This window comes from Pleurodeles waltl, chromosome 4_1, assembly GCF_031143425.1.
Source record: "Pleurodeles waltl isolate 20211129_DDA chromosome 4_1, aPleWal1.hap1.20221129, whole genome shotgun sequence".
Taxonomy (NCBI): domain Eukaryota; kingdom Metazoa; phylum Chordata; class Amphibia; order Caudata; family Salamandridae; genus Pleurodeles; species Pleurodeles waltl.
Window position 1 is genome coordinate 259,689,942 of NC_090442.1, and position 72,089 is coordinate 259,762,030.

The following is a 72,089-nucleotide window of genomic DNA, read 5'->3' on the forward strand; positions in this document are numbered from 1 at the left end:
GTGGAGGTCACCCAGGGGTCCTGTGGGCCAGCCGGAGAACTTTGGGCATTTCCCAGTTCAAGCCGGAGCAGCTGCTGAAAGTCTTGAAGCTGGTGCAGTACAGGTGAGGGGGACCACTTGGAAATACACTGCAAAGGCGGACTTCAAAGCAAGTACAGTGGGTCCCATTAGAGTATAGAGGTCGCAAGGGGTGAGTGACCCTTAGAGCACAGCTGGTTCTCCGATGCAGGGGGCAGCGAGGCTGGGTGAAGGCAGATAAGTCAGCCAAGAGCTGTGCGCAAAGGTGCCTTTGGAACCAGGAAGCATGTCACTTGGAGGGTGGTTTGCAGGGCCACTCTGACAGGTGATTCTTGGATGTCCTGAAGTCCCTTGACTGGTGCTTGCTTCTGGTCCATGGAGAGTCCGGAGTGGACTTTTCTTCTGGGTGTCCGACACTGGGGATCCAGTACCCCTGGCTGTTGCACGGTTCAGCCACTGAAGGTCGCAGTGCTACCAGACTTGGCACACTTGCAGGGTTCACCCTCCGGGTCCAACAGGTGGATTTTGCTCTGGCTGCTGTGTCCAGTTCTTTGGTCAGTGGTCAGTCACTAATTAGACTTCAATGGTTTCTGCTTCTTGCTTGCAGGGAGTGATGTCTTCACTCTGGAGGGAAGTCCTTGGCAATTTTTAGAAGGTTGGGGGTTCTCTGGGGCTTCTTAGAGTCTGTCCAATGCTCAGTCAACCCCTCAGCAGTGATTATCGAATCCTGGGTGCAGCAGGCAGGGTTTGGCGCCTTTTTCTTGGTGTAGAAGGGCTTCGGTTCCCGAGCTTTTGGTCTTCTTTGTTGCTGCCATTCTTTTGTCTGTTAAATCTGATCTGCATGTCTCGGGGTGCCCACTAAATACTACATTTAGTGGGGTACCTTATAGTGGCCAATGGGCCATCTACCTTAGGGTGGCTATACCCACAATGTGACCACTTCCTGTGGGCAGAGGTCACACTCCTATCCCCGATTGGCTATTTTCCTACCATGTAAGATGGAGGAAACTTAAATGGAGAGGTCACCTCACCTGCAGCACCTTGGGGGTCGTGCAGGTTGGGTTGACCACTCCTCCTGGTCTTTGTGCATTTTCCTGCTGTTGCTCACACCAAAAGTAGGGGTTTGCAACGTGGCGGCCATCTGCTGATAGCAGCAGGGCTAGGGGTCAAGTTTTGAAGGAGGGCAAGCACTTTGAAGCTCACAGGCAGGGCAGTGCACATTCCTGGGGGAGAAGATGTCACATCTCTGTCCAGGAAGGGCTTTGTTTTCTGGTCGCAGTGAGTGAAAGCCCTCACCCCAGGGATCCAGAATCTTGTCTGGTGGTGGCAGGCTGGTTAGGAATGGCCAGCAACCATGCCAGGGTTAGCTAGCTTTTGCTAAGGTGGCCACTGGGTACATCTTGCAATAAATCCAGTACTGGTACTAGTTTGGATTTATTGTCTGTGTTGTTTGATACCAAACAATCCAGGGTTCAGAGTGGCCGTCATGTAGATGTGAAACTCGTACTGACCAGTGTCCAGCATATGCATTTAAAATGTCTGCTATGTACACTTACTATGTACCAGGTTTGGCAAGGACACAGTAGGGACATATTGATCATGCACCTATCCCCATACATGCAGTACAGTACACCCTGCCTTAGGGTTAGCCATTGCAGGCTGAGGCCAGGACACTCAGCCTGCAATGGCAATGCTGAGTGCTCTTTGATGCAAGGTCCCTGAGGGTGGCAGAATCTGTGCTGCTGTCCTCAGGGGCCTACCCCTAGTACTCCATTACCTGGGTACCTAAGTACCTTTTATTAGGGACTTACAGTGGCAGCTAAAGCTGTTGATAATTGTGCCAATACATCACAACAGTTTTGGGAAAGAGATCCGGCTCAGGGAACCTGTTTAGCAGCTGCCCAGAGCACTACAACTTTGAAACCACATCAAATACCAGGAAAAAAGTGGGGGGGGGGTTACCATGTCAAAAGAGGCACTCACCTACACTATCCCCCAAATTAAATAGGATGAGACTACCCTTTCTCTAGTGAGTCTTCATCATCTAAGTGGAAAAAACCTGAAAGGCCATCTGCATTGTCATGGGCAGTCCTAGGTCTGTGTTCCATTTGAAAGCCCATTTCCCTTTAGGTATATAGACCACCTAAGCAGTTTGGGATTTCCACCTTTCATTTGTTGAACCATCTGAGAGGCCTGTGCCTGTTTGAACTATGAATTGAGAGCCAAACGGGTATGGTCTCAGCTTCCTCAAGGCCCAGACCACAGAAAAGGGCTTCCCTCTCTATGGCACTCCATATTTGTTCCCTATAGAGTAGTCTTCTGCTTATAAAAGCAATAGGCTGATCATATTGCTTATCCTTTTTCTGGGCTAGGACCGTTCCTATCCCCAGTACTGAGGCATCAGTTTGAACAATAAACTTCCTAGAGTACTCTGGAGCTTGTAGTTGCAGAGCACATTGAATTCTTCAAAGTGTCAAAGACCCTTTGACAACTCATTGTCCAGTCAAACTTTTTGGGCATTTTCTTGGAGGTCAATTCTGTGAGGGGGCACTATGGTGCCGTAATCCTTCACAACTCTCCTATAGTACCCAGTCAAGCCAAGGAACGTCCTGACCTAAGTATGGGTTGTAGGAGTTTCCCAAGCCAGAATGGTCTGGATCTTGGGTTGGAGGGGCTGGACTTGGCCTCCACCTACCAGGTGGCCCACGTACACTACCTTTTCCTGCCCTATTTGGCACTTACTGGCCTTGATAGTGAGGTCTGCCTTTTGCAGGGCCTCAAGAACCTTTCCTAGATGGATGAGGTAGTGCTGTCAGGTGGAGCTGTAGATAGCTATGTCATCCAAATAAGCTGCACTAAAGGATTCCAGCCCAGCAAGGACTTGGTTCGCAAACCTGTGGAAGGTGACAGGGCATTATTTAGTCTAGACGACATAACTGTCAACTGAAACTGCCCACTTGGAGTGGAAAATGTAGACCTCTTTTTTGCTCCAGGGATCAAGCCTATTTCCAGTACCCAGAGGTCAAATCAAAAGTACTCAGACATTTGGCTGCCCCTAACCTGTCTATGAGTTCATCAGCTCTTGAGACTGTGTATGCATTTGTCTTTGTAACTGAATTTAGGCCCCTGTAGTGCACATAAAACCTCATTTCCTTTTTTTCTCCTGTGAAGTGAGGGTTGGGGACTAAAATTACCAGGCTAGCCCAGGGGCTCTCAGAGGGTTCAATGACACCCAAATCCAACATTTTCTTGACTTCTGCCTGGATGCTCTCTCTGACATGGTCTAACTGCCTGTACATTTTATTTTTGAAAGACATGCTGTCACCAGTGTCCACATCATGGGTACATCAATCAGTCCTACCAGGGGCTAGAGAGAATAACTCAGCATACTGATTGAGGACTTGCCTGCAATCGGCCTGCTGTTATTCCATCTTATGGGTTTGTGGAGAGGAGATCAGGGAGAGGCTCACTCTCTTCCTCCTCTCCCTCATCTGTAAACATGAGCATGGTCACATCAGCTCTGTCATAATAGGGCTTCAGGGGTTGACATGAATGATCCTTTTGGGATTTTTGCAACTGCCCAGGTCAAGTATGGGATAGGGCCCAGACCACTTATCGTGGAGAGCCCTAGGAGCCACAGGCTTCAATATCCAAACTTTCTGCCCTGGTTAAAATTCAACCATAGCAGCTTTTTGGTCATACCAGTGCTTTTGAAGCTCCTGGCTGGCCTGAAGGTTTTGGCTTGCCTTTTCTATGTACCCAGCCATTCTAGAACACAGACCAGGTACATAGTCCACAATTTCATACTTGGACTCTTTGGGAGGTCTCTCCCAGCCTTCCTTTACAAGATTCAGTAGTCCGCTAAGAGGATGCCCAAATACAAGCTCAAATGGGGAGAGTCCTACTTCCTTTTGTAGCACTTCCCTATAGGTAAAAAACAGACATGGTAAGACATCCCTCTCTTTCTGAGTTTTTCACGGAGTCCTTCAATCATGCCTTTTAGGGTCTGGTTAAACCTTTCAACCGACCCATTGTTCTGTAGATGGCATGCGGTAGTGAATGTATAAGTTACACTACATTCCTTCCACATGTGTTCTAAGTATGCATACATGAAGTTAAAACTTCTGTCTTATACTACCTCCTTAGGAAACCCAACTCTAGTAAAAATACCTAGGAGGGCTTTGGCTACTGCAGGAACACTGATGGTCCCAAGGGGAATTGCCTCAGGGTATATGGTTGCATGATCCACTACCACTAGGATATATCTATTCCCTGATGCTGTCTGAGAGTCAAGGGAGCCCACAATATCAACCCCTCCCCTCTCAAATGACACCCCAACCACAGGTAGTGGGATTAATGGGGCCTTTAGGTGTCTACCTGCTTTACCACTGGCTTGGCAGGTGACACAGGACTGGCAAATGTCCTTCACCTTCTGGGACATTCCGGACAGTAACACTAATTGGCTAGCCTGCTCCAAGCTTTTTTTTGGCCCAGATGCCCATCCTGGGTAATGTCATGGGATAGAGAGAGGCAAAACTCTCTGGATTGCTGAGGTACTACCACCCTCATGGGTGCCACCAGGTTTGAGGTCTCTGGCCTCAGTGAACATAAGTCCATCCTCACAATAATCCCCTGTGGGCACCACTGACACCACCTTTTTCTTCCTGTGCAGCTTGATGCCTCAGGCCTTCAAGAGTGGGACGGGTTCTCTGCCCTTGGCACAGATCCTCACTGGAAATAAGAACTCTGAGTGGTAAGGCCCAAGCTCTGCAGACTCTGTTCCCTCTGGGAATAATAAGTCCTCTTCCTGAGAAGAGGGGTCATGCCCTGTATAAAACCTAGCTCCCCAGTCTTCTTGCCTTTTCTCTCGGAAGGTTGGTCCACTATTTAAAGATCCAACACTTCTTTTTCACTCTGTAGTTTGCTATGTGCCCTAGTCTTAACACGGACCCATTTTGGGATCCCAAGCTTGGCTTCAGTTCTACTTCAGCCCAGGGGAAATGCTCCAGATCATTTCCAAGTAGACAATCTACTAGGATGGATTGGGACACAACCACTTTTTCTGCCCAACTACTCCCCCCAGTCAAAGGTTACCATTGTCATGGGATGGAACTTTGTCTCAATGTCAGCATTGCTGACAGGATATGACTCCCTTACCAGGAACAGATTTGAGTGGACCAGGTGCTGGGTCACCATGGTTTCACTAGCCCCTGTGTCCCTCAGGGCTTCTACTTTCCCCCATTAATCATAGGGTGCTGCCTGCATTTGTGCATAATACTAGGCCAAACAGCACTCGATAAATCTAGTCTCCCTCTGTGACTAGTGTTGCCTTTGTGGGTTTACTGACATGGTAGGGCAACAACTGTGATCCCATCTGGAGATTAGCAACTGCATTTACTGCAGGTTGAGTAGAGGCATTTTTCTTGTTTTTTACATCTAGGGACTCTGGTTTGGTGCCTTCTATTCTTACAGTCATGGCACCAAGCCTTGTTGGGACCAATGCTCCTACCTTTGTACCCACCCTTGGGCCATGAGGAGTCTCTGGGCACACCCTCCTGAGCAGGGTTTTGGGGGCCTCCAGAAGACTGTTGGGCCCTCATTATGACCTTGGCGGTCAGGTTACCGCCACGCCAGCGATGGCTGTTGTACCGTCCACAGGTCAGCGGTAATGACCACCAAATAATGACCATGGCGGAGGACCTTCCCATAGATAGCCAATGTACCACACCAACCACCAGCATGGTACGACCACCGAACCCGGTGGTAGCCGCCTACAGGCAGGGGGAAGACAAGGATCCTCCCACCATATTATGGCACACCACCAGGATTTCCTGGGCGGTAGCAATGACACCCAAAGCCTTGCGTAAACACATCATATAAAAGGAGACACTCACCTCTAGGGACACACAGGAGTCGACGGCCACCATGGAATCTGAACTGCAAGTCTTCCCGATGCTGTACCACGCCATGGTCATCCTGGAGCACTAACGCTGACAAAGACGACGACAGTGAGTACAGCTGCCTAGCACACAAGGGAGGGAGGGGGGAGAGTGACACACACACGCACAACACACACCATACACACACACCACACACCCAGAACCAGCTGTAGAGTAAATTGACAGTAACAGAACCCATGAGCAGAGAAAGTTAGGACACATTCCTTTGTTCCAACCACTGTATTCATGTTGGATAAATATACAAAATACAAAAACATACACAACTGCTTATTTACAGACATGCAGGACCAAAGGCCAGTCCAAAGTCACAAATGCCCACAGGGCAAAGTCCAAGCCCCAGCTTGACTTCTGACAACATCGGGGCTCCACCGTTCAGATGAATCATGTTGGTAATGGGCAGGCACCTCAGGGGGGGCATATCATTGTGAGGGGGTTCCTTGCCCACAGGTTCTGGAGGGGGCTCCCTGTCCGCCGGTTCTGGAGGGGGGACTCCCTGCCCACTGGTTACTGAGGGGGCTCCTAGGCCTCTGGTTCAGTATGGGGCTCCTCAGGCTCAGTCTTGGCTGGGGCCTCCTTGGGCTCAGTTATGGCTGGAGCCTCCTTGGGCTCAGTCTTGTCTGGGGCCTCTTTGGGCTCAGTCTTGTCTGAGGCATCCTTGGGCTCAGTCTTGACTGGGGCCTCCTTGTCCTTGGGTCTTGGTGGGGCCTCCTTGCCCTTGGATCTGGGTGGGGCCTCCTTGGCTTTGGATTTGGTTGGGGCCTCCTTGTCCTTGGGTCTTGGTGTGGCTTCCTTGGCCTTGGATCTGGGTGGGGCCTCCTTGTCCTTGGGTCTTGGTGGAGCCTCCTTGTCCTTGGGTCTTGATGGGACCTCCTTGGCCTTGGGTCTTGGTGAGGCCTCCTTGGCCTTGGATTTGGCTGGGGCATCCTTGTCCTTGGGTCTTGATGGGGCCTCCTTGGCTTTGGATTTGGCTGGGGTCTCCTTGGCTTTGGATCTGGGTGGGTCCTCCTTGGCTTTGGATCTGGGTGGGGCCTCCTTGGTCTAAGGTTTTGGAGGTGGCTCCATGGTCTTGGTAGTCTGTGTGGGAGAAGGCAGCACTTTAGTCCTCTGTTTTGAGGAGAAGAGGAGTGTCCTTGGTGCAGGGGGCCGGCGTCGCAGTCATGTGCCCCTTAGTGGCAGCTGGAGACTTTGGGGGTGGAACAGTGTCAGACTGGGTGCTTGAAGTACTGGGCTGGGAGGGTGTAACCTTCCTCTTACAGGCAGGATGGGGGAGGGAGAGGGAAGAGGTCAAGGCGGGCAAGGAAAAGCTTCTTAGGGCCAATGGGACGGGATGTGGGAGGAGGGATGGAAGTGGAGGTAGAGGGAGTTGTTGTAGGAGGAGTAGGTGTGCTGGACTTGGTACAGGTGCATGGACAGTGTACATGTGTGAGGTGGATGGCTGTTGTGGGTCTGAGTGCAAATGTTTGTTTGTCTGTGGGGGGTCAGACATTGTAGCGGAGGACAAACATGACATGTGGATGGATGATGTGGTGGTGTCTGCAAATTAGGTGGGTGTGCTGCATGAGGTGGAGATGGTGGTGGTGACTGCGCATGTGGTGTGTGGGGTGCATGTCTGCGGGTCTGCTGTTGTGGTGACTGTGGGCAAGGCAGTGCAGGTGGCAGGGTCCTGGACTGTTGATGCAGTGCATGCAGGTGTGAGTGAGTATGTGACTGTGAGGGAGGAGGACGAGGGGGAGACAGTGGAGGAAGTGGATGATGTTGTGTGTGAATCTGTGTGTTGGCTGTGTGAGTGCTTGTGGACTGAAGTGTGCTGCCTTTGTTTGTGTGTGCGAGCCTTGTGTGTTGTTTTGGGTGCATGCTTCTCAGAATGTGTGCATGGGATGGGTTGGGGGTGAGGAGATTGGGACTGGGAAGTGGTAGTTGGAGGGGGACGGATGAAACAGGGACACAGGCTGCTGTCAGTGAGGAGGCCAGAGCCTGAAACAATCTCTGTAGGGCCGCCAAGCCACTGTAAATGCCCTCCAGGAAGGCATTGTATTGCTGCATCTGGGATGTCAGCCCCTGGATAGCATTCACTATGGTTGACAGTCCTACAGAGATGGATCTCAGGAGGTCAATAGCCTGCTCACTGCGGGCAGCCGGGCTAACTGGGGCAGAGCCTGAGGAGATGCCCACCCCTCCTGGGTGAGCGGGCACAGGCAACTAGGTGGGGGGCTACTGGGAGGGCGTTGCTGGTACGGGGGTGGCGGTAGAACCTGTAGCTGGGATGGTCACCAAGGGGTCTGCCACTACCAGGGAGCTCCCATCGGAGGAGGAATCAGAGTCAGTGGTATTACCTCTTGTTCCCGCCGTGGTGCTCCCCTCGCCCTCTGTTCCACTGGTCCCCCTGGTGTTGGTGGACTCTGCCTCCTGGGTCCCATGGGCTGCAGCTCCCTCACTCGCCAGTGCCCTTGCTCCTTCGCCAAATGATGCTAATGCACACATGGACAGGATGACAAAAGGAGGGGGGAGAAAGGGAGCACAGGGTCAATTACAGCACCAAGAGCACAAATGGCATACACATCACTGTAACACACTGAGACTGAGAATGGGCGGTATGGACCACACCTGCCTACCATTGGCTAAGTACCACAGCAGGTAGGAGCCAAACACTGCCAGCAACACACCAACTGGGACAAGTTAAGCCCTGCCTGCCATGCGAAGCCACCTACCTAGCTATCAAAAACGTCCATTTCACCCTATTAACCTAAGCTGGACCACGCAGCAATGTCCAAACTGGCATATTGGGGCATCCACTGACTAGTACCCTGCACCCAAATCCCACGCTATGCAGCAGAGACGGCTGTCAAATACACTGTACTTACCCCCTTGTGGCTGCCGTGATGCCATCAAGCGTCCATCCAGCTCTGGGTAGGCCACTGCCAGTATGAGGCCATCGGGGGGGTCAGGCTCCGACAGGCACCCCTCCCTAGTTGGGAGGCTGTCCCCAGCTAGGCGCCCGTGGTCTTCCAGGCCCAGCGTCTCAGGTCATCCCACTGTTTACTGCAGTGGGTGCTCCGTCTGCTATAGACCCCCAGGGTCCACACGTACTTAACGATGGCAAGCCACAACCCCTTCTTCTGATAGGCGCTGACCAGCAGAGGTAACACAAATAGAGGAACAACATTAACCAGAATCCAGCCTGTCACACATATGGCCTACATTTTTTACGCTAATCCTGCAAAGCCCTGAAGTAGCATCAAAAATTATGACATTAGTTCCCTAACTACTGCCATAGTGTGCCGTAAGTTTAAACGGCACACACATGGTGGCACTAAGGGGTGCTAGAAAAGTGGCACTGCACTAAGTGCAGCACAACTTTTCATAAATCTGCCCCTGACTGTCTATCATTAACACCTTGTCATAGAGTAGGGTTGAGGTCTGCAACTCTCACTGTTAGCCGATGAGAGAAGATAGCATTCCCAACCCTTCTGGGACCCCTGAGGCTTCCTTCCTGAGAGCTGTAGCAGGTAAGTGGTATGTTTTCTAATGTTCATTGCGTGCCTGCAAGTGTATATGCATGAACACTTGGGAGTGTGAGCTGTGAAAGGTTGTGTGTATGTGAATGCATAAGTGTGAGTGAGTATGTGTACATGTGTGGCACGCCCGCACTATACCCCCCTCAAATTACCGACCACCTCTACCATTCAGCCAGAGCATAATGCATTATGTGACCTGTATGTTAGTTATAACACTAGTGAGAGTTGAAAGATTCCAACATGCAAAACAGTGCAGGCCACAAAGCCAGAACTAGCTTGAAGCGTTACACAGCCTGGAGTGCTTAGTAGCTGCTCTGCCGCCTTTATACAGTTTGCACTTGCAGATATCTGAGCTTTTTAGTCATAGTTCAGAGCCTGCAATTCGGCTTGTGATATTACTGGCTTCACTTGTATAATTAGATAAACTCTCAGATAAATGAAATGCATTCATTTAGCATATGATTGTGTTTCTGCAACTTATAGCTCGGGAAATGCTGCACATCGTCGAAAAAAACTACTCATAGTGACGTGTTGTGAGACCAAACAGACTGATAGGACTACGCTTGCTCTGTTCTTACCCCATCACTGTGCGACAGTCACTTATGTCAAGCCGGTCTTGCAGCTGCAACTGAGATCAGGGACTTTCTCATGAAAGGTTAGGGACTGATGGAAGTTGCACACAAAAACGGCAGTGAAACAGAAACCCCACTCACCTATGTCCAGCAGTGCAGATATGCAGACAACCTTATTTCAGAGTTGGTTGGCTTGGCTACTACCCCCATAATATACGTGAAGTGACAGAGAAGTAGGAGCCTCAGCCCCATTAGTTTGCCAGGAAATGCATTATCACAATGCTGGTGCCATTGGTGCAGCAGGTACTGTGGCATCAGGGCCCAAAGACCTGAGGGGACCGCTGAACCCCTATTACTGCTGTGTACCACAGCTCAAACAGCAGCCTGGGGGCACTTGCTTCCTTGCACTAGGGCCCATGACACACTGGCTATACCACTGTTACAGTCCTAAACTCGACTTGATTCAATTCTGTGAACTACCTCTCCCTTTGTTGCATTTTATGCTAATGTTCATCACCTGTTTTCTTATGAATGGACTAAGATGATTTTTACATCAAAAGCTGTAATTCTAAAGTTTCTGGAGTGGTTCAAAATTGTTGCAAGGTTGCCACTACTACATCTTACCACTATACAGTTATTAGGAATCTACCATTCTGAAATCTACACTCTCCATAATTATTATATCATGCAGCAACACAGTAATAGGGCCTACGTTCTTGTCAAGCCTAAAAAAAAATGTTTTCTTAAAGGAATCCTGATTACATGATTTGGTCAAGCAGGGAAGACAGAATTGATATGAGATGTCCTACGCTTCACCGTTTTACATATCGAGAAAATGAATGAAATAATTAACAGAATCAGCTTGTGGTCTTCAATGAAAATGTATGCGTTTAAATGTAAAAATTGTAGTAGACAACCATATTTACTCGTACTAGATCTGAATAGCTTAAGCTGCATTGCCTGACACGCTGACATGACTAAGTAATGCTGATGTAAACTAAAATGTATATTTCCTGACCTTCCAAGGGACTTGTTTTTCATTATGAATAATGGTAACTGCATAAATGTTTTCATTTAACTCTGCATATGTTTCTACCTACACGGAGATCACTGCTAAGTAATGAATAGAGATTTGTTATTTAGTGAGGTAATGAAGAAGTTCACACATGAACATGCAGCTATTCTGAAGAGAAGGATGTGAAAGTCTAAGACAAATAACTTTGTACTTGATAACAAATGTTTCATTTCACCATGCTGCTTAAGCTCATTGTATTCCTGGTGAGAAGAGGTGCAATATTGTTCCCATGAGAGCATGAAGAGATTATTGTCTGACTGAAGAAAGAAGAAGCACCATATTGTAAAAGCTTGAATTGTACTGTCTACAACTGTGCATGTTCCTAGAGCAGAACATATCAAACCCTTTCCACTTTGCAATTCAGATCCTAAATCTATGCTAGATACTTTACTGAGTTTCCTGGATCTCTCTTTATGAGAAGTTCTGCTTTGACTGATTACTGAATTACTGAGCTGATACTGATACTAAAGCTTTATGCATATTGATATCTATCTAATTGGAACTATTTATGGGTTTTGACACCATTTCATCCTCATTCCTAGGATAGGCATTATTTACCTTATAGAATGCGATTCTGCATTAATTATTATTATTATTATTTTGTTTTTGATTATTGACAAAACATTGACTGATATTTATGAAATTTTCTGCTGATTTTAACAAAGATGAAATATTAAAAGATTTGATAAATAAAACCCTTAAAACCCTTAAAACACACATTAACATTTGTTATTGACTGAAAATAGAATGGAGATGGTTATGACAATTTAATATTATGGTGACCTCCTAACTAATCTTAACCAATGACAAAGGTACATCGGCTTGTGAGTAAACAGCTGGGATTTCTTGCTGGTGAATGGTAAATTCTTCTCGTAAATCGACAACTGAGATCCCCGCTCGAGCACTACTTTCACAGAATGTAATTCAGTACTCCACTGATATCTTTTTCTGACATCAAAGGTTAATGGTTTGTCCTTAGTTCTTTGAGGTGGAGATCAGCGCATGGGTGACAGGCAGAATCCACATTTTACAAACCTTGCCCACGGACATACTAGCGCTTCACGACAGACACAAACTACTTTACTATTTTTTTTAATGACACGGGCAGATTTGCCAGATTTACAGGATAAAGAGCCGAGGCTGGAATTTGGACCTGGTTACTCCAAACCCCATTTTACATAATTGCTATTGTAGCCACTATGTCACGCAGACTTCTGTGGAAGCTGAGCTCAATTGGGTTTGAGGTTTCAAGAGGACCTCGAGCTGAGCTAAGTACTCCAATGAGTTGCCGCACAGAAGAAGGAATATAGAAGTAATACAATAGGTGGTTATACATGGGTAGGTCTACGCTCCAAGCAGTCCCATTTCTTGTACAGGGTAGGTGTAGGCACCAGCCCTGCAAGATGCCACACCTACCCACACAGCTGATGGCTATTTTGCGGTGTTCCTGCATATCTGTCCCCTATTGCTCTTCATCAAGACTCTTTTGCACTGTGCTGCAGCCAAGTCCAAACCATTGATTTGGAGCAGTGGAGCAGAAGACTATCTCAAAGGAACACACAGTCCCCCAATCTCAGTCCCCCCCACTCACCCCTCCCCTTGAGATTTGCAGCGGGCACCTCTTGACACAAGCATCATGACAGAGGACCTCACAGCTACTAGGTTGAACAGGGCCAGCAAAGGGTGGCTGCACATTCTATTTTAGGTGCTGTGGTAACCCATTTTAGGTGGCAGGATTTCATGACACCGCTATGATAAAATAGTTTAAGGATTTATGATGTTTTATTCTTTTTTTAGCTCAGGTACCAACAACAATGGTTCTTTGTGAATGCTTTTGAAATGGAAATGCATGCTAAGTTGTAACTGACAAAAAGTGTATAAATGGGGAGATATTGTACTAAAAAGGTTGGTGTGGTGTTGGCTGACTCATGGTTTAGTGCTAACACACACCGGAATTAAGTACGTCCGTTCCAAATATCTGGCCAAGTCGAATAATGTTACAGACATTTATTCATAGATATTCAGAATAATATGTTCTCAAGTTACTGTCTGAGCAATCACTTCAATGTGCAGCTGTGAATTTAGTCAGTTTCTGTGGAAGAGGATGCTTGTGCAGGTTTGGCCCTTCTGTAAAATACTCTTACATATTATGTTCTTAATGTTGCGTACATAAACCTTGGTAAGTTCTCCCAGTACACAGAAAGCCACTCCTTTCTTACCATAGTCTGTTCGTCAGGGTCAAGTCACTTTCTATTTACTTGAATTCGTATAAAAGGTAAGTCCTACTACCCTTAGGTTGCAGTGGTAACTTTGGGTTTCAGTTACTTAAGTTTTACATGTAAATCATAGCTAATGTTTTTCCCTGCCTTCTTTCCATTGCCAGCTCCAAATTATATACCCGTGGGCGGTGAGATCTAGCATCTTTTTTTATGCGAACAGTTCGACACAACTGTGTTGCCTGTGTGAACTCATTGGTGAGTCCCGTTTGAGGATTAGAAAAGGGAATTTGTCGACATTCCCTCTGCGTTAAAGTCCCACTGACAGAGTGAGCTCTGGCCCGTGCTTCGCTCTCACTCGTCACAACTCCTGCTTTTCATAGCTTCAGGAGATAACAAGGAGTGTCAGCAATGCATCAGCGCACGATGCGCTAAAATCGCGTCACAGATTGAAAACTGGCAAAAGAAAGGATGAGCTCTGGTTTCGGAACTGCGGCACAAATAAGTCATTTTTAAGTCTCGCCTACCAGGTTTTCATGACACCGGGGAAGGGACATCTGCTACACTCAGCTGGCGCTGAGGCACACGGTGTGTTTAACATGCACTGCTCCTGGGCTGCTGTAGAGGACCACACAGCTGAATCATGTTTAAAGTAATTAGACCCTGGAAAACATTTTCCTTTACATTCTGTCACTTCTTTATCATTTTTTTATGCTGTTATGAGTTTCTTGACTAAAAAGTGTTTGAAAAATAAACCATGGCATTTCTAAAATTTGAAAACATTGATTTTTGTCAAGACCGGAGGCTCCTATTATGCTTCTCTAATCTTGCTTTAATTGACTAGCAGCAGTCAAGAAAACTACGGTTTCCATGAGTCTAAGCAACAAATAGCCAATTGGAATCAAAAACTTATGGTAATAAACACCAATCATGAACCAACATATAGTATGATCACAATACTTAACTGCGACCAGCCCTCTTTTCTTACTGCATGAATCAAGATAAGTACTTAATTTGCATGTTTAATACACATTACAGATAGTTTGCTTAACCCGTTTTTAATATTGGTATTGTTTGTACCATAAATAGGTTACTGCTTTGTTTTGAAACACTCTTCGTGCGCATTCCGAATGTTCCCTTTCTCCTGCTCACTACATGCTTCATCAGCAGTTTTAATGGTCGGTTCTCATTACCTCTGGTAACTCTGCCACGCCGTTAAAGCCTCCGTTCCCGATTGCTCTTCATTTCCATTTTCCGCAGAGACTCTTCCTCTCATGCGTCTCTTCAGCATTTGCCCATTTTTTTCATTGTCCTGACTCCGGCCCTCCTCCTCTTTGCGCTACAAGGGGAGCGGCCTAAATCTGCACCCTCAAGCCTTTCCCTTGGCCTCAGGCAAGAGTGTCCACGCCTCCTTGGGCGTGTTCTTCTATTTTCTATTCCTCCTTGGCTTTTCTCCAAATTTGAATTTTCCCCAACTTTCATTCAACTCATTGCTTTATTATGGAAATTAACAGCTCTCCCCTCATGCAAGATATAAATGATGAGGGTGAAATTTTTAAAAACGAATTGAGTAGATTTATTCATGATTCTGTTGAACAGGCGGTCATGGCCTCTATGGACAAAATGGTAAAAAATCTGGAAACCTCTATTAAGAGTATCTTGACAAAATCTTTACTGGCCAATTCTCCGCGGGATAGCAGAAAACACAAACTCAAACTCAAAGTTATGTTATCTCTTAAATCCCAAATTAAAGTCACCCCTTTTAGCACTGCATTGACTGGTGAAGTATCTTCACCCCAGATTGAGGACTTGGATCCTCCCAGGCCTCCTTCTAAGGAGGGGAATTCTTCTGTTTCCCACTCTAAATGCAAATCTAAAGCAAAACATTTGCAGGGAGCACCTAATCAAATTGTTATTTTGCACATCTTCAATACAGATTATGACATGGGTGATGTTGATGATGCCTCTGATAATTTGGGCACTAATAATCCTTCTTTCCTACCTCCAAAAAAACCTAAAATGTCATTTTCTTCTCCTGAACCTTTTGTTGACAAAAGTGTATTCGACTCAGAGGGGACCCCTATGTTCAACCCCTCCCTTTTGCACCATCCTAAATCAATGGAATTACATATCCTCCGGATTAAGACAACAGCTAGATAAGCAGACAAGGGCCAAATTAGAATCTGAATGCCCTAGACCTTCTTATTCCTCCAATATTACATCCACTCCCTCCATAGACCAAACCCTCCTTACCTTCTTTTCCAAATTCAGCAAAGATCCCCATAAAGGGGTAGGCAACGCTTGGTCAACCTGCCAGGATAAACTATTGGATTTAGCAAGGGTGGAAAATTCAGACATTGATACTTTAGAGCGCTCTCTATGGATACAGAGAGCTTTGTGCCTTCTAGGGAATGCTAAAGAAGCCATTAGATAAGCAAAGGACTTTTTCTAAAATTAGATCCAAAGCTGGCAAATTTGGTGACTCTTGATCCTAGTATTAAGGCAGATGGTCTGATATTTGGAGACTCCTTTATTAAGGATTTGAGCAGATATGTGCCCACTTTTTCCTCTATTGATAAAGCTCAGCAGTCCCTCAAGAACGTTTTCAACCAGTGGGTTTTTGGACGGGCCGGTAGAGGCAGGAGCCACTTTACTGTTCCTTTCGTCCATAAGGACATAGAGGCTCCTTCAACTCTTCATATGGGGTGCAGGAATACAAACCCCAATTCTACCCTCAATGAAGGAGAGGTTATTGGGGTCGAGGACAACACAGTTTTAGGAACAGTTTTCCAACAAGGTAAGTCCTCTTTCTGGCATTCCTCCTGTAGGGGGCTATCTTTAATTATTTTTAACAAAATGGAAAATGATAACTGCCGATCTGTGGGTCCTAAATACGATACAGGGTTATTTTATAGAAATTCATGCAACCCCACTTCAGTTGTTGTTTCCTCACCGCCTCATTTCTGCTTGTAAATGTCCACCCTAATTACAGAGGAAGTTAATTCTCTTCTAATGAAGAACGCTGTACAACTTGCACACCTAGACCTTTCAGGTTTCTTAAGCTCTCTTTTACTAGTAAAAAAGAAAAACAACAAAATGAGACAGGCTTTTTCTGGTTTTGTTCCAGAAGTGCAGATTTCTTTTTCAACTTTTGTCACAAACATTTTTCATTGATTCTGGCAGTTGCTATAGTTTTGTCAATTTTTCTTATGATCTCTCATACTTACTATCTACTCTCACAAGAAAAAGGGCTGATTGCAGTCAAGTATTGTGATTATACTATATGTTGGTTTATGATTGGTGTATATTATGATACGTTTTTGTTCCCATTGGCTATTTGTTGCTTAGCCTCGTGGGAATTGTAGTGTTATTGACTGCTGCTTTTCAATTAAAGGAATATTAGAGAAGCATAATACTTTCCTCTGTGTCTTCAATAAAATTAAGACTTTCTGGCATAGTTTACTAGGAAAACCTACATTTCAATGTACAGTTTTGAGATAACATAAGCTAAGCGTTTGCATTCCCTCCAATATTTTTCTTTTTTTCTTTTTTTTTAAACCAACAACTCTGCCCTCACATTCTAAGGGTGTACATTTTTGGGCAGGGGCGTAACAAAGAACCCTGCAGACTTTAGCACAGTAACCCGGCCAGAAGGAGGCCCCTCCATGTACTTTGCAGGGGGGACCCCCCTCAAGGTTTGTTACACACCTGCTTTTGGGTTTGCCAATGCAATAACTTTGATGCTTTGTTAGGTGTAGCAGTGTTTGCCGATGGCAAGTTAATATTTTCAATATAGAAGAAAAAGAGCTGGCACACTGATGGTGAAAAGTGAAAGGGGGAGAAAATTGCATGGTAGACCTGTTAGCGCTGATCTTATTATTGAAATTATTAATTAATATTCTTGTATTTTGAGTGTTGAAATTGCGTAGAAACTGTAATAATCTAGAGAAAAATAATTCACGCATTTGAAAGTGTGACCACATGAGTGGCTGTCAATGTTCACGAAATATACTTATTAATTGCTTATTATAAAATGTAGCTTATTTTTGGATAATGTAGTAATACATCATGTTAAGGGTTGTGTATTATGTACTAGTTTTATTAATTGTAGGCCTTAACTTAGCTGAGGTCTTGGCCTAGTAACACGACCTCATGTCAAGCTGTATTTCTTAGGTGTTTAATAAAATGTCTGTTTGAAGAATTAAAGTGTGATTTTCCACTGTGCTGACCTAATGTGCTCGTAGCTAAAAGTCTTTCTCATGAGAACTGCTTGCTAGTTGATGCTGTACTAGCTAATGTTGTTACATGACGAGCCGGATGATGAGAACAGTATGAAAGGAGCCAATCACCGACATGTGAACCATGTACTAGTAGAAATGTAGATTTGAAGTTTTAGTTTTATTGGACAAAGTGTGAACATGCAATCCCTTGACCAATAGGGACTTAGGAAGTAGTTTTAGGAAATCTACTGCACCGAGATGAGAGAAGCCATTCTCCCCATTCCTCTTGAGAGTTTAGATAATTTGCCCATTTCTGTTTGTCATACCGCCATTTCTTCCTTGAGCGTCTTGAGAAGAGACATGCTTAACTTTCTTGCTTAGAAACTTTGCCTTTTCTGAACTTTGATGCTGAATCCTGATGCCTTGCTGACCAGACTGATGTCCTGATGACGAAGACTGTCACAGATTGCTGATCTGAACTGAAGATAGGTATATTGACTATGAGATTGTTTGCTATGTCTATTTGCTTTTTTTCTAGGTACCAACCGCTATTTTGACAGAGCCATAGTTAGATGTTCTTCCAAATTTATGTTGACTAAATTGTTTTACATGAAGCCCAAACATGCTATTCCAATATGGTGTTAGTTAGTGTCCTCACTAATGAAGTTCGTTACCTGAAATAATAGCGGATGTCTTTTCTTTTCTGAATGTAAATGTATGTAGTTTCATTTGCGCAGTTACAACAACTTATGCAAATCGCAGGTGAATTGTGATGTTTGTGAGGGTTTAGGGAGTTTGCGTACTCCATATGAAATTGTAGAAGGAGTGTGCGTACTAGGCCGTCTAACTTCACCTGTGTGGCACTTTGTGCTCAAAAATTGTCCACATGGTTGTTGATGTACGGACCCTGCGTGGTCTAAGACTCCTGAGTATATTGAAAAGTGTATGAGACACTTGGTTTTTGTTGTAATTTGTCTGGTTTAATAGGTCAATCGGGCGTGGTCGACAACGCAGAGTGTAAGTCAAAGTGTGACAGACGCACAGATCAGTTGAGAGTGAAATTTGCGGGTCAAATTTTGCTTGCGAATCAGGGAGACTGAGAAAGAAGGAGTAGCTGCTACAGCGAAACGCCGTCAGTGAAATATCCCTAATGTTTCTGAAGGGATTGTGTTACCCTATTTGTGGCAAACCGACAAATTGGATTTTTATTTTGTTTAGTGCTTGCAATATTTTGCATTAGTTTTGTGTGAATCTGAGGTCTGGAGGACAAGCCGCAAGACTTTGTCAGCCGCAGTACGTGTGAGAATGATGCCATTGGAGCCACACTGGGATAGGTTGGTTAGTGAGAAGGGTCGCGCACAGATTGGCAGCCTTCCGTGAGGTGCAATTGGTGGAGAAGGTGGGTGAAGAGAATGCTGGGATTAAAAGTCACTTCCTTATTTGATTTAGAACAAAATAAAAGTCGCAAAAATGAAAGTTTTCAAAGCTTTAATGAGTGCTTTAAGGGGAGACACATATATTACAACAAGTACAGGGGATATAGCACTGCCAGAAGGTACACCAGCTTACATTGCAATAGAAGAAGAGAGTGTTGCGCCATGTCTTTGGTTGAAGCAATGGTGTAAATTGACAGAAAGATGGGAGCTTACCGTTTCCTGCCCATTAAACATTTAATTTGAGGAGTACAGAGCATTTGAGGAGGGTGCTGCATGATCTGAAACCGCCTCCGTGACCAGCACAGTTCAAGGCATTAGCTGTCTGGAAGTTAGTAGCCAGACACAACAGCCAGCCAGCAACAGCCAGAAACAGCCAGCAACAGCAACAGAAATTTGAAAGGAGGATGAGAAAGGCAGAGAAGACACTAGCGGAGGCTAGATGGGACCATGCTCAGAAATTTTGGAGAACTGAGACTTTGCAGGGGATTAAGGGCCAGATGTAGCAAAATTTTGCGAGTCGCAAATGGCCCGAATCGCTATTTGCGACCCCGCAAAATCGGAAATGGGATGCAAAAACCCCATTTCCGAATCGCAAATAGCGATTCGAGCCATTACCGACTCACAAAAATTGCGACACCATTGTGCGACCCGCAAATAGGAAGTCACAATTTGCGAGTCGCAAACCATATGAAAATGCCACTTGCAAATTGCGACTAGTCGTAAAAAGCCCATTTTGCACACCCAATTTACCACTAACTCAGAGCAGGTGGTAACCAGAACCAAAGTATAAAAGGAGACCCAGAAGGCATCTGGGTTACTCAAGATGGCGGAGATATATGTGATATCAAGGAGGAGGAAAGTCCACGCCGCACAGCAGAGGAGGAGGAGGAGCCAGAGACAGGAGAGGATATACAGAACCAGGCAGACACTTTTCCAACAAACAGAGGACAGATATATGATAAATACAGACTCAGCAGTGCAGCAATATTAGAATTAAGAGATCTACTCAATCCGCAGCTGCAACGCCAGACTGTGCGCGGCAGCGCCATCCCCACACATGTGCAAGTGCTATGCTCACTACACCTCTTGGCCTCGGGTAGCTATCAGGGGGTCTTTGCTGTGGCAGGTGGGGTATCCCAAAGTGCACTCTCACGGTTCTTCAGATCATTCCTAGATGCCATACTCACACACATGTCCAGATATATATACCTACCCAGGAATGAGACAGAAATCAACAGCACCAAGTTGGAATTCTACAGGATTGCCAACTTCCCGCATGTAATAGGGTGTGTAGACGGGACACATATACAAATATGCCCTCCTGCAAATCTGGAATATCTGTTCCGCAACCGGAAGTGTACCCAGTCACTGAACATCCAGGTGGTATGTGACGCACATTATGTCATCACTGACATGGTAGCCAAATTTCCAGGGAGTACACATGACTTACATTTTCAGGCATAGTGGGATACACCAACGCCTAGAACGTGGGGTGTTTGGAGACGGATATCTCCGAGGTATAGCTGAATACACCTTGAAGACATACACACAGGTCAATGTGGAAACCATCCATGCCCTGCTAACACTGTTCATTTTTGCCAAACAGGTGACAGTGCATACGCGCTACGACCATGGATACTTACCCCATACTTAACACCCAGCAATGAGACTGAGAGGCGATACAACAGTGCACATAGGAGGACCCGAAATGTTATAGAGAGGACCTTTGGACTGTTGAAGGCAAGATTCAGATGCCTCCACAGAAGTGGAGGTGCCCTCCAGTATGCCCCAATAACAGCATTCAAGATCATTGGCGCATGCGCTATACTGCACAACATTGCCACCAGACGTGGGCTACATCCCACCCCAGAAGACCCAGATTCAGAGAATGACGAGCAAGAGCTACCACATCGCCATCATGGGGATAGAAGCATTGCAAATCAAGGCAGACAGAGACGGGACCACATTGCAAACCAATACTTTGGAAGGTATGTCCTGCCTGTCACCACACACACGAAAGTCACACACAAAGAGCCCAGGTGTTAAGTGGAACAAACAAGAACTTTTATTAAGTGAACCAAATAACTAAAGAACTGAACTGTTGGTCAGGGGCTGTAAATGTCCACCTGCAATGAGGACACATTCACCTCATGTGCCTCAATTGCCCCTAAGTGCGTAGCTTAACTCCTACGCCTGGGACGCCCAGCATGGCTAGTGCCTGGAGTGTCAGCAGATCCCTAACGTGCACTGCCACTCCTCAATACCCTGGTATCCGTGGCAGATGCACTACTGACAGTGGAGCCCTCCCCACTATCTTGAGGTGTGTCTGCTGTGCCCCTAGCCACCTGTCTTGCCTCCATCATGTCCACAGCGTGGCTTATCCGTCCCAGTCCACGAGCCACATCGCCTGCAAAGTGGCCCAAGTCTACTTGTAAACTGACTGTGTGGCGTGACAGCCCTGTTGTGTTGACAGCCAGGCGGACATGCGGTCCAAACGGTGGATGTGTTGGCTTTCACGGCGCCTTTCACTCTCTCTCTCTGAAACAAGTTCAGTCACTAGTTGCCTGACGGAGAGTGCAAGGTCACTGACATGACTGTTCAGGCTTTGGAAGTCCGTGTGCACCTGTGCCAGCCCTGTTGTGACATTTCTCTCCATTCGCTGCATGGCCCCTGATATCACTCTCATCTGCCTTGTTTGCAGGCGCTGACCCCTGATGAGAGCTGCCTCGGCGGAGGACATGGAGGAGTCCCCTACATCTCCCTGGGACACTGGAGGGACATGGACACGTCGTCTGCGACGCGGTGGAGCATCAGGGTCCTGTTGGCTGGCACTGTGGCTGGGACCGGGTGCTGGGTCAATCTCCACTATGTCCAAAGGTACAGGAGGGGACTGTGGTCGGGTTGTGCAGGGCCCTGTGGTGGCTGCTCCTGGGTCTTGTGCTGCCTGTTGGTTGACCTCTGCACCCTGGACGGTCTGGCTGGTGGGGATGTCTTGTGGGAGACCTGTGGGACATAGGGAACACACTGTCAGTATCTACCATCTGTTGTATGCTTCCTAATAAACTGTTGCCGATCAGCTGCCTACTGGACTACATTGCCCATAATGCACCATTCTGGTGGTTGCTACTCTGAAATGGAGCTCATTTGGTTGTGCATGCTGCTGTGTACTGGGTGGGTGGGGGTATGGCACATATGGGTGTACATGCATGTTTCATTGTACTCACTTGTTGATGGTCCTGGCGCTGACGTGTCCAGCTCTCCTATTCCAGCCACTGCCTCTGGCTCCAGGGTCTGTTGCACACGTTCCTCCATGGGTGTGGGTGGTGGGACGGTAGATGGGCCTCCTCCTGTGCCCCTCATCTCCCGGAGCTGCTCTGCCACCCTCTCCTTGGTCCTGGAGCGCAGGTCGTACCATCTCTTTTTCAGCTCTTCAATGCTCCTGTGACTCACCCCGATTGCATTTACCTTCTCCTGGATGTCAGTCGAGATCCTCCTTTTATCAGACTCTGGCACACTGAGGGCAGCCCTTCCAAATAGCTGATCATGGTGGTGGCAGCATTCATCTGTCAGCACCTCCAGTTCCTTCTCTGAAAATCTGAGTTTCCTCTTCCTGCCAGAGTCCTCCATTCTTGCTGCTGTTCCTCCTGGTAGTTGTTCAGTAGTTGGAAATGGGTGTGGTCCTCCCTCCTCCCAGGTGTATTTGTAAACTTCCTGGCTGTGATGTCATCATCAAGAGCCAGGAAGTGTTTTCCAGAGTGTTCTGCTGCACCTGCATGCAATTTGCGGCACAGTCGCAATTTGCGACACCCACTCGCAAATTGCGTGTTTGTTTTTAGCGAGGTCGCAAATAGCGACCTCGCAAACAGCGGACTCGCAATCTGCGGTGCGACTTAATTTGCGCGTCGTAAAATGAAGTCGCTTCTTCTTGTTGGATACCGTTTTGCGAGTCAGAAATAGCGAGTCGCAATGACTCGCAATTTCCGACTCGCATATTTTTGGCTACCTACATCTGGCCCCAAGTTATTCCCAGCAATTACACAAGACATGAGAAGGAAGGGAGGAAATCTATTAGGAAGACTAACAGAAGCCCCTCCGAGAGTAGGGAGGCTAAAAAATCTTTGACATAAGACAACACCAGGGCAGTGCGCGCTCTATTGGCGACTAGAATGCAAAAACCCAGCACTCTCAAAACAACGTAATTTATGCATTGTGCTGATATGTTGTTGTTTAACCTTTTGCATTGCAGAGTTTAATCCTGAAGACTTATTTTTAATGTGTTTACAAATACTGTTCATTTGCAATGTGTTGCTGCAGGCTTTCAGAGTGTGTTAGGGTGTGGTCCCTTTCCAGGGCCTTCTGGAGACTTTCCCTGCAGCATGCCTGGGTGTGGTTGTGGGCTGGGCCAAGACTCTATAAAAGGGAGCCAGCCCAGCTCCAAGTGCTCACTATTCAGAGGTCCCGGTGCAGAGCAGCAGCTACTTCCTGAGTTCCTGTCCTGGTGGCCTATTTGATCTTCCAAGGCTCTGCCCTTCATTCTTCATTGGTGATCCTTGTTCTGGGCGCTAAGACATTGGTTGGGCTGACCTCCGGACGCCGTTATCGAGTACTTTCATATTCTTGGCCTAATTCTTTAATGATTAACAGATTACTTTGGGCGCTACCATTTCTTGACATTTGTATGGTGGCTTGCAAATCGGCAAGACGCGCAATTCGTTTCATGATGATTTGACTTTGTTATTCATTGCGCGCTACCATTTCTTGACATTTGCATGGTGGCTTGCGAATCGGCAAGACGCGCGATTTGTTTCATGCTGATTTGATCTTGTTATTCATTGCGCGCTACCATTTCTTGACATTTGTATGGTGGCTTGCGAATTGGCAAGACGCCCGATTCGTTTCATGATGATTTGACTTTGTTATTCATTGCGCACTACCATTTCTTGACATTTGTATGGTGGTTTAAGAATCGCCAAAAGACGCGCGATTCGTTTCATGGTGCTTTAATCTTGTTATTCATTGCGCGCTGTTATTTTTTGGCATTTACATCGTTGCTTATGAATCGGCAAGACGCGCAATTTGTTTAATGGTGATTTAACCTTGATATTCATTGCGTGCTACCATTTCTTGACATTTTACATGGTGGCACTCGAATCGGCAAGACGCGCGACTCTCTCTTCGAACTTAATTCATGTTGTTCATTGTATGCCATTTGTTCTAAGACATTTATTAGGTAATATTCGAGTTGACAAGTTGTGTGATTTGTTTCCTGAATCCATATTGTGTTATTCATGGTGCACAATCCTTTTATGGTGTTTACTATATATATGAAATTCTGCAATGTGCGCAATTCGTGTTGAAACATTTCAAGAGAACACAGAAGACCAGAGTTTCTAGATGCAATATTGCATGGTCCTAGTATGCATTCTCAAAAAAGGATTCATATGACTGGTTTAGAACTTATTCAGAATGTTTTCCTGATTCTCATGTAAAGGAAAGTACTTGAATTTAAAAGTTACATTTAATCCATCTTGATTCCCTTACAGGTATCCGGCCATTTTGAAACTTAGTCATTTTAAGCCTAATTCTTAGGTTGTTCATGTTTTCAGAATGACTAGGCTTAGAGTCATAGTCTAGTATTGATTTCATGAGATGTAATTTTCATATTGTGTGTTTTAACCTTTTTCTTACTACAGGTGTCCTTCCCAGCTGTTCCCTTCCTAATCCCCTCTTCTCCTCTTGAACTCTCTTAGCCTCTGTGATTTATCTGTCAGAGTCTTGGAGCTGTTCAGTGGTGGATGTGTTGGGAACGTGCGCAGACCCCGAGGATCTGATGACTCTGACAGAATAGTAAGCCCACGAATTATTATCCTCCTAGTTTGTGGATGTTCTCAGCAAGGCCACGCTGGACGAGTTAGTCAAGGCTATCACCCAGCTCCAGGCAGAGGTGGTATCATCCAAAGAATTGACAACTAGCCTAGCTGAGAGAGTGAGTCAGTTACAAGATAAGGTAGAGAAGAAGGAACAAAGTCCCACAGGTGTTTCTTGGCCAGGTACTTCTTCTCAGACTTCTGGAAGTAATCCGACAAGCATTTCCCTCAATGTCCCTTCCGCAATTCCCTTAGCTCCCCCAGAACGTTTTTCAGGTGACCCTTTGAAAGCGCAATCTTTCTTGGTTCAATGGAACTACACTTCACCTGTAGACCACATACTTTCCCAGATGCGCATTTCAAAGTAGCTTTCTAGTTATCATATCTGTCTGGGATGCAGCTACCTGGGCAATACCTCTTGTGCGTAAAGATAGTCCCTTGTTGTACAACTGGAGAAATTTTGTTCGTGAGTTTGAGAGAGTTTTTGATTGTAGAACTGTAACACAGTCAGCAGATCGTGAATTATTAGATTTACGCCAGGGGAATCAGGACCTAGTGTTGTATCTAGCCAACTTTAACCGGTTGGTTGCTGAGACATCCTGGCCTAAAAAAAAACAAGCGGTCTTGTTTTACAAGGGACTCAAAGAGGAACTAAAAGATATCTTAGCGCAAATCGACCCACAACCTACAGACTATCAAGAATTAATAAACCTTGTCTTGAGGCTTGATCATTGTTTATCAGAACGTAAAGGAATGCGCAAAAAGACTGAAAAATATTCATGGCGTGTTCATGATAACAGAGACTCAAGAACTCCCAAAGAAAGAACGCCAGAACCGATGGAAATTAGAACCATCAGAAGACCTTTGACCAAAGATGAAAAGGACCTACGCAGAAAAAATGGACAATGTCTTTATTGTGGGCGGAAGGGTCATTTTGCCAAAGATTGCCCAATCAAACCAAAGAGCAAGCAAGGTCCAGTTAAGAAGGTCGCAGCCAATGCACCAGTCTAGTTGGAAAACTAAAACACCCGAGATGCAGAGAATGGTTGCTCTTGGGTGTCACCGTGGACCCTTCACAATCTAGACATCTGAAACTGGAAATGAGAGTTCAGGTGAAGAAAAAGATCTATTTAAAAAAACCTCTAGTTGATTCTAGGGCTACTGGGAACTTTGTTGACGCCCAATTGGTTCGTGCATGGGGATCCCATGTATTGAAAAGAAGACCCCAGAAATCATCCAGCCAGTCAATGGAAAACTCTTGACTGGAGGTCCAGTAACTCTTGAGACTATTCCCTTATCGCTGATTTGTGAAGATAAGAATCAAAGAAAGAAACATAAAGAGAAAATCATCCTTGACGTGATCCATGCTCCCCAATATGGGATTATCCTGGGCTTGCCATGATTAACTCATCACAATCCAGAGATCAATTGGGCAGAACGAAAAATCATGTTCTCATCTGTGCTATGTAAAGAACAATGGGGGTCATTACAACATTGGCGGTAAAAGCCGCTTACCGCCGTGCAGAAGACCGCCAACACACCGGCGCGGCAGCGGAATTCCGCCACAGCTATTATGACCCACAGCTCGGAATCCGACAAAATTCAGACACCCACACAACTCCGCCACACCAAAGGTCAGTGATAAACTGGCGAAAACAAAACCTCTACCGCCATTCCAACAGAAATACACCCACACTATCATGACCCACGAATCCACGCGGCAGTCTTTCAACCGCGGTATTCCATTGGCGGTGCACACCGCCGCGCTCAAAATACACACACACATACAAAACACCGCCACATTGGACAATTCGAAATACACACACCTGATACACATACACACACCACTCCCACACACCCAATACAATATAAAACACACACCCACATCACCCACAAACCCCTACGACCAAAAATTCAGAAAGAAGGCCAGAGAGAGAGCACCAGCAAGAACAACAGCATCCACAGGCACACAACACCATCACCCACACAACTTCCACGCACAAAACACCACACACCACTACATATCACCACACTTATCACCACACACTCCACCCCACACATCACCCACACCACCCCATGGCACGGCAAAGACACCCCAGGTTCTCGGAGGAGGAGCTCAGGGTCATGGTGGAGGAAATCGTCCGGGTAGAGCCACAGCTATTTGGAGCACAGGTGCAGCACACCTCCATTGCAAGGAAGATGGAGCTATGGCGAAGAATAGTCGACAGGGTGAACGCAGTGAGACAACACCCAAGAAATCAGGACGACATCAGGAAGAGGTGGAACGACCTACGGGGGAAGGTGCGTTCCGTGGTCTCAAGACACCACCAGGCGGTTCAGCGGACTGGCGGCGGACCCCCACCTCCTCCCCCACAACTAACAACATGGGTGGAGCAGGTCTTGGAGATTCTGCATCCTGGGGGCCTCCAGGAGTCGGTGGAGGAATGGACTCTGGTAAGACAAATCTTAGCTATTACATCCCCCACCCTCACCCCCAGCACTCCAACTCCTCACAAATGTACCAATATCACAAACCACCCATCCCAACACCAAGCCCTGCATGCAAAAACAAAGCATGGACACCCATCACTAAAGCATGCTCACTGCACATACCCATACAACCCCCTAAACCATCATCACACAAGCCCCCACACAGGAATGCCAGCACTGAGGTACACGGTCACCCACCCATTGCACACCACGACACACACAGATGCAATAATCATGCTTTTCCACCCCTGCAGGACCAATACCCAACGTCACCAGACAGGAGGGTCCAGACATCTCTACCCCACCCACAGAAGAGGCCCACAGTGATGACAGCAGCTCTGTCCACCTGGATCTAGATGACCAGCCCGGACCATCGTGGGCCTCGGAACAGTCGGTTCCCCTCACACAGGCACAGGCCACCACAGACCTTCCACCCTCTGGTAACACCAGCACAGCACCCACCCAGCGGGCCCATACCTCCGTCCCCAGGACACGTCAATCAGCTGTGTGTCCACCACTACAGGGAACCCAGGATAACCCACCACCCCAACAACAACAGGGACCTGGGGGCAGTGGTAGTGAGCACACGGTCCAGGGGACGGAGGCACAGGAACACAGGGGAACTGGGAGGGCTGCTGTGCGACAGGAGGCGGACAGGCCCAGGGAACCCACTCTCCACGAGGCCTTCTCCTCCATCATGGGAGCATACCACCGCTCCCAGGAGACGATGGCAACAGTCCTGGCCAAGTTTCAGGAGACCCAGCGCATGCAGGAGGAACAGTATTTGGGGTTCAGGGAGGAACTCAGAACCATCAGATCCGCCCTGGGCACCATTGAAGGAAATACTCAACACCAGGAGGGACACTGTGGCACTACATGGACGATGAACTACCCACCACCTCTGCCGGCGCTAGTGGACAGGAGGCACCGCCACAGGACCACCACACCAGCACCCCACCCCCTGCAGATGGAGAACCACCTCACAAGCGGTCCCTGAGATCCAGGAACAAGACAGAGCACGATGCCAAGACCCCCGCCAAGAAATGAGGCCACCCTGATTGTCAACCCACTGTCCCACTTTGTCACCCTGTCTATATTTGAACTGCCCCAGCTCCACTTCCTATGCCCATATGGGCATGCACCTATGAGACAAATATACTGGACTCTGCCAAGGACACTCCTCCGCCATCACCCTTCACCATTTAACTTCCCCCTCCAATAATTTTTATGTAAATAAACACACCTAAAACACCAAAAGATCTGGAGTCTGTCTGTGATTTCGAAATAGTGTATTTGCAATTACAGTGACAACATTTCCAGGAAATAGTAATGTCAACATACCGTTGTCACACAGCTCTAGTCCATGAGGAATCTAAGCAGATTACACACGTTGGGACCCACACCTGTGAAACCGTAAGGGAAAGTGACAACTCAGTGGCCATACACTGAGTGAAATCGACAGACAGGAGAGAGGTAGAAGTGTAAAAGTACTTGTAGTAGGCAGGAATGTATTCTCATCTGTGTCTCACTGGAAATATTGCTGGATGACTGAGTCCCTGTTGTCAATGTCTTCTTCCTCTGCTTCCTCCTCATCACTGTCCACAGGCTCCACAGCTGCCACAACACTGCCATCTGGACCATCCTCCTGCAGAAAAGGCACCTGTCGTCGCAAAGCCAAGTTATGAAGCATACAGCAGGCCACGATGATCTGGCACACCTTCTTTGGTGAGTAGAATAGGGATCCACCTGTCATATGGAGGCACCTAAACCTGGCCTTCAGGAGGCCGAAGGTGCGTTTGATCACCCTCCTAGTTCGCCCATGTGCCTCATTGTAGCGTTCCTCTGCCCTGGTCCTGGGATTCCTCACTGGGGTCAGGAGCCATGACAGGTTGGGGTAACCAGAGACACCTAATAGCCACACCCGGTGCCTCTGGAGTTGACCCGTCTCATAAGGGATGCTGCTATTCTGCATGATGTAGGCGTCATGCACTGAGCCAGGGAACATGGCATTCACATGGGAGATGTACTGGTCTGCCAAACACACCATCTGTACATTCATGGACTGATAGCTCTTCCGGTTCCTGTACACCTGTTCACTCCTGTGGGGGGGGACCAAAGCCACATGGGTCCCATCAATAGCACCTATGATGTTGGGGATATGTCCAAGGGCATACAAATCACCTTTCACTGTAGGCAAGTCCTCCACCTGAGGGAAAACGATGTAGCTCCGCATGTGTTTCAGCAGGGCAGACAACACTCTGGACAACACGTTGGAAAACATAGGCTGGGACATCCCTGATGCCATGGCCACAGTTGTTTGAAATGACCCACTTGCAAGGAAATGGAGCACTGACAGCACCTGCACTTGAGGGGGGATTCCTGTGGGATGGCGGATTGCTGACATCAGATCTGGCTCCAACTGGGAACACAGTTCCTGGATTGTGGCACGGTCAAACCTGTAGGTGATGATCAAATTTCTTTCCTCCATTGTCCACAGGTCCACCAGCGGTCGCTACACCGGAGGATTCCACCATCTCCTCACATGTCCCAGCGGACGGTGCCTATGAAGGACAACAGCGAGCACAAATCCAAACAACTCAGAGGTATGTACCCACAGTCTAGACAGAACACGATTCATACACAAATTCAGGCCTGTATGTGTATTGAGAGTAGGCCTAGGTATGTGTGACGCAGTTGGTAACTAGGCCATGTGGGCCCCTGAAATGGCGGCTGTCTGACCTCTAAAGCGGCACAATGGGATGTGAGGTAACAGCGCTGGCGTTGTACACCGTAGCGGTAGGCGGTCGAAGACCGCGGCGCAATGCTGCATTGGTTAACATTGGATCCTATGGGTCCCAGGAGCCATGACGATGTACGCCGGCGGTGATGGTATGCACCGCCGCGGACGTGACCGCCATTTTCTATCACTTCAATCACTCAATACCTGATCTTCGACAGGAGAGGACCTACACTGCAAGTGCTGCTGTGACCTCGGTCTGGAAGAGACAATAGCTCGTGCGTCTCGGGAAAGGGCCCCTGCCTTCACTGCGGAGGAGTTGGAGAAGCTTGTGGATGGGGTCCTCCCCCAGTACACGCTACTCTACGGTCCTCCAGACCAACAGGTAAGTACACAGGGAGCATGCTGTATGGGCTATGCGTGTGTGGAGAGGGCTGGTTGTAAGAAGGAAGGGGGCAGAGTTCTGCGTGCATGAAAGACGGTGGGTGCATGTGCCACATGGCAAGGGTAGGGATGGGGGACACTCACTTTGACGGTGCAGTTGGTAATGTCTTCTCTTCTTTCCCTGTACATTTCATGTAGGTCAGCGCCCACCAGAAGAAGGATATTTGGCGTGCCATCGCCAAGGACGTCCGGACCCTGGGTGTCCACCACACATGGAGCACCCACTGCCGGAAGAGATGGGAGGACATTCGCCGCTGGAGCAAGAAGATGGCGGAGGCTCAGCTGGGGATGGCCTCCCAACGTGGGAGGGGTGCCCGTCGAACCGTGGCCCCCCTGATGTTCCGGATCCTGGCGGGGGCCTACCCTGATTTGGATGGGCGCTTGAGGGCATCACAGCAGACACAAGGGGGTGAGTACACTCTCATTCTGATGACATTGCGTGCAGTGGAGGGGTCTGGGTGGGGAGGAGGGCTGTGGGTTTCCCTAGGCCAGGGCGAGTTCCGTAGGCTAGGCCCCTTCGTAAGGCATGGCCCTGTGGCCCCCCACCCCACCTCTGTCGAGTGCCAAGTACAGGTATTCATGCCCCTGTGTCATCTATGTGTGCAGATGTCGTACATAGCCTTGTAGGCCATTTCCCAGGAATTGCGGTGTAGAGCCCAACTGTGTCCCCCTCGTCGTCATCTCCCTCCTCCCTCCCAGTCTTGTCTACACACACACCTGCATGCACTACCTCTACAGCCACTACGTCCCGCACCAGCACACCCAGCAGCACACCCCGCTCAAGTGCAGTCACCACCCCCACTACCATACACACGTCCCCCTGTGTCCTCTCCCAGTGTGTCTGTGACGCCCCCTCCCAAAATACACAAATGCAGGCACACACCCACCCAACATACACCCACCTCACGACAGCCTCCAGCGCATGCACCTGCACCCAAAGACACAAACGTTACACCTCCTACAACCACCTCCTCTTCCTCCATTCCCAAACCCCCTCCAGCTACCCGTCCCAGTGTCTCCAAACAACTTTTCCTGTCCACCCTTAACCTATTTCCCACCACCCCCCGTCCAACTCATAGGTCCCGTACTAGCACCTCAGCCACAAAATCACAGAGACCAGTGGTGCCTGTTGTCACAGGTATGTGGAGTGCACCGGCCACCAGGCCAGCCAGTCTATCACGGAGCCAGAGCACAGCCAGTCCCCCCCTGTGAAGCACCAGAAGTTGGTCAGTGCCCGGCGGGAGAGGGGGAAGACTCCAGCCACTCAAGCAGATCACAGGGGTCCCGGGGGGAGTGTGGACTCTGCTGTGACTCATCCCAAGGTGGGGAAGGGGCAGAAGAAACCCGAAAAGTCTGGGAGGAGCAGCACGGCGGAGAATCCCTGCGGGCCAGGAGGGCCCTGCCAGCCCCATCGTCGCTGCCCAGGAAGGATCTGGCAGCTCCATCGTCGCTGCCCAGGAGGGCCCCGCCAGCCACAGCCCAGCTGCCCAGGAGGGCCCCGCTAGCCACAGCCCAGCTGCCCAGGAGGGCCCCGCCAGCCACAGCCCAGCTGCCCAGGAGGGCCCCGCCAGCCACAGCCCAGCTGGGCAATGAAGGACCGCCAGCCCCAGCCCCGCTGGGAAATTAAGTACCGCCAGCCCCAGCCCCGCTGGGCAATGAAGGACCGCCAATGCAAGCACCGCTGAACAGGGCAAGGACCGCCAATGCAAGGACCGCTGAACAGGGCAAGCACCGCTGAACAGGGCAAGGACCGCCAATGCAAACACCACTGAGCAGGGCAAGGACCGCCAAGGCAAGCATCGCTGAACAGGGCAAGCACCGCCAAGGCAAGGACCGCTGAATATGGCAAGGACCGCCAAGGCAAGCACCGCTGAACAGGGCGAGGACCGCTGAACAAGGCAAGGACCGCCAATGCAAGCACCGCTAAACAGGGCAAGGACCGCTAAACAGGGCAAGCACCGCCAACTCAAGCACCGCTAGCCCATTAGCGGCAGGGGCAGTGATGCAACAGGGAACGTCACGGGGTGAGTGAAGCACTCTGGGCACCAGTCCCCCTCCAGAACCAGATGAGACCTGCATCCACTCCGTCTGTCCTGCACAGGATGAAGCACTCTGGGCACCAGTCCCCCTCCAGAACCAGTGGAGACCTGCATCCACTCCGTCTGTCCTGCACAGGATGAAGCACTCTGGGCACCAGTCCCCCTCCAGAACCAGTGGAGACATCCATCCACTACCTCAGTCCTTGGCAGGATGAAGCACTCTGGGCACCAGTCCACCTCCAGAACCAGTGGAGACTGTTATCCACTTGAGACACTGTGGCTTTGCACTCCCCAGGATAAATCAGTGGGCAAACCACCCACTGTAGAGACTTGTGAGACTGTGGCTTTGCACTCCCCAGGATTGAACAGTGGGCAAACCATCCACTGTAGAGACTTGTGAGACTGTGGCTTTGCACTCCCCAGGATTGAACAGTAGGCAAACCAGCCACTGTAGAGACTTGTGAGACTGTGGCTTTGCACTCCCCAGGATTGAACAGTGGGCAAACCACCCACTTGTGAGACTTGAGAGACTGTGGCTTTGCACTCCCCAGGATTGAACAGTGGGCAAACCACACACTGTAGAGACTTGTGAAACTGTGGCTTTGCACTCCCCAGGATGGAACAGTGGGCAAACCACCCACTGGAGAGACTTGAGAGACTGTGGCTTTGCACACCCCAGGATAAAGCAGTGGGCAAACCACCCACTGGAGAGACTTTAGAGACTGTGGCTTTGCACTCCCCAGGATAATGCAGTGGGCAACCCACCCACTGGAGAGACTTGAGAGACTGTGGCTTTGCACTCCCCAGGATGGAACAGTGGGCAAACCACCCACTGGAGAGACTTGAGAGACTGTGGCTTTGCACTCCCCAAGATAAAGCAGTGGGCAAACCACCCACTGGAGAGACTTGAGAGACTGTGGCTTTGCACTCCCCAGGATAAAGCAGTGGGCAAACCAACCACTGGAGAGACTTGAGAGACTGTGGCTTTGCACTCCCCAGGATACATCAATGGGCATGGAGCCCCCTCGTGGATCTGGCGTCGTGCACTCATCCGGCTGAGGTGCCCCCCGTCCATTCCCCCTGAGGTGCCAGTTGTATTTCTATCTGATGCCCCTGCAGTGTTCTCTCCGTCATGTTCGGGTATCTTGTGTGGGCCTCGCCCATGCATTTTGGGCCCAGTGGTCCACGGACTATGAATATTGCAATACCTGGACTACTATTCGTGGTGTATATTTTGTTAATAGTGTATATATGTATATATTTGCTTACTCTATTTTGATATATTACAATGGTTCCACTCATTTCCTTTTGTCTTCGCATACTTCCGGGGGGGGGTTGAGGGGGTTACTGTAATGTTTGGATATGCATTGGTGTGTGTGTTGTAGTGGGTGAGGGTGGGGGTGGGGGTGTTGCGTGTGTGTGTCCCTGTATTTTGCCTCCCCCCTCCCCTGTGTCGTAGGTGCAGTACTCACCGTGGTCTTCGCCGCCGGCATTGGTGCTCCTGGTACAGGAGCAGGAAGACTAGTGCAGGAAGAATATGGAGTTCCGGCTCCATGGTGTTGTCGCTCCTCGTGGAGTGTGTAGAGGTGAGTGTTTTCCCTTCGAAATTCCTGTTTCCTCCGTGTTTTTATCCATGGTGAATCCGCCCCGGAAAAGGTGGCGGATTGGCCTGTCATAATAGTGTGGACAGTACATTGTCTTCCGCCTGTCTGTTAGCGGTGACCGCTGCGCTGTTTGTTTGTACCGCCGTGGCGGTCTGAGTGTTAAAGCGGCTGTCTTTGTTGGCGGTTTCCGCCACTGTCGTAATTGCAAAATTTTTACCGCCGGCCTGTTGGCGGTCTTACCGCCGCTTTAACACCATCCGCCAGGGTTGTAATGACCACCAATGTCTCCAAAAGATTCAAGTACCAAAAGTCTGCAACTCTTACATAGCTACTGCTGCGGAGAAAGAAATTAATCTGCCCAAACAGTATTCATCTTACAAAGATGTATTTGATGAGAAAGGAGCAGAGACCCTACCTCCTCATAGATCTTATGACTGTCAAATTGATCTAGCCCTAGGTGCGATACTTCCCAACTGTCGTGTGTATGCTCTGTCAGAACATGAAAATCAACATTTACGAAAATACTTAGATCAATTTTTGGAGAATGGTTTCATTCGCCCCTCTATGTCTCCTGCAGCTTCGCCTTTGTTTTTTGTTACAAAAGCTAATGGAGAACTTCAAACTTGTATCGACTATAGGGGATTGTACAAAGTCACCATCAAGAATAAATATCCTTTACCCCTAATTCCGGTCTTATTGGAACAAGTAAAGAGAGCAAAAATCTACACAAAGCTTGACCTTCGAGGTGCTTATCATTTGGTCAGAATGAGAGAGGGTGACGAATGGAAAACAGCGTTCAAGACAAGATATGGCCTTTTTGAATACACCGTCATGCCTTTTGGTCTGTGTAATGCTCCAGCAGCATTTACATTTTTCTTGAATGACTTTCTTAGAGAGTACCTCGACATATTTGCCATAGTCTACATCGATGACATTTTGATCAATTCAGACAATGAAAACGAACATGTCCAACATGTCAAGAAAATTCTTGCAGCCCTTCGAAAACACCATTTATATAAACTAACCAAGTGTGAGTTTCATGTTACCACAGTTGAGTTTTTAGGGGTTATTCTCACCCCTCAAGGTATGGTGATGGCAGAAAAGAAAGTAAAAGCCGTATCTGATTGGCCCACCCCAAAGACTGTTCGTGATGTACAATGTTTCCTGGGGTTTGCAAATTTTTACCGGAGGTTCATAAATCATTTCTCCCAGACAGTGGCTCCAATCACTAAGCTATTAAGAAAGAAAGAAAAGTTTGTATGGTCCCCAAAAGCTGACCAAGCCTTCTCTATTTTGAAGGAAGCTTTCTCCACTGCCCCAGTCTTGACACATCCTTATGCGAATCGACCTTTCATAGTGGAAGCTGATGCTTCAGATGTAGCAATCGGAGCCATCTTATCGTAACGAAATAAAGACACTGGTCAACTCCTTCCTGTATGGTATATGTCTCGGAAGTTGAACGAAGCCGAACAGAACTATGCTGAAAAAGAGCTTCTGGCGATTCGTGACGCCTTTAAAGAATGGAGACATCATTTGTTGGGTGCCAAGTACACTGTCACAGTATATACTGATCACCGTAATCTTCAATTTATGAGTTCCACCAGACTTTTGACTCCTCAGCAATTACGCTGGATGCTGTTTTTTGCCGAATTTGATTTTGTAGTAACCTTCCGGCCTGGTAAAGATAATCGCAAAGCTGACGCCTTGTCCCACCAAGAGTCTACCACGTTGCCTGCATTTCAAGCCTCCAGAGCTATCATTGTTCCTGACAAGGTTCTATGTATCATAAAAACTGAAGATTTCTTTGAAGAAATTCGCAACTATTTCACTGTTGGGAAATGGCAAACATGGGCCCAAGCAGACCCCAAAAGGTCAATCAAGCAAGGACTACCCTTTCATGACGCTCGTTTGTTCGTACCCACTACCAAACTTCGCAAGATAGTGTTTCATTGGTTGCATGTTATACCTATGGCAGGCCACCCAGGTACTCCTAAAACTCTTGAACTGATCCAACGCTATTTTTGGTGGCCTACCCTAACAAAAGATGTAAAAGCAATGGTAAACAACTGCGAAGTCTGTGCTCACACTAAAACAAGTCATTCAAAACCAAAAGGGTTGTTACATCCACTTCCAACCCCAAGTCATCCATGGGAACACATTTCTTAAGACTTTATTACCGGTCTGCCAGTGGTTCAACAGCATTCAGTAATTCTGGTGGTAGTAGATAGTCTCACGAAATATGGACATTTCATTGCCTGTAAGAAATTGCCCACTTCTAGTGAATTGGCAACTATTTTACTGAACAGAGTGGTTTGTTATCATGGACTACCAAAAGTTATCCTCTCCGATCCGGGGTCGCAATTTGCCTCCAATTTCTGGAAGACATGATGTAAAACACTCCAAGTGACATCTACACTATCTACTAGTCACCATCCTCAAACAGATGGTCAAACGGAGAGACTAAATCAGACTTTGAAACAATACCTACGTGCCTACGCTGAAAAGGCACTTCATTCTTGGACATCTATGCTCTGGTTAGCTGAGTTAGCCTACAATAACTCATTCCACACTTCTATTGGCGTTACACCCTTTTTTGGTTTAGTTGGCTATCATCCTGACACCTTGCCCATCACAATTCCTCAAGAAAGTTCTCTTACTCCAGCTGTGTCAGAAACCATTCAGCATTTGCATCAAACCCAGAAACTGATTCAACAGCATTTAGAAAAATCCAAACAAAAATACAAAAGGCATTATGACAAGAAACATTGTGAGGGACCGCAATATCAACCAGGTGACAAAGTGTGGCTTTCCACAAAACATATAGATTTCAAGAAGAAGCACATGTTTAACCCCAAATTCATAGGTCCTTACACTGTCCTCCAGCAAATCAATCCGGTGACCTATAAACTACAATTGCCCAGATCCTTATGGATTCATCCAGTGTTCCACACTTCCCTCTTAAAGAAGGCAGTCCAAAAGGTCCACCCTCATCCAGCTCCTGTTCTAGTACAAGGGGAAGAAGAATACGAAGTTAAGAAAGTGTTGGATTCTGAACTGAGAGGGCGTAATCTATTGTACTTAATCTCATGGAAAGGTTATGGTCCTGAAAGTAACTCATGGGTTTCCGCATCTGATGTTCATGCTCCAGTACTTGTGAGACGCTTTAATCGTCTTAATCCAGGCAAACCAGGCCCTATAGCGCGTCTGGGAGAGGGGAGTACTGTCAACACCAGGGCAGTGCGTGCTCTATTGGCGACTAGAATGCAAAAACCCAGCACTCTCAAAACAACGTAATTTATGCATTGTGCTGATATGTTGTTGTTTAACCTTTTGCATTGCAGAGTATAATGCTGAAGACTTATTTTTAATGTGTTTACAAATACTGTTCATTTGCAATGTATTGCTGCAGGCTTTCAGAGTGTTTTAGGGTGTGGTCCCTTTCCAGGGCCTTCCAGAGACTTTCCCTGCAGCATGCCTGGGTGTGGTTGTGGGCTGGGCCAAAACTCTATAAAAGGGAGCCAGCCCAGCTCCAAGTGCTCACTATTCAGAGGTCCCGGTGCAGAGCAGCAGCTACTTCCTGAGTTCCTGTCCTGGTGGCCTATTTGATCTTCCAGGCCTCTGCCCTTCATTTCTTCATTGGTGATCCTTGTTCTGGGCGGTAAGACAGTGGTTGGGCTGACCTCCCTAAGCCGTTATCGAGAACTTTCATATTCTTGGCCTAATTCTTTAATGATTAACAGATTACTTTGCGCGCTACAATACTTTGGAAGGTATGTCCTGCCTGTCACCACACACACGAAAGTCACACACAAAGAGCCCAGGTGTTAAGTGGAACAAACAAGAACTTTTATTAAGTGAACCAAATAACTAAAGAACTGAACTGTTGGTCAGGGGCTGTAAATGTCCACCTGCAATGAGGACACATTCACCTCATGTGCCTCAATTGCCCCTAAGTGCGTAGCTTAACTCCTACGCCTGGGACGCCCAGCATGGCTAGTGCCTGGAGTGTCAGCAGATCCCTAACGTGCACTGCCACTCCTCAATACCCTGGTATCCGTGGCAGATGCACTACTGACAGTGGAGCCCTCCCCACTATCTTGAGGTGTGTCTGCTGTGCCCCTAGCCACCTGTCTTGCCTCCATCATGTCCACAGCGTGGCTTATCCGTCCCAGTCCACGAGCCACATCGCCTGCAAAGTGGCCCAAGTCTACTTGTAAACTGACTGTGTGGCGTGACAGCCCTGTTGTGTTGACAGCCAGGCGGACATGCGGTCCAAACGGTGGATGTGTTGGCTTTCACGGCGCCTTTCACTCTCTCTCTCTGAAACAAGTTCAGTCACTAGTTGCCTGACGGAGAGTGCAAGGTCACTGACATGACTGTTCAGGCTTTGGAAGTCCGTGTGCACCTGTGCCAGCCCTGTTGTGACATTTCTCTCCATTCGCTGCATGGCCCCTGATATCACTCTCATCTGCCTTGTTTGCAGGCGCTGACCCCTGATGAGAGCTGCCTCGGCGGAGGACATGGAGGAGTCCCCTACATCTCCCTGGGACACTGGAGGGACATGGACACGTCGTCTGCGACGCGGTGGAGCATCAGGGTCCTGTTGGCTGGCACTGTGGCTGGGACCGGGTGCTGGGTCAATCTCCACTATGTCCAAAGGTACAGGAGGGGACTGTGGTCGGGTTGTGCAGGGCCCTGTGGTGGCTGCTCCTGGGTCTTGTGCTGCCTGTTGGTTGACCTCTGCACCCTGGACGGTCTGGCTGGTGGGGATGTCTTGTGGGAGACCTGTGGGACATAGGGAACACACTGTCAGTATCTACCATCTGTTGTATGCTTCCTAATAAACTGTTGCCGATCAGCTGCCTACTGGACTACATTGCCCATAATGCACCATTCTGGTGGTTGCTACTCTGAAATGGAGCTCATTTGGTTGTGCATGCTGCTGTGTACTGGGTGGGTGGGGGTATGGCACATATGGGTGTACATGCATGTTTCATTGTACTCACTTGTTGATGGTCCTGGCGCTGACGTGTCCAGCTCTCCTATTCCAGCCACTGCCTCTGGCTCCAGGGTCTGTTGCACACGTTCCTCCATGGGTGTGGGTGGTGGGACGGTAGATGGGCCTCCTCCTGTGCCCCTCATCTCCCGGAGCTGCTCTGCCACCCTCTCCTTGGTCCTGGAGCGCAGGTCGTACCATCTCTTTTTCAGCTCTTCAATGCTCCTGTGACTCACCCCGATTGCATTTACCTTCTCCTGGATGTCAGTCGAGATCCTCCTTTTATCAGACTCTGGCACACTGAGGGCAGCCCTTCCAAATAGCTGATCATGGTGGTGGCAGCATTCATCTGTCAGCACCTCCAGTTCCTTCTCTGAAAATCTGAGTTTCCTCTTCCTGCCAGAGTCCTCCATTCTTGCTGCTGTTCCTCCTGGTAGTTGTTCAGTAGTTGGAAATGGGTGTGGTCCTCCCTCCTCCCAGGTGTATTTGTAAACTTCCTGGCTGTGATGTCATCATCAAGAGCCAGGAAGTGTTTTCCAGAGTGTTCTGCTGCACCTGCATGCAATTTGCGGCACAGTCGCAATTTGCGACACCCACTCGCAAATTGCGTGTTTGTTTTTAGCGAGGTCGCAAATAGCGACCTCGCAAACAGCGGACTCGCAATCTGCGGTGCGACTTAATTTGCGCGTCGTAAAATGAAGTCGCTTCTTCTTGTTGGATACCGTTTTGCGAGTCAGAAATAGCGAGTCGCAATGACTCGCAATTTCCGACTCGCATATTTTTGGCTACCTACATCTGGCCCCAAGTTATTCCCAGCAATTACACAAGACATGAGAAGGAAGGGAGGAAATCTATTAGGAAGACTAACAGAAGCCCCTCCGAGAGTAGGGAGGCTAAAAAATCTTTGACATAAGACAACACCAGGGCAGTGCGCGCTCTATTGGCGACTAGAATGCAAAAACCCAGCACTCTCAAAACAACGTAATTTATGCATTGTGCTGATATGTTGTTGTTTAACCTTTTGCATTGCAGAGTTTAATCCTGAAGACTTATTTTTAATGTGTTTACAAATACTGTTCATTTGCAATGTGTTGCTGCAGGCTTTCAGAGTGTGTTAGGGTGTGGTCCCTTTCCAGGGCCTTCTGGAGACTTTCCCTGCAGCATGCCTGGGTGTGGTTGTGGGCTGGGCCAAGACTCTATAAAAGGGAGCCAGCCCAGCTCCAAGTGCTCACTATTCAGAGGTCCCGGTGCAGAGCAGCAGCTACTTCCTGAGTTCCTGTCCTGGTGGCCTATTTGATCTTCCAAGGCTCTGCCCTTCATTCTTCATTGGTGATCCTTGTTCTGGGCGCTAAGACATTGGTTGGGCTGACCTCCGGACGCCGTTATCGAGTACTTTCATATTCTTGGCCTAATTCTTTAATGATTAACAGATTACTTTGGGCGCTACCATTTCTTGACATTTGTATGGTGGCTTGCGAATCGGCAAGACGCGCGATTCGTTTCATGATGATTTGACTTTGTTCTTCATTGCGCGCTACCATTTCTTGACATTTGCATGGTGGCTTTCGAATCAGCAAGACGCGCGATTCGTTTCATCCTGATTTGATCTTGTTATTCATTGCGCGCTACCATTTATTGACATTTGTATGGTGGCTTGCGAATCGGCAAGACGCGCGATTCGTTTCATGATGATTTGACTTTGTTATTCATTGCGCGCTACTATTTCTTGACATTTGCATGGTGGCTTAAGAATTGCCAAAAGACGCGCAATTCGTTTCATGGTGCTTTAATCTTGTTATTCATTGCGCACTGTTATTTTTTGGCATTTACATCGTGGCTTACGAATCGGCAAGACGCACGATTCGTTTAATGGTGATTTAACCTTGATATTCATTGCGTGCTACCATTTCTTGACATTTTACATGGTGGCACTCGAATCGGCAAGACGCACGATTCTCTCTTCGAGCTTAATTCATGTTGTTCATTGTATGCCATTTGTTCTAAGACATTTATTAGGTAATATTTGAGTTGACAAGTTGTGTGATTTGTTTCCTGAACCCATATTGTGTTATTAATGGTGCACAATCCTTTTATGGTGTTTACTATATATATGAAAATCTGCAATGTGTGCAATTCGTGTCGAAACATTTCAAGAGAACAGAGAATACCAGAGTTTCTAGATGCAATATTGCATGGTCCTAGTATGCATTCTCAAAAAAGGATTAATATGACTGGTTTAGAACTTATTCAGAATTTTTTCCTGATTCTCATTTAAAGGAAAGTACTTGAATTTGAAAGTTTCATTTAATCCATCTTGATTCCCTTACAGGTATCCTGACATCTTGAAACTTAGTCATTTTAAGCCTAATTCTTAGGTTGTTCATGTTTTCAGAATGACTAGGCTTAGAGTCATAGGCCCTCATTCTGACCTTGGCGGGCGGCGGAGGCCGCCTGCCAAAGTCCCGCCGTCAGGTTACCGTTCCGCGGTCGAAAGACCGCGGCGGTAATTCTGACTTTCCCGCTGGGCTGGCGGGCGGTCGCCTTCAGGCCGCCCGCCAGCCCAGCGGGAAAGAGGCTTCCACGATGAAGCCGGCTCGGAATCGAGCCGGCGGAGTGGAAGCTGTGCGACGGGTGCAGTTGCACCCGTCGCGTATTTCACTGTCTGCGCAGCAGACAGTGAAATACATTTAGGGGCCCTCTTACGGGGGCCCCTGCAATGCCCATGCCAGTGGCATGGGCACTGCAGGGGCCCCCAGGGGCCCCGCGACCCCCCCTACCGCCATCCGGATCCCGGCGGTCGGACCGCCGGGATCTGGATGGCGGTAGGGGGGGTCGGAATCCCCTCGGCGGCGCAGCAAGCTGCGCCGCCTTGGAGGATTCAATGGGGCGGCGGTACACTGGCGGGAGCCCGCCAGTGTTGCCGGTCCGACCGCGGCTTTACCGCCGCGGTCGGAATCCCCATTGGAGCACCGCCGGCCTGTCGGCGGTGCTCCCGCGGTCCTCCGCCCTGGCGGTCTTTGACCGCCAGGGTCAGAATGACCGCCATAGTCTAGTATTGATTTCCTGAGATGTAATTTTCATATTGTGTGTTTTAACCTTTTTCTTACTACAGGTGTCCTTCCCAGCTGTTCCCTTCCTAATCCCCTCTTCTCTTCTTGAACTCTCTTAGCCTCTGTGATTTATCTATCAGAGTCTTGGGGCTGTTCAGTGGTGGATGTGCTGGGAACGTGCGCAGACCCCGAGGATCTGGTGACTCTGACAGAGGAGGAGTGAGAGGATGATGAGTTTATGTTAGAGTTACTGAGAAATCGGCCACCGCCATATGCAGCACATGAGAGTGGTCCGAGTACCAGTGCTGATCCATCAGCTCTGACACAGGTTAATGTGGCGACGAGTCCGGTGCAGGTTAATCCGAGCCCAACACAGAGTCAGAGCATACTTAATGCACCTACTATTCCAGTAGTAGTAGGTGTGTCCAGAGAATTTACCCTAATGTGCCCATTGTGGAAACTGCCCCAAATCTAATAGTGCCTACAAAACAGCTTTTTCCGAAACCGACGTTGGTTCAGACAGAGCGCAGCCACAAGTAATGCCTAGATACACTCCAATGACAGGGACCCAGACCGATATGTCTGTACTGATGAGTCAAAATATGGGAGCTACGCAACCACAGAACCTAGGTGCTACAGCAAGCCCAGATGTTGTATCTGTACCTGTTACTATTGGTCCGATTGTGCCTTTGTTTGCACAAGAGAAACCCAGTGGAAGGGGACAGGGAGTCCTAAGTCAGAATTCAACAAGGGGAGGACTTAATGAGAACGTCCAAATAGCCTCTCCTGTGGGACAAATCTTTGACGGATCCAGATCCTTGCTAGACCTTAATCCATTCGGTGTTCCTCTGGATACCTTGATAGGGTTGAACATTAGTCAAAGCTTGAAATTGTTGACACCGCAGACCCCGAATACAGTTGTGCAACAGGTACCACCTGTCCAGGCCAACAACATTTCATTGCAATGTTTAACTGCCCAGCAATTGACTGAATAGCTAGACCAACTGAATAACCCACAAAGTGCCCTTAAGAGAACAGAATACTTGAACTACACTAGACTAAGCATGGAAGCGGGTGAGCTCGTTGAGGGAACTATGCATGTGAACAGGTTAGAGTCCTACGCAGATGCACAATTGAGATATCTGTGCCCAAAGATTACAAGGGAAGTGAGCAATGTGCATCAAAAGCTAGCAGACCTGGCAGAGAAATACGGCATAGAAATAGAGAAAACAAAATATTTGAAAAGGAGTTACAGGTTAGATTTTGAGGCTTAAGATTTTGAACACATGAGATATGCCGGAATGAAGGCACACCTTAGGGAATTACTTCAAAGCGTACAGACTTGGGGAGCATTAGACAAATGGGAAGGCAGATGGGTAAAGAAAAGAGATAAAAGGAAAAGAGACTCTGAGGAGCTGACTGCAAATGTGCTGCAGGACAAGGATCCGGTGAAAATGTTACCAATGAGAAAGATTGTGCATAGTGCCTGTGGGAGGACTTGAACACTCTGTTAGAGATAGTAGTTCCAGTTGATGTATGGATAGAGGGTAAGAGGAGTATAGATTGGCCGACAAAAGAACCAGAGAGAGATCAAGTTACAGGTGCGCTGTCTCCTGAGGTAACGAAATGTTGCTACAAGGTGATTGAATTCCTGAAGATGAGAATTTCGCCCAAAAACACTGACTGGCAGAGAATTGACAGGACAGCTCAGGAAGCCAAAGAGTCGATACATGTATACTATGAGAGATTGTTGCAGGAGTTCAAGCATTACCGTGGTACAGAAACAATTGAGCCAAAAGACACAATTCATTTTGTGTTCAGATTTGTGGAAGGATTGAGACCTGAAATTAGCCAAACGCTTAAGAGTTGCGTGATTTGCTGGTAAGCAAAACTGATTGATGAGGTGTTGCAGTGTGCAAAGTACTGTAGTGATAAGATTGAATTGAAGCAGAGAAAGGTGAAGGAAAAAGCGATGGTGATGCAGACTAAAGCTGCACAAACAGGGATGCAGGGAAATTTTCCACAATGGCTACCACAGCTGCAGCAGGGAAACATGGTGTTTCAAAATCAGATGAGAGGTAGAGGTTGCGGTGGTAATGTGAATCGTGGTCCAGACATGCGTACTGTAGTGGTTCAGAATGATGTGCAGGGAATGAAGAAATTGTTGCCTTTTCACACTTGCGGAGCGGTCGATCATTGGAAACGGAAGTATCCAATGATGGTGCAGGAAGGTATTGTTCAGCAAACTAATGACATCAACTCATTCCAAAACATGAGAGGACCGAGAATGAGAGGTCCTAACCCAAATTTCCAAAATAATGTGAATCAAGTGCAGTATTTTCAACCCATGCAGCAGGTGCAAATGCCACATGTGCAAATGACACAGTTGCAGTCAATGCATCAGCAGGTTGCCATGGTACCCAGACAGCATATTCAAATACCTCAAGCCCCAATAGAACAGCAGCGGGTGATGCTTCTTCAACAGGTCACAGGTCCAACCAAAGTAATAACACAGTTTACCAATTCCCGTTACACAGTGAGAATGGAAAAAACATTGATTGGGTGGCCAAGAGTTCGGATGAGGAGGAATGTGTGCTTGCAGCTTCCTTAGAAGTAGATCAGAAAGGTCCCTATGTGAAGGGAAAAAGTCATGGGTCACAGAGTTTCCTTTTTGGTTGACACAGGAGCTCCACGCTCCACAGTAAGAAGTGCTTAAGTCCCAAATTTGCCCCTTTCAGGAAAGACAGTCCAGATTGTAGGAGTAGCAAATCAGTATTTTGCCAACCCAATTACAGATCCAGTACAGATTAAAATTGGCAACCTTCAGGGATTGCACAAATTTGCAGTCTGTGATTCAAGTCTGGTATCCCTTTTGGGAAGAGATTTGCTGTGTAAAACCAGGTGCTCGATTACTTGCTCAAATGACGGAATCGAGATATAGACGAATAGTGATGATGAGATTGACCTGGCTCCCGAGACCAAATGTGAAACCACAAATGAGGAATGCCCTCTGATTGATTTCTTCCCAGTGTTCACAGTAAAGGAGCTTCACCCTGATTTACAGGGAACGGTTAAAGAGACAGTGTGGGACCTGACAGGGAAAGAGATAGGTCTGATAAAGGGAGTTGAGCAAGTTAAACTTTCTGTAAAGCGTAATGTGATTTTTCCTCAGATTCCCCAATACCACATGTCACAAGATGTTCTTATGAGGGCCTCCCAAATAATTGCAGAATTTGTGGAACAAGGGGTCCTGAAAGAAGTGTTGAACAGCCCATGTAATTCACTGATAATGGGATGGGATTGAAAAAGCCCTGTGGGAAAGTTCAAATTGTCCAGGACTTGAGCAAAATAAATGACAATGTGATCAAATGTTGCCCTGTGGTGCCAAATCCAGCTGTGATAATGTTTCAAATTCCATGTGATGCTGAATGATTCACTGTAATTGATTTGTCACAAGCCTTCTTTTCTGTGCCGCTTCACGAGGATAGTCAATTTTGTTTTTTGTTTCACATTTTTAGACCGAGTTTACAGTTGGTGTTGAATTCCTCAAGGGTTTTCAGAGTCACCTTCCATATTCAATCAGATCTTGAAAAATAATTTGGAGTTGCTGGAATTGCCTTTCCAATCGACATTTATACAGTACATTGATGACTTGCTGATTGTGTTCAAAACATGGGCCGAATGCAAGTATGACTCAATTGCTTTGCTGAACCATTTGGGACAGAATGGTCATAAAGTGCCACCACTTAAAGTGCAATACTATCAGAAGGAAGAGAAATATTTGGGTCACCAGATTGAGAAAGGGTCAAGGAAAATATCCAGAGAAAGGGTTGCAACCATATTGCAGAGGAATCCCCCGACCACACAAAGAGATGTCAGGATGTTTCTAGGGATGGTAGGCTACCGCTGCCAATGGATTCCCAATTTTTCAGTCATTCACAAGCCTTTGCAGAAGCTGACCACAAGGTGGTCACCGATCCCATAATGTTAGACCAGCCTTGCATGAAAGCGTTTTCTGAATTGAGAGAGAGCATTTCAAAAGCTCTGGCTTTGGGTATGCCAGACTACACAACATTTTTCACATTGTTTTGTCATGAGCATGATGCATGTTCCTTGTCTGTCTTGACTCAGGTCCATGAAGGTGTAAACCGTCCAGTAGCATATTTTTCGGGTACTTTGGACCCAGTTGCAGCAGCCTTACCAGGTTGTCTGCGTGCAGTTGCAGCGGTTGGACTGAGCCTCACACAGTGTGAAGGCATTGTGATCAGACACCCCTTAACTATTATGGTCCCTCACACCACTGAAATCCTACTCACAATGAAGAAGACCCAATACCTAATAGGTGCAAGGTTGACCAGATATGAGACGAATATTTTAGGATCACCAAATGTGTCATTGAAAAGATGTACAGTGCTGAACCCGGCAACTTTACTTCCAAATGAAAATGTTGAAATTGAAAAGTTGGAAGACATTGAGCATGATTGTCTTGCAGTACCTGATCTGTGCACAAAACCGAGACTGATATTACCGATTGGAAGAAAATGACCAAATTATCTATGTTGATGGTTCTTGTCTAAGAGACAATACAGGGACACTGAGAGCAGGGTATGCCATGTGCACAATTACTGGTATCCTGGAAGCGTCTTGGCTTCGGGGAGTGTATTCTGCTCAAGTAGACGAACTAGTAGCCCTTACTACAGCATGCCATGTTTCTGCTCAGCTGAAAGTTACAATCTATACAGATAGCCAGTATGGATTAGGTATAGTCCATGACTTTGGCCAGTTGTGGCCACAGAGGGGTTTCATGACCTCTTCTGGTTCACTGGTGAGGAATGGTGAAAGAATTAAAGAATTGTTGCATTTTATCCAAATGCCTGAAAAGATTGCCGTGGTGAAATGCAGTGCACATCTAAAATCACAAGACTGTGTCAATAGGGAATGAATATGCGGATCAAGTTGCAAGGTTTTGCGCATTGAACTGTATATCGTTCAAAGATAAGTGGGAATTGTTACCTGAAGAAGATGAAACATGTCCAAGTTTTGCATGGAAAGTGATAGATACATTGGAAGAATTTCAAACATTGCAGAATAATGTTGACAGGGAGGAAAAACATTCATGGAGCAAAATGAAATGTGCACAGCGACAGGATGAATTGTGGGTTTCAGAAGACGGTCAATTGGTTCTACCAACTAGCCTGTTGTCTTAAATGGCTAGGTATTATCATGGTCAAGCACATGTTGGGAGGGATGCCATGATTCATTTGTTCAAGCATAAATGGTTCAACCCAAGGTGTAGACAAGTTGCTGAAGCAGTTTGCCATCGTTGAGTGATATGCCAACAAATGAATGCGGGGAAAGGGACAGTGGTTAATTTGAGCAGGAGGTCCATTCAGCAGGATGCAAATAGATTTTATTGAGATGACTGTGTGTGGAGGTTTGAGATATGTGTTGGTGATTGTCTGCATTCTTTAGTCATTTGATTGAAGCGTACCCTACATGAAGAAATGACAGCCTCACAGTAGCCAAACTGCTGCTTAGGGAACTGATACCATGTATGGGGGTTCCGATCTCTTTAGAATCAGACAGGGGAAGTCACTTCAACAATGAAGTAATTAAATTACTGTGCAGCATTGAACATTGAGCAGAAGTTGCATTGTAGTTACCGCCCTGAAGCATCAGGACTAGTGAAACAGATGAATGGTACCTTGAAGTCGAGAGTTGCAAAGATGTGTGCGTCCAAAAATCTGAAATTGCCTGACGCACTGCCTTTAGTACTGATGACAATGAGAAACACACCCGACAGGAAGACAGGATTGTCGCCGCATGAGCCATGAGGTTGCCAGCGGTGCCTGAAAATGCACTTGTCAACATTACAGATGATATGGTGTTGTACTACTGCAAAGGTCTGGCTGATGTGGCTCGCTCTTTCTCTCAGCAGGTGGGGGCCACCACACTGCCACAGATCTATGACCCAGGGCACAACCTGAGAGCCGGTAACTGGGTTGTGGTCAGGAAACACATGAGGAAAACGTGATTGGAGCCTCGTTGGAAGGGCCCGTTCCATGTGGTTCTCACGACTACTACAGCTATGAAGTGTGCTGGAGTTCCGAACTGGATCCACGCCAGCCACACAAAGAAAGTGGCATGTCCTTTGAACAATGAAGAAGAGCTGTTGAGCGTACCAACAACGACAAAACAAGTCTCAGAACCGGAAAGAGAAGAAAGAGGAACTGAGCCCAGATCTGAGCCCATTGAGGACGGTTCAGCCGCTCCTGTGAGAGACAAAGGAGAGGACCTCCAGGAAGGTGATAGCGAGCCAATCTCAATTGAGGCAGCAGGAGATACTAGTCAGAAGAGGCCTTTCCCGGAAGCAGACTATTTTGAAAGACAAACAGAGCAGTTGCCATACCCCGAGGGGGAAGGAGTTGAGGCAGATCAAAGCCATTGTGATCTGACTCCTGCAGAACCAGTTGCAGGTCCGTCAAGAGAAAACACCACAGAGCCAAAAGACATTTCAAGTTCAACACTGAAAAGAGCATTGGCCTAGTGTCCACTGAAAGTAGACAAGTGGCCGGAGTCACAAACAAAAAGAAAGGAAGGAGTTGTTGAAACAACAATCGAAGAAGAAGTAAATACGACAAGGAATGAAGATCTGAGTGAAGGAGAATTGAATGGTGATCGAAAGTTGAAAAGAAAGAGAATAGCAAGTTGAAGGTACGCAGGTCCTGAATGGGCGTATGCTTCTACAACTTAGTGACAGAAAGAGTTTTTGACGTTTTGTTTTGATCGAGACATTCCAGGTCAATATTTTGGCACTTGAAGGAAGTAAATGAACTGAACTGTTGAAACAACTTGTGGAAAAGGCAGAGAGAAAAGAGATTGTTGAAAGGAACCGGAAAATACTTTGATAACCTGATTTGACCTTTTGAAACCTGATTTGACAGGCTGCTAAATCGATTTTTGACAAAGGGTCCTAGAAGTGCGACTGAGAGCTGTAAATAACTGCTGAAAGAAGATTGAAGATTTTGGATCTTTGCTGCATTTTTCTAAATTTTCTTTTCTGCTTTCTGATTCTTAACAGATCATGAGTAACATTAGCTAGCAGGGTAGGAAGAACAGGGGCTGTAAATACATGAGTGTTGGTTTGGCAATTGTGTGTGGGATATTATTTGTGATATAACAGCTATAGAAAAGTTTAGGTTAGATGAGAAGTATCTGCACTTGAACAATGCTCAAGGGGAACTTTCTTCTAATGTCTTGTATCACTTATCGAGTGAGTATGTTGAGACGATGGATGCGAAGAATTGTTATGTGTGTACACAGATTCCAGATCAGTCGAAGAAGGAGTTACCTATCATAGTTTGCCCCTTACTTATGGGATAAGTTGTAGCCTGTTACTAACAAGATTCAGTACATTCAGTACTTCTATTCCAATCACGATGTGGTGTTTTTGTCTGCCCCCATAATTAGGTACCTAAGTAGAGTAGCTAAGGATAATGGCATAGTATTAGTTAGAGGTTTCTTTGAGCCTGCATTAACTTTTGGCACTGCTTACGCCCACAGAAATAACTTGACATGTTTGCTTACACTTTTAGGAAACAGCTTTTTAGATCACACTGATGACAGGTGAAAGGCATTGAAAGAGAAATTAGAAAAAGGCTTTGAGAAAAGGACTTACACAAATGATTATGCTTACAGTGCAATAAAAACACTGGGGAAATTACTTTTAGATGTGCAACACGTAGGGAAGCTTTGTGTATATAGGCCTAAATCTTGCACTGACACTTTATTTGTGGGAACGAGTGAATGTAGACATGTGTTTTTGTCCCAGAGTAAATGGACATTTATTTTGAATGGATAGCATCCAGCAATTCCTTGGATATATCACATCTGTGGTCCTAATGCTTATTACCGTCTTCCAAGAGGATGGTATGGGACATGCTATTTGGGAAGAGTTTTCCCAAAACAAATTTAACTTGACGACTTAAAGAAATTTCCGAAAGTGATTGAGTTATATTAGACAGAGGAAAGAGTGTCTTTCTGGTATAGTGGTAGATATATTTGGAGCAATAAGTCCTTCAGTGGGTGTTGTTCTGAATTCAATAAAGAGTCAAAAGTTGTCAACTATTGTGGATAGCATGCTGACAAGTTTTTGAGGAGCCATACTCCTGATAGATACTGAACTAGCTGCGGAAAGAGCTATGACTCTATAGAACCGCCTTGCGATAGACATTCTTTTGTAAAATGCTTTATTCTTGGCATTGCCGTTCGTTCATTCCTGACAATACTAAAAAAAATTAGAAGCTTATTTACTAATCTGACTAATGGGAGTGCTAATTTGAAAGAATTGAAAGAACCAGGTTTTTGGGAAAAAGATGGCAAGGGTTTTGCTTCAGTGGGAAATTGGCTCAGCACATTGGGAAAGGGATACTATTGAATATAACACAAGGGATATTGATTATTGTAATTTGCTTAATGGGAATATGGGGAATATGCAAATTGTGTAAAAGGATTAAAATAAAGAAGACAAAGAATAATAAGAGGAGGAAACAAACGAAAAGGTAAAAATTGTTTAGGTAAAAATTTGAAAATGGAACAAAGATTTGAAGGGATTGAAATGACAGAATTTTAGCTGATGCTAACATCTGTGAATGAAGGTTTGGTGTGATCACACAATCACACAATTAGTCATCAGAGGAGGAATTGTTAGTGCTGATCTTATTAGTGAAATTATTAACGAATATTCATGTATTTTGAGTGTTGAAATTGCATAGAAATTGTACTAATCTAGATAAAAATAATGCACGCATTTGAAAGTGTGACCACGTGAGTGGCCGTTAGTGTTCACGAAGTATACTAACTAATGGCTTATTAATATGAAATGTCGAGCTTATGTTTCAATAATGTAGTAATATATCATATTAAGGGTTGTGTATTATGTATTAGCTTTATTGAGAAGAGACATGCTTAACTTTCTTGCTTAGAGACTTTGCCTTTTCTGAACTTTGATGCTGAATCCTGATGCCTTGCTGACCAGACTGATGTCCTGATGACGAAGACTGTCACAGATTGCTGATCCAAACTGAGGGTAGGTATAGTGACTATGAGATTGTTTGCTATGTCTATTTGCTTTATTTCTAGGTACGAACCGCTATTTTGATAGAGCCATAGTTAGATGTTCTTCCAAAATTATGTTGACTAAATTGTTTTGCATGAAGCCCAAACATGCTATTCTAATCTGGTGTTAGTTAGGATCCTCACTAATGAAGTTCGTTATATGAAATAACAGCTGATGTCTTTTCTTTGCTGAATCAAAAGGTATGTAATATCGTTTGCACAGTTATTCTTGCTATTAATTTGCACTGTAACTTTAAAATGTGTAGTGGCTCAAGCTTTGATTAGATTGCGATTCTTTTGCCGCTTTGGTCAGCCAGTGTTGTTTCTGGATGTTTATCATTTGATTTTGAGATTATCTTACGTGACATTAGCATTGTTAATATAGGGAAATAAATATTCTAACTTTTACATAAAAGTGTGGTTATTCATGACTGCAAGGTCATGGGATGTGACAATGACGGACTCTCATTGATCACTAATGTTATTGATTGTTATTGATTATTGATCTGCATGTATGTGATATATGGTGGAAAAACCACAAAGAGAGTCAAAAGGTTCATCGGCCTATTCGCGTCCCCTTGTAAATTTAATTATTAAGGTCAGACGCGCTTACAGACGCTTAGTGCTTCAGTGGGAGTGACAACTGGCAGTGACAGTACAGAAAGCATTCAGGCAACACATTGGCTTAATTAATTTAAAATTTATTTTAAATACTCAAGGTCCTATTGGAATACAATTCAGCCTACTGTTAAGGGGCAGAGAAAGCAATCAGTGTAACTGAAGATGGAACTACAAAGCACACACATTTGATGCAACTGATCTAATTGAAAATTATAGCTTGCTTTAGCCTAATCCTGAGAGACTTGGGCACGGAGCTCTAAGATAGTATATCCGTATCCACCCATAGACCCATTACCAAGCTGTACAATACACTTAATATTCTGATACCTTAGTGGAGGTAGAGTTAGTACCATGGGATTAACCTCCCTTGAACAAAATCTCTAGCTATGAATAGAAACTAAGGGCCAGAAGTAGCAACGGGTTTACGCGTCGCAAACAACGATTTTTGCTGTTTCCGACGCGCAAAAACCCACATTGCGATGCCCTATTCCCGTTTTGCGAATCGGTAACCTGGTTACCGACTCGCAAAATGGGACTGCGAGTCGCAAGTAGGAAGGGGTGTTCCCCTTCCTATTTGCGAGTCGCAGCGCGATGCAGGATTGCTTTGTGACCGCGAACGCAGTGGCAAAGCAATTGCAGTTACCACCAGTGTCACACTGGTGATAACCCATTCGCCCCTTTGTGAATGGCCTGGAAAACATTTTTTCAGAGCAGGCAGTGGTTCTGTGGACCATTGCCTGCTCTGAAAAAATGAAACTGGCACGTTTCATTTTTTCATTTTGTAATGCATCTCGTTTTCCTTTAAGGAAAACGGGCTGCATTACAAAAAAACAATGCTTTATTCAAAAGCAGTCACAGACATGGTGGTCTGCTGTCTCCAGCAGGCCACCATCCCTGTGAGTGCTGCGAGTCGCAAGGGGGTCGCAAATTGCGACCCACCTCATTAGTACTAATGATGTGGGCCCTTGTAACTCCCTTGCGAGTCGCAGATGGTGTCAGGGACAACATCCTGCATCCTGAATTGCGACTCGCAAATTGCGAGTCGCTCAGACTCGCAATTTGCGAGTTGCAATTCAGGATTTTCCTACATCTGGCCCAAAGATCTTATCGGACAATACAGCTGAACACGTAACTCATAAACTATCTCTTCCTAACTTGAGCCAGAAGACGTATCCTTTCTGCACTAGGAACAATAAATTCATTGACCTTACTAGGAAGGCGATCCGATGACCCAAATTCGCACAGCACAGAAAATGTCTTCATTTTCAGCATTTCATGTCTCATAATAACTTTCTCTTCAAACATAAAGGGATGCGGGTGGTTAAATAAAGGCTGAATACGGTCAAGTGCATTAAAATCAGGAGACTGAGGAAAGGGGAACAGACAGAGTGAAGGGGGTAATCAGAATATGTCTAAAATGTAGCTTGTGCAAAGTTAAGATGGGGTCACTTACAGATCCTGATGCCTTGCCAGACCAACAGTGTTGCCTGAGGGAGTAAGCAGAAAAATAAAATAGCCCCTACTTCGAGCTATATCCCTAGCAGCACCGAGAAAGTGAGGTAGACGAGTTCAGCACTCTTTCACTTACTTCCCCAGGGAAATTCTGAAACAAGTGTTACAAATGGTACATTTTCTACCTTCATCCTTCATTAATTCAGCCACCCGTCCTTACTTTCATCCATCCTTTTTTCTTGTCTTCTAACCACCATTTTTTCCATCCATCCTTACTTTTCTCCTATAATCCATCCATTCTTATCCCAGATTGACCCATCCTTCCCTCATCCATCCTTATTTCTATCTTTCTCTCAATTCATTTTTCCATTCTGCTCTCTATGAATTCTCATGTCTCTATGAATCTAACTCTCCTTCCACCCATCCATTTTCTTCTCTGTCCATGTATTCTTCTCTGACCTTTAAAAGGCATATCTGCTGGCTTTGTTAGAGCTTGATTACATTGGCATTAGCTGGTGCCAAAACGGCCAACAGGACATCATGTGGAAAAGTTGGCTGTCATTTTGGAATGGGTTGTCTATGGGAGAAAAGCCATTCCAAGATGGCTTGCAAAGTACATACATGCATGCACAGCCATCGTGGTGCGCATTAAGATATTGCAAATAGGCCATAAATGCATACACATGAATACTAACACCAGAGTGTACATGTGTCATTATACTCCAGTGGTAATTTCCACATTTTCAGTTTACCTGTTCCAAAATGCTTGAAGGTCATTCTAGAGCAGTAAATTAAAATTGTAAAAGAAATCATGCTATAATGTGAATAAGGAAGTGAAGATCTGATATCACTTTGCAGCTGCAAGTCCCTCCTTAAAACAAAATTAAAAAGGGAGCAAGATAGGAGGCTGGACTGGGGGAGAATTCAGGGGCAACGGATATGCAGAACAGAGAAACTGTAGTGAATGAAGCATTTATGGGAGACCACAGATAAACTAAAGAGGAATGGAGAGGAACAGGGGGTGGAGTATGGGAGAAAACAGAGAGTTGCATGGTTCCGAAATCAGGAGGAACAGGTAGATGCGGAGAGACATGCACTCCCAGGGAGTGAAGAAAAAAGAGAAAAAATACACACGCTCCCCATGTTTGCACCAAGATACAAGGACAGGTTGCTAATGTCTGGGGAGTATCTTCCTGAACATCAGTGGAAAGAGTGGCACATCCCAGTAACTCTGATTACATCCTGCACTTACTAATACACATGAAAGGGTCCAAATGTCTCCTAAATAGGGGCAACGATTGGAGAAAAAGCCCACAAATAGTAAAACAAGTACTTTGGCAATCTTGTAGGTCCCGATTGAGGATGAAGATTAATACTGAATTTATTAACAAGGCACCACACTCCCTCTAACATCAAGGAAGAGGAAAGACCAAAGCAAGATTATGCAGAAATACATTCCTGTAAATGGTCCAAGTGCTAGAAGCAAAAATCAGGGACAAAAATAGTAACAAAGTGCTGAAGAACGTGAAGCATGGTAATACATGCATTGGGACACATCTAGCACTTGGAAATGCTAACTCATACATGATTAAAACAGGAACCTGTAACACATAGAAAAAACTCTACTTCATTTAGTATTGGACTGGCATAGTATTGATAGACCACCTTCTTGGAAATGGCAAAATATATAATTGTCCACGTTCCTTTCCTGAAACTAATAGTCTCCGTTGCACAAACAGAGAAGAAGCCCACATTTGACATCTTTTGCCCAGCACTGAATTTCGCATTTCCATTACCACCCTTCATTCATAGTGTTCCACACAGCTCACTGTATCCAGGTGACTCAGAGCGTGGATACACCTGTGCGGTCTAGATGGTGAGGCGCTCTACCATCTTTGCTGAATGCACTGTCCAGCAGCATGCTTCCTGAAACCACAAAGAGCACTCCTCTTTGATGCATCTAGATACTGGTGAGCTCGCTGGACACAGTTTGTGGCATAGAGGTAACATGTATCTAATCAGAACACTGTGAAACCTAAATGCTCTTAGGTGGAACAAACAAGGATATTGAGTGGAGCTATCAAGCCAAGAGTGGAGGCCCAAGACAGACAGCACATGCATCAAATCATAAGAAGCTGACCATAGGCCCACTCTTATCACATGTAATTTCTTTGAAACAATAGCGCTGTGATAGACACCCATAACATTATTGTATTATAGTTCTACATAAAACTCCAGTATTTAAGATAGTTGATAATCTCAGAAAGGGAGTACTTGCACAATATGCTTGGCTCACTCCTTTCCAGATTTTCCATATTGCCGCAGAGCTTGAGCACCCCCCGACTATGCTTAATGTATGGCTCCTAGAAGGGGCAGAAACTGAGGTCAGACACCAGAACAAAATTGCTCTGTGCAATAAGATGCCAGTTCCTAGTAAAAAGTCAGATTTTGTCCGTACTACAGCCCTAGACCTTGCTCCATGTAAGATTTTGCTTCTATTTCAGAAACAGAGGCCCAGATTTAACAAGGCCTATGGCCATTCTAACAACACATTAGTGTATTTTTTTTACTGTAATGTGGCGTTAGATGGGCAAAAACATTGTGCTGTATTTACAAAGTGCTGCAATGCATGCATTGTGCCACTTTGTATCCCTTTGTGCTACTTTATGCCTGCGCCAGGCATAATGTATGCAAAGGGGGTGTTCCCCCATAAGGGGGGCTAAAAGAATGGTGCAACAAAATCTAAGAGATTTCTTTGCACAATATTTTTCGACACTTTAAACACCTACTCTGAGCATGGTGGCTTTAGGAGGGTGCTAAGGAGCACAGGAAAAGTGGCACTGCACTAACTGCCTGATATACACAGCCTTTTAGCAATCACAAACCCTGTCTCCTGCTACTTTCTGTCCTTAAGGATAGAACTTGCAAGGTCTTCATGTGGCAATAGCCAAACAATACTCCTGTGCTTCATAAAAAAACATGTGAGTCAAATTTGTCTCCAGTTTGGTGGTAAGCATGTGAAATTTTAAAAAATGCTTTACAAATGCATTTTTAAAAATTACATGTAGCGCACACATGCCCACAAATGTTTTTTGGGGTGCATCAAAGGGGGCCTTAGGCCCACAGCACCCTGGGGTTTGCATTACCTAATTTGCGAATTCCTAACAGGAATTCGGAAATTAGGTAATGCAAAACCATTCGCACCTTTGAATGAAGTCCCATTCCCTAATTGTGATTCGGTAATAGCGATTTTTAAGAAATCGCTATTACTGAATCGCAATTTTCATACATCCCATTTTGCATTTCTTAAAAATCACTATTTAGGACATGCAAACCGTGACTTTGATACATCTGGCCCTAGATCACATGGAAATGATAGTCAAAATCATATTATAAAATACATATTAAACTATCAAAGTCAACAAAAACTATAACAAACTGTAAACCAACATACCAAATCTATTTTAAAATAATAAATATAATATTTTGTTTCAATTATTTAAAATTGCAATGTTAATAAAGACTTGTATAATAAACATATTTATTAATTATTTCAAAAACATTAATCATCATCAATCAAAATAGTTCAAATCAAACTCAATCCATTACATAAAATAATTACAACACACAATCCAAACAATTCCACATATCACATATATTTACATGAACAATATAATATCAAAATTAGAAAAATGCAAAAATGTAATGAATCTAGTCGAAATCCCTCGAAGCAATGTAAAGTATCAAGTTTCTTTAAAAAAAACTGAAAAAGTGTTTGAAAAAAAGAACCTCTCCAGGGAACTAAAACCAGCATAAAATCAAAGTAAAAACCACTGGTTTATTTAAACCAAAACTGATTTCCTTTAAAAAAAAAAGAACCTAAACTCAAATCCTAATAGAATGGATTCATACAAAAAAAAACCTGTACAGTGAAAAAAATACAGTACATTGCCAAAAATACATACACATAATGGTTAATTATCAAGATATAACCAACTTCACACAATTTAACTCAGCCTAGTAATGAAAGAATCTTAAAACAAATAAAAAGTTAATACATTTGGTCATAATAGAAACACATAAAACACATAGGCCGTCATAATGACATTGGCGGTCTTTCCCAAAGACCGCCGTTCTGGTGGCCGCCAAAAGACAGCAGTGGCAGTAGTAGTCCGCCCGCCCAATGACAATAAACAAAAGCGAAATCGCCAGAATACAACCACAAATCTGACACTGCCAGGCTGAACGACGGCGGCAGAGAGGCTGTCCCACTACCCACACCGCCACCCCAGAAAAAGACCGCGCTCCCCAATATGACCCACAAATCAGCACAGCGGTCTTAGCGCAGCGGTAGTCCATTGGCAGTCCGGACAGCAGCGGCCGCAATAAAACCTCCACTACAACACAACACCACATTGGCCAATTCGAATCCCCCATACCTGATGAATTAAGGGCCATGGTAGATGAAATCATCAGGGTAGAACCACAGCTGTTCAGGGCACAAGTCCAGCAAACGTCCATGACAAAGAAGATGGAGTTGTGGCAGAGGATCATCAACAAGGTGAACTCAGTGGGAAGGCACCCACGCACAAAGGAGGACATACGGAAGAGGTGGAACGACCTGAGGGGGAAGGTCCGGTCCATGGCGTCCAGACACCAAATCGCCCACATGAAGACTGGCGGTGGGCCCCCACCTCCTCCCCTGGAGGACACATCATAGGAGGAGAAGGTCTTGGCAATCCTGCACCCTAAGGGTCTCAGTGGAATCCCCGGAGGACTGGAAACTGGTAAGTCACTTAATAATCCCCTTGTATTAAGTAAACCTGTAATGCATGCATCCCCATCCCCTGCATGCCCTGCCTACCCCACTAACACAAATCCCTAAGTCTGCACACCCAAATGCACCCAATGCATGTACAGCATGAAGCACTACAACTCCCACAATGCATCATCCTTTAGCCACCTAACTATGCACATTCCCCTCGTATAACTACACCTGAGTACTGAAGCATGACAAATAGCACTCACCTTGCAGCCCCTGTAAAGTACATCAGGTAGATGTGAACAACAATCACTGTTATCCACAGGTGCCACTGAGAATGTTGTCAGTCAGCCAGTGCCACGTAGAGCCAGTCCTCCACCAGATGAAGACCCCAGTGATGACAGTGACACAGGAAGTCTGGAACCGGAAGACCTACCTGACCCATCTGGGTTCACTGTGCAGTCCACCTCCACCCGCCTCTACCAGGACACCATAGAGCCCCCCAAAACCTCTGCCACCACAACACCTGTCGCCCAATGCTCCCAAACCAGTGTCACCAGACCACGTCAATCCAAATTGTGCCCATCTGTATAGGGACCTGAGTCAGCACCCACCACACAAGACGATGAAGGTCCTGGTGTAAATGGGAGTGGCCACACTGTGCCGGAGACACAGGCACAGGGTGCTAGGGCCAGTATGAGGGCACTTAGGGGCCAGAGGGTGGGGCAACCCAGAGAGCCACCTGCCCATGAGGCAATAGCACAAGTCCTGGGAGCATTCAAATGATCCCAGTACAAGATGGGCCAGATACATGTTAGGGGAAAACCTGAGGCTGCAGAGGGGGTACCACCAGGAGGCCATGCAGGAGTGGCATGCCCTCAATGCCACCATGGCATCTATGAAAGGCTTGATGCAGGAGCTCATCACAGTCCTGCATGAGTCCTCTACCCACCAACAGGACCCTTCCACTAGCCAACCTACTGACCAGCCCTCTACATCTGCTGCAGCTAGTGGGATGGTGGCCATGCCTGAGGACTCACAAGCCACTACTGAGCCACCCCCTGTAGCTGAGGAACCCCCATGCAAAAGTGATGGCTGAGACAGACATCCTACAGGGACTGAAGCCAAGATCAACCCCACTGCTAGGAATAAGCCTCTCCAGAACTGTCTCCCTTGTGTGCCACTGAGATACCTTGTTGACTCTCTACTGCCATAGCCCCATTTTCAAATGCCACATGGATACTGGACCTGTGCTACTAGCTGCTTGGCCTGGCAGACTGATGTTTTTGAACACCATGGTCCCTATCCACCCTTTAGTATCAACAATAAATATACTTACACACAGGTTAAGGTGTTTTGTGTTTACGCATTGTAATAGTGCAACAAAAGTGTGGCATGCTACAGAAATTAAGTATTAATACACAGTGAAGATGTGAATGTATCATCCTTATATCTGGTTCCCTGCTGCAAAGTCAGTGTCCACACATCCCTGGGTCCTCAGGTAGCAGAGAGGGAAGAGTAGTCAAACATCACCCACAGCCTTCTGCAATTAATAGCACAGAAGGTACATCACATATAAATTGCACAGTTGGCAACAGTATGTACTTGCACATCATGATGGTTAAACAAATCACAATGTAGGTTTACACACTGAGAGACAATCCATTGCTATTGCACACATGACCACAACCCTGTTTAGGTACTATGAGACAAGATAATTGTGGCATCTAACAGTAATGAACTGAGTTATACACGCTCATTGTAGTTGTACTACACAGCTCACACCCTTGGATGCCAAGTATATATGTCAATTGAAGTCACAAGCAGCAGCAACCAATGCATATGAGCATATGAAATCAGAATGTATTAGTCACAAATGTGTTAAATAGATAGGATGTTTGTAGTATTTGCAACACAAGACGGATGAACAAGATCACATCACAGTGGGACTGTTGACCTACTTGTCAGACCTCTCATGTACACACCCATTTGATACCCAAATGAGAACAATACCTACTTATATCAGAAATGGATAACGAAGTACACCCAACCTTTACTTAAACATGAGACATGGTAAATGTAGAGATAGCCCTACCAGATTCTTAGCTGAAGTAATGCTGGGTGAGCTGTGTCCTTGTGCCTACATCTTCCTCATCCCGCTCTTTGTCACTCATATTTCCTCCCTCCTCTGCCACCAGATTGTCCCTAACTCCTTCCTCCTCTAGCAATAGGATATTCCTCCTTAGTGCCAGATTGTGGAGCATGCAGCAGGCCAACACAATCTGGCACACCTTCTGTGGTGAGTACTGCAGGTAACCCCCAGAGATGTGCAGACATCTGAAACTTGCCTTCAACAGACCAAGCGGGTCATTCCGACCCTGGCGGTCGGTGGCCGCCAGGGCCACCGACCACGGGAGCACCGCCGACAGGCTGGCGGTGCTCCTACGAGCATTCTGACCGCGGCGGTTTAGCCGCGGTCAGACGCGGAAAGCCAGCGGTCTCCCGCTGACTTTCCGCCGCTCGTAGGAATCCTCCATGGCTGCGGAGCGCGCTCCGCAGCCATGGAGGATTCCGACTCCCCCTCCCGCCATCCAGTTCCTGGCGGTTCTCCCGCCGGGAACCGGATGGCGGGAGGGGGAGTCACGGGGCCCCTGGGGGCCCCTGCCGTGCCCATGCCTATGGCATGGGCACGGCAGGGGCCCCCGTAAGAGGGCCCCTAAAAGTATTTCAGTGTCTGCAAAGCAGACACTGAAATACGCGACGGGTGCAACTGCACCCGTCGCACCTTCCCACTCCGCCGGCTCTATTACGAGCCGGCGTCATCGTGGGAAGGGAGTTTTCCCCTGGGCTGGCGGGCGGTCTTGCGAAGACCGCCCGCCAGCCCAGGGGAAAACTCGGAATACCCTCCGCGGTCTTTCGACCGCGGAGCGGTATTTCGGAGGGGGGAAGTCTGGCGGGCGGCCTCCGCCGCCCGTCAGACTCAGAATTAGGCCCCAAATGTCCTTTCGATCACCTTTCTTGTCCTCCCATGAGCCTCACTGTACTGTTCTTCAGCCCTGGTCCTTGGATTCCTCACTGGTGTCAGTAGCCAGAAGAGATTGGGATAACCTGAATCACCTGTGGATAGGGTAAACAAACATTTACAATCCACTATGTCACATACAGATAGATTAGGAAGGCTGGGGTAACAATAAATTCATATACACTCATCATACCCACTGATGAGGTAGGCCCTCACTCTTTGTAGAAGCACCATCGACCGTGGGACACCGCTATTCCTTAGGATGTACGAATCATGTACAGACCCTTGAAGCTTTGCAGTCACCTGGGAGATGTACAGGTCTGCTAAGTAGACCATCTGCACATTAATAGAGTGAAAGCTCTTACGGTTTCTGTACACTTGCTCATCAGCCCTGGGTGGTATTAATGCAATGTGGGTGTCATCTATGGCCCCAATCACAAGAGGGATATGTCCCATTACATAGAATCCAGCCTTCACACTTGCCAAATCTACTGTATGGGGACATTGAATGTAGCCTTCCATATGTTTTACTAAGGTAGACAAGACATTCCTCAACACATTGCTGAACATTCGTTGAGACATGCCTGTTGCCATTCCCACTATCCCCTGGAATGAGTCAGTGGCCAAGAAGTGGAGGACGGATAGCACATACACAGTTGGAGGAATGGCTGTAGGTTGTCGAATGGCTGGCAGCAGAACACACTTCAGCTGGGTACACAGCTCCCTGATTGTCGCACGGTTCAGTCGACAGTTTGAGATGATGTGGCGTTCTTCATCGTTGCTAAGTCAACCAGGGGCCGGTATAGAGGTGCATGCCTCACCCTCCACAGTGATCAGTATCTACACATGGCATACAACACAAGAGTGTCAACAATTACACTTCATGCATCCTACTACATGGTCAAAAATGGAGAATGAACATCACATCTGCTACCACTTTTTGCATACAAAGCAGACTTCAAAGTGCTGAGCTGTTGAAATACTCATGTCATTTGCATATACATCTGGGTTTTGCAAAGGATTACATCAGAAAGATGGTTGTCTGTCACTGCTAGTGTAGTCACCATCAAAATGTTAGTTTTTGTCCATTCTGTCATAATGTCATTTTCTATATCTGTGCACACTCAAAGTTTATACTGCCTGATTGTATTGTACACAGTCCTAGACCATAACCTATGACATGTCCATGATGGAAATGTGTAGTGACACTGTAAAATTATGTTTTCGTAACAGTAACAGTGCAAAATGGCCGCTGTCTGTCCTGCATGCAGGGGGCAGATGTTTGTGAGCTCATTCCACCAGCTTATGCCGTCTTGGCGGTAAGCGGTCAGAACCGCTGTGCAACTCCTCATTGGTTAGCATTGATGTCTATGGCATACAGGGAACAATGACGATTACTGCCAGCGGTGACGGTGCAGACTGCTGTGGCCGTGACCGCCATTTTTACAGTGCATCTCACTTGACTCCTGGCTCTCCAGCCATCAAGACCTCCACTGAGTGTGCTGATGTGTCATGTTCCTGGAAGCCACGATGGTGTGTGTTACAGGGGATAGGGCCCACGCCTTCACAACGGAAGAACTCGAGAAATTTGTGGATGGGGTCCTACCCCTGTACACAAAGCTGTATGGGGCCCCAGAACAGCAGGTAGGTCACATTGTGGTATTTTTGTTCCTACATGGGTATGTATGTGTGTTAGAATTTGTATGCAGGATATTCCAGTGGAAGGTGTAGCTTCGGAAATTACTGCTAGGAATGTTGTGAAAGTTTGAAGTCCTGTACAATGCTGATATTTGTACTGTTAGTTGGCCAATGAATGTCGTAGGCTGTTGGGTCTACATTAATGTGCCTTTCCTTCTGTGTCTGCCATGCAGGTCAGCGCCCATCAAAGGAAAGGATTGTGGAAAGCCATTGCCAAAGAAGTGCGGACCCTGGGGGTCCATATCTGGTGGAGCACCCCCTGTAGGAAGCGGTGGGAGGGCCTGAGATGCTGGGCCCGGCAGACTGCAGAGGCCCAGTTGGGGACAGCCTCCCAACGAGGAAGGGGTGCCCGTCAGACCCTGACCCCACTAATGGCCCACGTACTGGAGGTGGCATACCCAGAGTTGGATGGGTGCTTGAGGGCAACAAAGCAGCCACAAGTGGGTGAGCTACAGAGTTTATTTCCTGTACTGTTTGCTTGAGAATGGAAAGGGTGTTTTAGCCATAGGATAAAGGATGTCTAGTGTAGCTATGACAGTTAATGTAGGTAGGATACAGTTGTGCTGTGAATTTAAGTTGCTGTGATAGGTGAGTATCTGTGCAACAGGTTGCCATGGCATTTCTACTGTGCCAAATTGTAGGATATGACATGGATATACAGTTGATTCCAATACCAATCTATTCATGTCCATTATGGGTGACACAGGTAGGTATGTATGACAATGTACAAATGTCACTCATGGACTGATATCTCACAGTAATGATCCTGTATACAAGAGCCTTGACAGTGTAGAGTAGTACCTGAGTGTAATTGTAGAGGTTTCATGATTGAGTATGCACATCAGAGTGTATGCACAGTAGGTGTGGAGAAATGTCTATTGACGCTGTAAAGAGTGCATTCAGGAATTTTCAGAGTCATGTTGTTGAAATTTACATATGTGCAAAGGGTATTTGTATTGACCCTATGCTCCCATCTTTTTTCACCCCTCCTCTCCTTTTTGTACTATCCTATCCTTCTGTGTACTAGTATCAGCAGCTGAAGAAGTAGGGGTACTGGCGAGTAGGGAGGCTTCAGCCCACAGGACCCAGGAGGCAGAGACCACAGAAGCCGAGGGGACCTGGGGTTGGAGGGCGAGGGGAGCACCACGGGGGAGACTGGAGCAGAAACCATTGATACTGATTTCTTCTCCGATGGAAGCTCCCTGGTGGTGGCAGAACATCCTGGGACCTTCCAGCACCATCCTAGTCTGCCACCCCCTTACCAGCACTGTCCTCCCAGTAGCTCCCCGCCTAGTTGCCCGTGCCCGGTGGGCTCCTTCTTCGCCGCAGGCACCTCTGCCCCTGCTCAATGCTGAGGCTCTTGACCTTTTGAGGTCCATCTCTGTAGGGCGGTCAACCATTGTGAATGCCATCCAGGGCCTGGAACCCCAGATGCAGTCGAGTAATGCCTACCTGGAGGGCATTCAAGGTGCCTTGACTGGCCAACAGAGATACTTTCAGGCTCTGGCCTCTTCATTGACGGCTGCCAGTGTCCCTAGTACTTCAGTCCTCCCTCCTGCTACCTGTGCCCCATCCCAGAGCCCTCTCCCAGCCAAGCCACACATACAGACAAACACTCACCCAAATTAACAGACAAGGTACGCAAAGGCAAACACAGGCAGCACAAATCACATCACAAGCATGCACACACTCAACATACAAAAGCAGGCACAACATCAGCCACTACCTCTCCTGGCTCCCCTAGCACCTCCTCCCTTACAGTCACATCATTACTCACACCTGCCAGCACTACATCCTCACTCCCAGTTCCTGTCACCACTTCTGTGTTTCCCTCAGTCACCACAACAGCAGACACTTATACATGCACCCCATGGACCACTTCCGCACTCACCACATCCACAATCACTGACACATGCAGCACACCCACCTTACATGCAGACACCACCCCAACATACATCCACATGACCTGTCTGTCCTCTCCCAGCCTCTCTTCCCCCATCTCCCACAACACATAAACGCCCGCACTCAGACACTCAACATTCCTCCACCTCACACAAACATATTCTGCATACATCTGCACCCATTTCCAGAACGCATACATGTCCTACAATCCCTCCTTCTACCTCCCCTTCCACACCTGTTTCCAAATCCATCCCTGTGTTCCTAAGAAGCTTTTCCCTGCCTGCCTTGACCTGTTCCCTGTGCCTGTCCCACCCCGTGTTGCCCCTGGCCGTCATGGTTCCCTCCCCAGTCCAAGTCCCTCCACTGCCAAGTCCTCCCATGACCCCGCTTCTACCTCTGCTGCCCCTCCACCTGTCCCCAAAACATAGGTCCAAAGCCCTTGCCCCTCTGTCCAAAACAAAGGTAAAGCCCCCACCCCCTCCCAGACCAAAACCAAAGGACACCTCTCCCAAGCCAAGGCCGAAGGACCACCCTCCCAAACCCAAACCCCCACCCACAGACCCTTGAAGTGCCTGCCTGCCCCATTGATGCCCCTACTTTGTGTGAGGCTATTAGGCTGTCAGGAGTCAAGCTGGAGCCTTTGCCAGGCACACTATAGACTTTTGGACATTGGACTGGCATAAGGGCCTTGGTGTTTTTGTTGCACATTTGCATTCGATTTGAAGTCATATAAATTTTAACAACAGGATTCCTGTTGGTTTGCTTACAATACATTTGTCAAGTCTTTTTGTTTACAGGTAAGTTTCCATACATCTATCATGTGCTGTACAATGTGAATTTCTAGGCATTTTTTAATTCAAGTTCACTGTTCTTTCTTCTATTTGTACATTGTATGTATTGTTCTGTATTTTTATTGGTTTGTGTGACTCTGCTTGTTAGTGATATTAGTGTGGCTGTGTAGTTTTGATCTGGGTGTGTGTATGTGACCTGTGTGTTTGGTGTGGCTGTGTGTGTGTGTCTTGGTACGGGTGTTGTGTAGCGTGTGTGGGCATGTGTGAGCGTGTGTGCGCGTTGGAGTCCATGCATGATGTGTATGTTGTGTGTAACTCTCCCCTTCCCCCTTGTGTGCTCTGCACGTGTACTCCCCGATGGTGGCATTGTCGTGTTGGTGGTCATAGAGCAGGAAGGCGAGGAAGACCACTGGAAAGACTTCAAGCATTCCATGGGTTCCGTGGAGTTGTCTATGTCCCTGGAGGAGACTTGGTCCTTTTCTACTTGCTGTTTCTGCCAGGCTTTGGGTGGCAGTCGTACCGGCCGAGAAATCGTGGTGGTCTGCAGTGTTGTAATAGGGCAGGTGGTGCAGTGGCTACTGCTGGGGATGGCAACCGCTGACTTCGGTGGTCAGACCTCACTTGCTGCACTGTCGGCAAACTGGCTATGTTTCAGTGGTTTGACCGCCGTGGTCGTAATGTGGCGGTCTGCACCGCCGGCCTGGTGGCAGTCCGACCACCATTGCCAGTGTGGCAGGACCGTGACTGCCAATGTCATAATGAGGGTCATAGTGTACAATTTCCTAAATATAGGGGCTGCATAAAAGAATTCTACACATACGTAGTTGAGTGCAAACATCAATAAAAAAGGTCATTCAGAGCTACTCCTAACATACCAAATAAAGTACAAAAATCTTTTAGCTTAAAAGGGCCTCATTGGCACTACCTAACCTATATCTCTATGTTAGTAATTACGGAGTAGTGAAACGAATAAGCTTATTGTCAACAATATTTCTATTTCAGATCCCATAATGGGCCCCCAGGAGACTGTAACTACAAAAGTGCATACAAAGCAAACATTGCTGGCAACTGGTTCTGAAACCTCCTATAAAACAGATCTGTAATAAAACAATAAGAAAAGACTACACTTCTCACGGTTCTAATTTAGCTGCCACAAATTTTAAAAACTGTGTAAAGTTGCAATTAAAACAGAGGGGGCCATTACGACATGAGCACGCCATGATGGAGGTGGTGGTCGTACTGCCAAAAGGCTGGTGGAGAAGACCATGGCAGCCTTCCCACAGAATACAACCAATCCACTGCCAGCACAGCCAGTGCGGTCACGCCGCCACGGACGACCGTAGCCACCTTCGGGCCGGCGGAGCCCATGTTCCTGTCAGACAGATTACGAGGCTGCACACCGGCAAGGTTCCCCCGCGGTTGTACCACCACGGAAACCCTGGCAGAAACCAACTTTATAAAAGGAGACACTCACCTTCAAGAACACACATCCATCTGGAGCCGCCACAGAATCTGAATCTGAACTACACATGTTTCCTCTGCTCCTGCTAGCTCAACGACTCCGGAACCAGCGATGACAACAGCAACCATGAGTACACGCGCTTACCTGGCACTGTTGCAAAATGCCAATGTACCTATGCACACACAACACACACATCTAGAACCAGTGGTGAGGGCGACACACACATGTAACCTCACACTTACACGCACACTCACACACAGTCACATACACACACGCACATACATAGTACACACACTACGGCCATCTCACACACGCACACGCAAAAAACATACACCAACCCCCAGATACACAGCACCGGCACAGTCACACAGTCACACACAACAACACACAAAACAACCAAATGACACAACTACACCACAGCCGCAACGCTAAGCTGCAGTCACCATGCACAGATACTCCACATCACACCAAACATGCATGTACTGACAATCACAGAAAGAAGTTTTACAACAAATAAACAAAGGACAGCCACTTATTTCCTATTAGGGCAATTGACATTCCATTTGACATGCAGATACAGAGCTAGGGCATGACAACATGAGTTAACCCACATCATTCACACCAATCCAGACAAGTGAATACATGTACCTAAGTCCAGACAACACACATATCCCACTAAAGATACATGTACACATGATGTGCACATGCACCTACATGACTGCACATATATATGGCTGGGTGGAGTCACACATGTGCCACTGTAAATTGTACATCTCCACATGCAGACATAGATGTTCCTTGACACATGTGATCTAAACATGCGCATGCACGAGCCTAAGGCCACATCCCCATCTATTAGTCAGGCAATTAGAGTACTAGGTATTTCCAGTTGTCAACATACATGTAGCCCCTACTACATTGTCACAGCTGCTAAAGCGTGATAGCAAGCACCAAACTACCAGAACAAAGCACAAGAATATAGTTGTGGCTGATGTGCTGCCATCAAACACCCATCCACCTCAAGGTATGCCACCACCAAAATGCGTGCCATCAGGGGGCTCAGGGTCTGACGGGCACCCCTCTCTCACTGGGAGGACATCCCCAGCTGGGCATCAACGGTCTTCCGGGCCCAGCGTCTCAGGTCTTCCCACCACTTTCTGTAATGGGTGCTCCGTCGGCTATGGACCTGCCGGGTCTGCACTTGCTTGATGATGGCACGCCAGATCCCCTTCTTCTGATGGCCATTCATCTACATGGATGACCCAGACAAAAGGAGAAAGTCATGTACACATGCACCATACCAATAGGTGTGATCAGTGCACAACAGTCACAGCACGCTGGCACACATACCCATCTTCCCTGCACACACGCCTTCGCTATATGCCCTCTGCATGTATCTGCACCTACACAAGTGCACATGCCCAATGCCACATTACACACAACGTCTATCATACATGGTTAGGGCATTGGACTCACCTCCTCCTTTGGTGCCCCATATAGCTATCCATAAAGGGGTGGGACCTCATCCACTAGCCTCACAAGTTCCTCCAGGGTGAAGGCAGGGGCCTTACCACCTGCAGGACGCAGCATGATGGCTCCCAGAGACAGTACACATCAGTTCACATTGTGGAGGTCTTGTGTCAGGAGTCATGTGAGCAATACTGCAGAAAATGATGGTCACGACCGCCATGTACAGGACTGTCACTGCCAGCGGTCATCGCCATTGGCCCAAGTCTGCCAAAGGCAGCAATGTTAACCAACGGCAAGTTGCACACTGGTTGCGACCGCCTACTGCCATGATGACTCCCGCCGGCAGACTTAGGTCACTTCCAACTGTCCACTACAGTAGGTCAGGTAAATTACCACAACTGGAGGCATCCATCAATTCACCATTAAACCTATGTCAGAATGAACATCATGCCCTAACTAAAGCTAAAGCTGAAAATCTGTCCTACTCCTGGTCATGTCTCCCCATACTCCTATCACCATTAGGAACAGCAGTTAAGTGAATACACCATATCATGCATGTTCTGATTCAACACCTGACCAGTCCATGTCCATAAGTCATGGACCTTCTGTAGGTATATTACCCAATGGATGAGGACACAACATGTGGCAGTCCCATTCCGGTGGCATCTGATTCATAGAATCCATGTCTGAGGAACAGCTAAATCACTATATTGACCAAGTCCTACAGGCTAAGCTGCAGTCACCATGCACAGATACTCCACATCACACCAAACATGCATGTACTGACAATCACAGAAAGAAGTGTTACAACGACTAAACAAATGACAGCCACTTATTTCCTATTAGGGCAACTGACATTCCATCTGACATGCTGATACAGAGCCAGGACATGACAACATGAGTTAACCCACATCATTCACACCACTCCAGACATGTGAATGCATGTACCTAAGTCCAGACAACACATGTATCCCACTGAAGATACATGTACACATGATGTACACATGGACCTACCACTGCCATTTTGGGCACACGTCATCGAAGGATGTGTATGACAATCTGTGTCATTCAGCTTTCCCCCATAAATCTGTATACACGAATGTAGTGCCATCATATTTGTGCTACATATTCTCCAATACTTTACAGAATGACGTGTTGAGGGAGTATATATGGTGAAAACTATGTGAAGCTACTCTGAGGCACGGAGGCCATGGGTAGATGTTGGTAGGATCCAAAACATGTGTGAAAAGTGCAGGACCGCTAAGACTCACACACACACACACACTGACATTAGTTTCATATGTACAATCCCATTTACATGTTAGCCAATATGCAGCAACAAGTGTCAAATCAGTGCATATCTACGGGCTTTACTGTATATGTCAGAAGTGCTACGGATCCACTACAGATGTTAGGTGTCAGGTAATATACAATGTGTTAATGATGTGTGCATACTGCAGAACTCATAGAATGTTCACTTCTCTCAACATAGTTATCCTGCCATGAGGAGAGTGAGACAACCACCAGTGTACCGTCCACTAGTAGACCTGGAAACCAATGGAGGACAGGCATGTCATCCAGACATATCGGCTGAATCGTCATACCATCATGGATCTTTGTACTCAGGTGGAGCCAGATCTGATGCCTGCCATTCGCAATCCCTAAGGCATACCTCTTATCGTTCAAATATTGTCATTGATACACTTCCTGGCCACAGGCTCCTTTCAGAATACAGTCGCCTTAACAGCAGGGATGTCTCAGCCCATGTGTAGTCTGGTGTTGAAGGATGTACTGTGTGCATTGTTGAATCACCTGACAGCTACATTGAATTTCCCCAGTGAGCGGATTTGGCCTATGTGAAGGCAGACTTTTATGAGATGGGACACATTCCTCATGTGGTAGGAGCCACTGATGGCACCCACCTAGCCCTGGTCCCTCCCAGTGCCAATGAACAGGTGTATAGGAACAGGAAGAACTACCACTCAATCAATGTTCAGGTGGTGTGTCTGGTAGAACAGTATATCTCACAAGTCATAGCCAAATTTCCAGGATCTGTACATGATTCCTACATCATAAGGAACAGCAATTCCCCACATCTGATAGCACTACTACAAACAGACAGGGCGTGGCTGCTTGGTAAGTTTGCATTGTAATGTGTGTTTGTGTGTTATGTCTCCTGTCATCACAATATAGCCAGTAGCAGAATCTATTTATGAGTAGTTCTACCATTGTGTTCACAGGTGACTCAGGCTATCCAAACCATCCTTGGCTGTTGACACCAGTGAGGTACCTAGCCACACCAGATGAACTCCATTACAATAAGGGCCACAGGAGGGCAAGGCGTGTAATCGAGCAAACATTTAGGCTACTGAAGGTTAGATTCAGGTGCCGGATCTATCTGGAGGAGCCCTCCTCTACTCTCCCCACAAGGTGTGCCAAATCATTGTTGCCTGCTGCATGCTCCACAATCTCCCCAAGACGTCAGATACCATTGATAGCAGATGAGGGGGAGGCAGGTGGATCAGTGGCTGGAAATGCTGATATGGCAAGTGATGAAGAGCCAGAGGAAGAAGGAGCAGGGGACTCTAGGGCAGATCTCACCATTCAGTACTTCAACTGACATACAGGTATGTGAAGTAGACCTTTTGATGGGTTGAATGTGCACAACTTGAAGTAGATGGCTGCCATTACCCTTCTTGACTTGCTTCATCAGTGGAGGTGTCATGAGCTCCAATGCCTATGTGTGAGTTGTGGATGCAGACTGATAGATTGTAAAGTGTACAGTACAATGTGTTCTACTATTTCATGTATTGTTACATCTGATCCCATCATACACTTCTGTAATGGACTACTCAGTATTGAGGTATTTTTCTTGAATTTGCCTATCCTCGTTTCCTTCCACTCACTGATATAGCCATTTCCTGTTAGACTCTGATACCTAGGCTTGAGGTACTCATTGTCATTAGCCAATGGTAATTGCTTACAGACATGAGAGGTGTACCAGACAGATAGCTGATAATATGGATGGTGGTACAGTGGGGAGTACCTTGTTAGGACATCCTTCATACAAGTGGAGTTGTGACTGCTTAGTCCTTTCCTCTTAGCAGTGTGGCTTGGGGGCATGTGAAATGGTGTATTACATGTCGGTTGAGGTTAGTGGCCCATGTGGGATGTTTGCATCATGGCCCATGGCTTCAGAATGGGTGGGCTACTTGATGATGAGCTTGGGACCTAATTCTGTTTGTATACCAAAGTTGCTGTCCAAGGTGCTGGTAACTGTATACTGACAAATGTGAGTGACAATCCTACAGGTATGGGGCCTATGTTAGTGAATGGTTAAGTATTTTAGTTTAACATGCATAACGTGATGTGTTGTGCTCATGCCAGCTTTTCACAATGATGAGTTAGTGCATTCTGGGAGTCATAGTGATATATTTAGCCAGTAGTTAACGTGCCATTGCCAAGGGTTGTGTGGGCAGTTGAGCTGAATAATGGGGTGCATGCAGGAAAGGGGCATTAAGTGATTAGGTGGGAGGTGTAGTGGGACATTTAG